The sequence below is a fragment of the Arachis hypogaea genome, chromosome 5 (genome assembly GCF_003086295.3).
Source record: "Arachis hypogaea cultivar Tifrunner chromosome 5, arahy.Tifrunner.gnm2.J5K5, whole genome shotgun sequence".
Lineage (NCBI taxonomy): Eukaryota > Viridiplantae > Streptophyta > Magnoliopsida > Fabales > Fabaceae > Arachis > Arachis hypogaea.
Genome location: NC_092040.1, coordinates 8,398,688 through 8,462,462, shown reverse-complemented (window position 1 = coordinate 8,462,462; position 63,775 = coordinate 8,398,688). Strand labels below are relative to the sequence as shown.

Genomic DNA, 63,775 nt, shown 5'->3' with positions numbered 1-63,775 from the left:
ATTTTTTAATTTTTGAAAGAGCCACTGGAAGTTGGAACATATATATCTTGGAATGTTACACTGAAAATGGTCTAGAGGATTTGTTTGTTGAAAAATCAGTGGTTAATTAACAATAAAATTTTCAATTTTCTTTTGTAACGAAATTATGTATAATTTGAGAAAGACAAGCTATCTAGCAATAATGTAGCCCACAACCTCCATTTTGTAAACATTATTAACATTTAGTTGATTGTGTTGTTCCACTTGGATCCCCACATTATATATATTGGCTACTAGTAAGTCCACACAAGAAGTTATGGGAGAATCCCCAAACGGTTTCTCATTTGTATACACATTAAATAACCGTAACATTATTGTTGACCTTTTATTCTATATATATATATATATATAACATTATTTCTTCTTTTGTAGCTTACGATAAGGTTATAGAATCATAATACTCCCATCTAATCCGAACCTTTGTAGCTACGATAAAGTACTATGTTTAAAATGAAAAAGCAGCGAACTTGTTGGTCAAGAACAACCACCCCACTTGTTAATTCAATATTTAGGTTACTACTTAATTCTTCTTCTTCTTCTTCTTCTTATTATTATTATTATTATTATTATATTATATGTCTTGAGTCTAGAAATTAAAGTCTTGGTATGAAGAAAAGCATAATGAGAAAACAAAACTTGTGAAAGGATGAGGGTTTTAATTTGTTGAGAAAGCAAGTGGGAGAAATGGGAAATGGGCCATGTTAAACACCCAAAAGTCCAGCAAAGTCAAGATTCTTCAAATTGGATGAGTGACATTTAAGTTACTTCTCAACGAACTATAACTTAAATGACATAATTTTTGAAATCTCCTGATTATTGCTGCAACTTAAAACTAATACCGTTTCAAGTGGTTTTGTTTACTTAATTAAGTCAAATTCATTTTCTACACTCTGCATGTGGAGATTATTTTGGGTTATTACACTAATTGCATTTGAAAAAAAAAGGATTTATGGGTGAGTGTGTAGTGTGGATGTGTTGTGATACTTAGAATTGAGGTTATTCAATCTATCTGACAAAAAAAAAAAAAAAAAACCATAAAATTCACTATTAATTTAATTAATTTGTTTCACGAAAAAAAGTCCAAGTTCTAATAGACCAATTTCATATGACAGCTGTTCTTTTTTAATCCTTGCCTAATTCTCGCACTTTGAGTCAATATTTTTTAAAGGCTCATTAGATGTAGTGTTAGTACGGTATGCAGATTATCAATAAGGTTAGTTGCAATTTAAGCTAGCTGCATCTTAAAAACAGCGAATCAGTACAATTCAAATGCTAAAAATAATTACTTTTTAAAACTTACAATGCCGAATATGAAATGAAATATAGCTGGAATCGAAAAGTAGAAAAATAATCGTCCTCTAAGTCTCTAACACTATGCGCACAGTTATCAAGAGAAAGTATTAATCAAAAATTTAAAATTATGTTCAAACACATAATGTCACAATAATACATATTGTGTATATGTAGGAACAAATTATACTGTTTGGTCACGTGGTTCTGGTCAGAAAGTGACCGTTAGTGTGCAATTTGACATGTTATTTTAGGCGAGTTTATGTTCACCCACAAATCTGTTTTATAATTATAAGGATCTATAGCAAAACATGAGGAAATTGAACATGATCATGCATGCAGCATGTGAATAGGGCTATGATATATTAACCTACCCTTCCTCTCATGTATCTATCTTTGTAGGTACAAATTAAAGAAAACAAAACGTTGAGTCATCCGAGTCTTAATATGTGAACACGTGTCCTAGTTTGACCAGTGAGTGCGAATGTCAAAATCAACGGTAGTAATGGGGGGCGGCAATGCAGTAATCATACTCATGTAGTGAATAATGTAGGATGCCACCATGTGCATGAATCCAATGTTAACAAAAATAAATATCAAGTGCCGGCTTATCTTGCTTTTCACATATACGCGGTGCAAAAATAATCCCTCTTTATATTTATATATTTTCAATTTTTCGCATGTTTGATAATGTATGTAGTCCACTGTGCATAACAAACTTTTCATAGTTTTTGTAATATCGTTTGCTTCCTGTTTTCTTTGTCATCTTATCTTACAGGTTTGTTCTGTATTAAAAATAATGTGGATCAAAATCCCCACAACAAAGATAAAATATCTCAAAGACTAATAACACATGATTCACACTTCACATATACATATAAATTTCAACTTTAAACTTAACAAGTATCAATAGCTAAATCTATCAATAATGTTGGTAAGACAGAGTATAGATTGGCAAAGTGTTGTTTTTTTATTACTAAATTGTGATCATTTATTAGTTTGGTGGAGACTTTGGAGATAAAAGTAGGACACGTGAGTGCAGCGGTGGTAGAGTGTGTGAGTTTGCTATAGTTATGATTGAGGTTGAGCCGTTGAGGTTACTGCTACTCCTAACCTCCAAGTGAAAACTCTTGTTACTTGTAGTAAGGGCGAACCATCATCACATTAATAAGGAGGGTGGCTGATGGTAACTTCTCACCCATGCTTTTTAAATTACTAGCTAGCTTCAGATCTTCGATATGTTATATTTGGACTAAATTAGTGGTAGCAGCATGGGAGTTACCAATGCCTAAATTCCATCATGTGTTAACATTGATATTGGTACTTGGGATGGGACGCCAATTAATTGCAAAATTAACCATGCCTTCTTGTTCAGAGACACCTTCTCGTTAATCACTAATGATTATTGCTCTTCTTGACACTATATGGCGGAAAGGTGGAAAAATGAAAAGAAAAAGGGGGTAGACTGGTAGATTAGATTAAGGTTGGAGTATAAGAAGAATGTGGTATTATGATTGTGTGCTTGGCTTTTCGATTCCCCGCCAAACAAAATCATTATTACCGGTGGGCCACTTGATTGGTCATGTATAGTGTATATACTAAGCTGCACAAATAAGCTAACAGTAAATATCTTAGGTTAATTAATACGTATCCAATAAAATATTATTAATAGCGTCAAAGAGATTATGATTTATGAGATTAAGCGGTCCGCATGGAAGCTTTTTTATGGCAAAATATGTCACTCCCGTTAATAAAGGGACAACCTCCCAACAAAAAGACACCCACAATAGCCGTTGGCCCGTTGCTCAACAGCTATCATGCCATAATATCATGCATTACAATTTACCCGCTATAGTGCAAACTGGGTTATAAGTTATTTTCACCATAAATGTTCAGCTCAAATAATTTAACTCCATAAGCTAAAAGAGAAAGAAAATTCAATCCATCGCTTTCAAGTCACATAAATAAAATAGAAAAAAAAATGAATCGGAAGTGGGGTCCAGTATTTTGGTGCTATAAATTAGGGAGCTTTCTCAAACATGCCAAAGTCCTCTGCTCTGGGCTTGAAAAAAGCATCCCACTGCCTTCTTCTCCAACTCCAACTGTAACGCTCTTTTCAATCACATTCACTTCACTTGTTTCTCTCTTCTCTTTTTCTCTCCATGAAATACCCAAAACAAACTACATAACGGAACCGCCACCCCAAAACCCACAAAAAACATACATACCCACTTCACCAAACACACCATCATGGTGGACGTGGACCGGAGGATGACCGGTCTAAACCCGGGCCACATAGCGGGCTTGCGTCGCCTATCGGCCCGGGCCGCATCCGTTCCAACCACTTCCGCACCGTCCTCGCTCCCTGTAAGAAACGGCCTCCTTTCATTTTCTTCACTCGTCGATAAAGTCATAAACCATCTCCGCAACTCGGGCATTCAGGTCCAATCGGGTCTCTCCGACGCTGAGTTCGCACGCGCCGAGGCCGAGTTCGGTTTCGCTTTCCCGCCGGACCTCCGTGCCGTACTCGCCGCCGGACTTCCCGTGGGCCCTGGCTTCCCCGATTGGCGCTCCGCTGGTGCTCGCCTCCACCTTCGTGCCTCTCTCGACCTCCCTATCGCGGCAATTTCGTTCCAGATCGCGAGGAACGCTCTCTGGTCCAAGTCTTGGGGCCCAAGGCCAACGGAACCGGAGAAGGCTCTCCGCGTGGCGAGGAACGCGCTGAAGAGAGCGCCGCTTCTGATTCCGATATTTAACCATTGCTACATTCCCTGCAACCCTTCCCTCGCGGGGAACCCTATCTTCTACGTGGACGAGAATCGGATCTTCTGCTGCGGCTTGGATCTCTCGGATTTTTTCGAGCGAGAGAGCTTGTTTCGGAGCTCCGAATCGGATCCTCAGGTGTTGAAGAAGCAGAGATCCGTCAGCGAGAAATCCGCAGGCTCTTCCACGGTTTTCTCGCGGCGGAGTCTGGACGCCGGCGGCAGGACGCCACGGTGGGTGGAGTTCTGGACGGAGGCTGCGACGGATCGCCGGAGGAGGAACTCATCGTCGTCAGCTTCGTCTTCGCCAGAGAGATTCTTCGAGATGCCTGGAAGGTCAAAAGTACCGGGTTGGGTGGAGGAGTACATAGGGCAAATCGGGTCGGTTTTGAAAGCGGGTGGGTGGAGCGAATCAGATGTATCAGAAATGGTGCAGGTTTCGGCGTCGGGTTTCTTCGAAGGGGAGATGGTGGTTTTGGATAACCAAGCGCTATTCGATGCTCTGCTCTTGAAAGCGGATCGGTTCTCGGACTCGCTCCGGAAAGCAGGATGGAGCTCCGAAGAGGTTTCCGAAGCGTTGGGATTTGATTTCCGACCGGAGAAGGAGCGGAAACTGCCTAAGAAGCTTTCCCCGCAGCTCGTCGAGAGAATCGGGAAACTTGCACAGTCAGTTTCCCACTCGTGATACTCCAAACTCTGATTAACATTTTCTTTTTTTTTTTCAAACAAATTTTACTCTTTTTTTTTACCTTTAAAAAAATGGGGGAAATTACTATTTTGACGATTGGGGAACCGCGTTGTAGTATGAAAGAATGTGCACAAAATAGATGTTCTAAACAGGGATCAAAATTACATGTTGATGACCAGCCTATGCTTTAGTATAAATAAATAATAAATAATTAAATATGATAATTTCATAATGAATAATCCGCGGTTAAAATATTGCTGTGTATAGTGAAGTGTCTCTCTTTCAAATTCGTATCTATTTTCCTGTTTAGTTTATTCTTTAATCCCTCTTTCAGATTTGTATTATTATCGTATGAAATTTGATTGAGGAGTGCACGTGTGTATGATGATATACAATTATACATAGTGCTGTATGTATTTGTAAAGTATTTGATAGAAAAGTGAGGCTCACTCCAATCAGACAGAACATGCGGGTGGTAAGTGGTGAGAGGTGGGAGACAGCAAAATCATGAAATCATAACCGTCCATATACATTACTAGCTGTGAGTGCGTATATGACAGCAAATGTAGCTCTCGTCGTTTGCTACCAAAATCGTTTGAAAATCGTGTCGTTTTGGCACGGGGTGTGTGGAAGGAGAGAAAATACACTGAAAAAGGGGGCTATGCCAATGCGAGGGAGTGAGCTCAAAGGTCTCTTCTTTTCAGTGTAATTTCAATCTCAAAACCTTTTGACAGAGATACCATACTCTGTTTTCTTTGTTCTTTTTATTTTTCCTTTTTTGAGCCTCGATTTTCTTGGAATTTGAAAAAGAATGTACATGCATGGATTCGCAAGCAGGTATAACTGACACAATCCCCCCTCTCAGCTTTTTCAATTTTCCTTTCCATATTTCGTTATCCACTCAATTTTTGTGAATAAACAATTATTTCTGATAAAAATATATTATAAAAAATTAAAACTAAATTTATATCCATATAAAAAAAATTGTTTAATGAAAAAAATTAATTGTTAGATTTTTTTGATAATTTCATAAATACTTTTTTATTTTTTTCCCTTTCTTCATTTTTCTTCTATAGCCACTATCAATTCTATTGTAAAAATCTATCATCCCAATAGATTTATTTTTTTTATTTTCACTTCTCCCATACAATTATATCTTGTCACTTAACTTTGTCTTCGTTATTTTTATTGCTGAAAATGATCGCTCTATAATAGCTGTAGAAATCGAAAGAGTTACTATCAGACAAATTAATCTATCAATCAATTAATACACTTTTGACTTTTTTTATTTTTGCTAAACATCTACACAGGTCATGAATGGTTGATAAATTCTTCATTTTTGAATGCTGACGAGCATTAAGAATAAAATGCTGAAGATGAAAAGGCAAATTAATCTTCTCTTGTTCAATAAAGTTTTCGGGATAGTAGCGGTCAAAAAGAATAAAAATCTTAGCAATGTCAAAATTTTTGTAAGCATCTTTAGGCATGAGAGTAGAGCTCAAACTTAGTAGATCCATTGCTTGATCATTAAATCTGCTATTTAACTCTTGTAATTATTTATCAATTGTGACTAAAAATATCTCTACTCTAAAATAATGTGCAGCTGTACTATGATCTTTTTGGTGACGCGAGCATCCTTGCCTTGCTACGTAAAAAGCAGTTAAATAAGGAATTAGAATATCATGTTACTCACAAAATGATTTCATATTTTTTAATAATTCCTCTTATTTGTCATCTCTCATCTTTTGGATAAGTATTTTTCTTGGGTAAAGTACTAAATTGGTCCGCTACGTTTGGGCATAATCATGTTCTAATCCTTAAGGTTTAACGTGTTCTATTTGAATTCAAAAAAGTTTCATTTAGCTTCAATTTAGTCCCACCATGAGCTCAAAATTAAATAAATAAGGAAATATCCTACAAAACAGCAGTACAAGAATAAGATCGATAACCTGGAGAATAAATACAAACTCTAAAGGCACAAAATCAACCGTAGATGCATCAATACATTTATTTATCATTTTTCTTATAATTTAAATAAAATATTTTCTATAAATGATAAATACATGTTTTGATGTATTCACGGTTGATTTTGTACCTCTAGAGCTTGAACATATTCTTCAAATTATCAACCTTGTCTTGTACTACTGTTATGTATGACATTTCATTAATTATTTAACTTTGACCTCACGGTGGGATTACATTGATGCTACATGAAACTTTTTTGGATTTAAATAGAATACTTTAAACCTTAAGGACCAAAACAGAATTACGCCCAAACGTAAGGGACTGATTTAGTACTTTACCCTTTGTAGAATGAGCTAGTTGGACAACATTAACTATGTCTTGAGATTACTTTTGTAAAGCTTGACAAAGAACATCAGTTATTCTTATAATATCTTTCATCAAATGCAAGATTAATACAAACTCAAATGAGGTAGGTATTGTAAGCACTATTTGCATCACCACGTTGAGAATAATTTTATTTATCAACAATTATCTTTTGTAAAACAGTCAACGGTGTACTATACATATTAATCAAATTGCAAAAAGAAGAAAAATGAGAATTCCATTGAGTATCATTTGCTCATTTCAAAGTACCAAATTGATTGGCCCCTTTACCAGTTTTAAGTTTAGCAATATCTAATAAATAGGCAATTTCATCTATTTTGACAGTATATAACTCATCATATTACTTACTAGAAGAATAAATGATGTTGACGATGAAAGTCAATTTAAAAAAAAAAACTGATGGACAAGAATAATTTATCTATATACAGCAACTAATGCAAGTTATAATTGATGAGCAAAGCAGTGAATATAGTAAGTATAAGGGCCATCTTTTAAGAATAATACTTATAACTCATTCCATTCCCTTCTCATGTTGCTAGCGCCATCATATCCTTGACCACGAATATTAGAGACATGAAGACCATGTCGAAAAAGAATGTCGCACAATTCTTGTTTTAGAGTTAATGATATAGTATGATACAAGATAAAAAAAAACTCTTAAATAAAATCATGTATATCACAAATCACAAAATAAGTGTCATTTATTCTTTTTTGGATTCATCACGAGTTTAATTTCCCATAATGTAAAATTTAAAATCTCTAATTTCTTCATAAATATGCTTTCTCCCCTTATTTGGAAGAATATGCAAGATTTCTTTTTGAATTTGATGTGAAGTATATTTAGTATTATATGAAGCATTTTTTAACACAATTTTTGCAACTTCATCATTGTAAGATGCTATGAGTTTTATCATTTCAAGAAAATTATCTCGATTTCTTTTTATCCTGGAGTCTCAACATGACCTCTGAAAGCACAAACTTAAAATGTAAGCCAATGAATTGCATCAATGGAGGATTTTAGACGCAATCGATTCTTTTAAATTTTTTTAGAAGTATGAACCTTAATTACATTTTGGATGTGATTTGCCTGATTTAGTAAGTCTAGACATGCTCTAACTGCATTATTGTGTGGTGAGCAAGGATCTCCAATATATTTAAGAAAAGCACAATTCTTTTCATCATTAACCTTTTTCCAACTTCTAAATCCTTTACTAATAAAAATATCTTATCCATTATGTTCACTGAGTTTTTTGCTAACCAAATAACAAAATAAACAATATGCAGCATCTTCAAAAGGTGAATACTCTAACCATGAAAGAAAAACACCAAACCAAGCATATTGAAATTGTCTTAGATGCTTCGTACCAGATAGAGAATAATTGTCAAGATGCTTTTGATATGGATCCTATTTAAAATAAACTTGTATAACCTCATCTCTTTAGTTTGGGTGATATTGCCAAATTTAAAGCCATTTTTCAGGGTCTCATTCCAAAGAATTAAGAATTTAAGATCAAACTCATTAGATGCAAGTTTTTGAACCTTTAAAGGTTGTATCTCACTTTCTTCGTAATTCATTGAAGTAGAATAACTATCTACAAGTGTTGATATTGTAGAAATTATATTTTCTCCTTCTTGAATGTTAGCTTTCCTTTTAAAAAAATGTACAATTCTTTAATTTTTCATCGTTATGTTTGTACAAAAATTTGAATATATATTTTTTAAATTATATAAAAAAATTAAATATTGAAATTTATAATACATATTGATATTTTTTATCAATTTATACAAATACAAAGATATCAATACTTATTGAATATTCTGATATTTTTTCATAATATAAAAATTTAAATTAAATAAATAATAAAATATAAAATAATATTAAATTAAATAAAGGACAATTTACTATTATAAATAAATTGACCATCAATATTACCAGAATACAAATTTTGCAAAATGAATATCGAAATGTATTTTTTTTCATAAACTATGTAAACCGCGACAGAGGTATGCGGTTTACAAAATGCACGTAATCCGCTACAAGGGTGTCGTAGATTACGTTCGAAGCCAAATTGCACATAATCCGCAGTAGGGTGTCGCGGTTTGTGTGTGAATTGCAAATGTACATAAACCACGATAGGGGTGTAGCGGTTTATATTAATATGCAAAATGACTAGAAACCGCGACAACGGTCTCGTAGTTTCTGTGTATATGTGTTTTTTTCTCCCAGTTGAACATTTTTTCAACCGAAACCTTTTAAATTTAGCATAATTTTCACAAGCTTCAGTGCATCACCCATGTCTGACATCTCATCAGTGAAAATAGAATTGCACATCATTCCAATCATGGTGCCTGCAAATTGGAGATTGAAATCATCTTTTTATATACCTGTGAAATGGGACGCCTAAAAAATAGAGCAGTGATCATTTTTCTACTGTTAGCAGGCGAAATGACTTCCATTAGAATATTAGGATGGATAAGAAATGATCATATTGAATTTTACTATTTAAACAATAATAAGTTTGGATGTTTCACAAAAAGAGAAGGAAATTGTTAAGAATAGGTTTAAATTTTATTTTTTATTTTTATTTTTTATAGATAATTTTTATTTTCAATTTTTTACATTTAAATTTTTTATACCTTATTTTTAAATGTTGAAAATAACAAAAATATGTTGAGCAGGTCTATTTTTAAAATGTATTTTTTAATATTTTAAAATATAAATTATATTTTTATTAAATATACATTTTTAGTTATTCAATTTTTTATTAAGTTAATAATTTATTTTTATATAATATTAAAGATGAAATATATTTGTTGAATTTATAGTCAATTTAGTTTTAAAATTTAGGATTGAACAAGTATATTTGTTAAACTTTTTTATTTAGTACTGAGTACGTACTACCTGAATTAACAAAGTTATGGTGAATAATAGATTAACTTACTAGTCTTATTTTTAATGGTTGATCTATATAAATACAATTAATTATTTTAATATTGTAATTTATTTCATATTTGATATTATATAAAAATAAATTGTTAGACAGAGAACTTAGTCAATGAAATGAGCCAATAGTTAAAGAAAGCATAGCCGGCAAAAAAAATTAAATAAATAAACACAACATCACCGCCAAAAAATTGATCTTTTGATAAAATTAAAACAAAATAATCAAAAAGGTAGCGGAATAACATGAGAATTGGGGAGCATGATAAAAGAATCAAGCAATGCAGTGGGACTAATGCCAGGGTATAGTGATGCATGGTGATGCAGAGCAAGAAAATGGATATACAAAAGCGAAAAGGGTTGCGGTTCATGCATGTTGGCAATTTACACATAAATCGTGACACCCCTAACGCGGTTTATGTGATGATTTTCCTCCAACGTAATCCGCGACACCCCTGTAGCAGATTACGGTCACTTGTAAACTGCGATACTTGATGAGTAGATTTTTGTCGGTAAAGAATTCACAAGTAAATTCTAAGTATAGTTTCTAAACCAAAAGAGATTCCTCTCATACAAAAACTTGGTTGTCACAAGTAACAAACTCCAACAAAAATAATAGCCGAAGTATTCAAATCTCGAGTCGTCTCTCAAACGAATTGCAGGGAAGTGTTTTTGTTATTGGTTATGGGACAAGTACTTTGGGGCTTTGTGATAAGAGACATGAAAGATAAATGACAAGAAAGTAAAATGAAACTCAAATGTAAAGAGCTCTTGGCAAGGGATGAGAACTAGAAGTTCTATCCTCATTATCATCCTCAATTGTGACAAGAATTGTGCATTGCTCCACTTAGTCAACCTCTAACTACGAAGGAAAGTCAAACGGAAATAATCAATTTGATTCCTCAAGTCCTAGTCAACTCCTTAAGAAAGACTAGCTTTATTGGAATTCAAATCAACTAGCAACTTTTAATTATTAATCGACAAAAGAGTTTGATAACTCAAGAGTCTCTAATTACTCAACCAAAGTCAAGAGGAGAAAAATTTACTCTAGTATCCTTCCAATTATTTTGTCAAACATTTGGAAGGCATAAAAGAAAAGTAAAATCAAATTGCAAGAAAAGTAGATCTACACTACCAATCGTAAGGAATTAACAACAATAAAGCAAATCAACAATAAAGGAACATCAAACATAAATTGCATTGAAAGAAAATAGAATGAACAAGAATGCATCAATAACAAAGTGAACAATTACAAGAATTAAATGGTAAACTAAAGAAAGCAACGGTAGAAGAACAAGGAGTTGAAGAGGAAAAGTAAATCAAAGCATGAATTAAACCTAAATCTAAGAAATTCTAATCTACATCTAACCTAATTCTAGAGAGAAGAGAGAGCTTCTCTCTCTAAAAACTTTCCTAAAGCATTCCCTCCAAAATTCAATTATGACTTCCCCTCCCCCCTTTGACTCCTCTTAATTTCTGCATGAAATAGGCTCAGAAGTGAGTTGGATTTGGGCCTGGGAAGCCCAAAATTTGCCCCCAGTGTTTTCACTTTAATGAAGTCACGTGCGAGCATCGACGCGTACGCGTGGGTCACGCGTATGCGTCGCTTGGCAATTTTCATCCACGCGTACGCGTCATGTATGCGTACACGTCGCCATGCAACTTCAAATTCACGTGTGCGCGTCGGTGAATGCATCCCAAATCCTTGGTTTTCCATGATTTCTCCACTTTGCATGCTTTTCTCTTCATTCCTTTGATCCATCCCTAGCCTTTTCAACCTAAATTCACTTAACAAACATATCAAGACATCTAGTGGGATTGAAGGTGAATCAAAATTAATCAATTAAATGCCTAAAAAAGCATGTTTTCACTCTTAAGCACAAATTAGGAGAAAATTATGAAACCATGCTATTTCATTGAATAAATGTGGGAAAAGTGGAAAAAATCCACCTAAATTAAGCACAAAATATACCACAAAATAATGGTGCATCAATACCCCTATCGCAGTTTACATAGTTTATGAAAAAAATGCATTTCGATATCCACTTTTCAAAATGTGTATTCTAGAAATTTTGTGGGCCAGTTTATTTAATTCAGTAAATTGTCCTTAAATAAATAAAAAATACTTAATTTTTTATAATTGAACTCGTTTTGAGTGTTGAACAAAGGCAGACAAAGTGAATGTTGTTGCATGATCTTTTTTTATTCTTGTTTTTTTTTTACTTTAAGTCAAAGTAAAGTATTTAAACCAATTGAACTATTTTTTTTAAAGAAGTACTACTAATTTTTTTATAAAAAATTTTGGAAGCCATGGCCCTCATTGCCTAACTTAAGCTCACTCTATCTATGGCGAAGAATCTCTCTCTCTCATCTCTCTCACTCTCTCTGTATCTGCGGCTAAGGAAGGTCACAGTGAAGGTGAATTATGATTTCTGGTAGGAGTAGATCTAGTGGAATTGTAGATTTTGCATCATAGGTAGTGATGGTTATAGAAGGAAGAGAAAAAAAGAGGAATATTTACAAAATTATCAATAAAAATTTAAAAATAGGTCGTTTTTGTCGAATGAAACTTATCTTGTATGAGTATAATTTTAGTTTCAGTTTTTTATTGTCAATTTTGTTAGCATTAGAATCTTTTATGTCTGAAATGGCTATTTACTATTTTTTCTTTTGAAAAGTATGATTTTTTATCCTTTAAACATTTTTTTTGGTATATTTTTTTGTTCTACTTAAAAAATATATAATAAAAAATCACACTTTACAAAAAAAATATTTTAGAAATAGAAGATCCATTCTCCGTACTATTATAAATTTCCTATATAAATTATGGTAATACTTTGAACAATTGGCCTTTATTTATTGTAATAGAATCATCACATATAATATTTAGTCAAACTACAAAAAATGCACCTAAATTATTTTAGCATTAGCAAAAATACTTTTAAATTTTATTATCAATAAAAATATTTTTAAATAATTTAAAAATATGCCAAAAATACATAGCTATAATCAAAGACCTACTTTATTAATAGAAAAATATAATATGACTCATTTGTTAATGTTAAAGTCTCAGTTGTTACATAAAAAACTCGTTTTTCACCACATTCTTTTTCGTTAATATATAAGGTATGAAATTTTTGTCATATTTTTAAATAATTTAAAGACATATTTTTTTTATAACAAAATTTAAAAGTATTTTGCCAACAATAAAATAATTTAGATGTATTTTTAGTGGTTTACTCTAATATTTAGTTAGAGAGACTAATCAATGACATATATACATCCCAAGTAATTCGAAAAATTTTACATACAAAATTAGAAAAATTTAATGTAGATAATTGTTCTTTTATATATATTATTTGTCAAAAATTTATTTGTAGACTAAAATTAGTTATTATATATTTTTGTATGAATACATGTGTTATTTAACTTATTTTTAATGTATATTTATTATTATAATATATATTTTATATTAATAATTAATTTTAATAGTTGATTTTAATGTACACTTGATATGACTGATTATTTTTATAAAAAAATTACTTTTTATACAGGTAATTAATTATGTATTATCATATAATAAAAATAATTAATTTTTAAAGTTATTATTTAAAAAATATTATAATTAAATAATATGTGAAAATTTCACCATGCATCAAAATACAATTCTTTTTATGGTAACTGATTATTTAGTGAGTATTATATTACAGTTTGGGTTAATTGTTAGATGACGTTAGGAATAACGGTGAGGATGAAGGAAGGAGGGGCCACATGATTGGGACGAAGCAGATGATTCCGTACGATCAGAGGAGTAGAGAGCGCACAAGGTGTGCATGAAATAAATGAGTGTGTTGTTGTTTTACTTGTTAGTTTCTTGGCATCTTCGTCCATTTAGCTTTCAATGTGTTAGGCTAATAATTTGTTGGCTGACGAGAAAATAATGAAGCTCATGTTTGTATAGTTTTGGTTAGGATTTTGTCTTTGCTTGTTTTGTAAACATTTCAGGGAGCATCTCATCTACATAACTGCTCCTCTCCATGTGATGCACCGTGGATGCCATTGGTACGGAACACCCATTCATTTTCAAATTCTCATTAATTAGCTCTCAATTATTGAAAAATTATTTATAATCTCATGAAGTAGCTAAATTTGGATTTACCATAGATTATACATGAGCAGAAATGTCATTTCTCGTTGAAATTGAAAACAGAATCATGCAAACCCCAAAATTTTAAAAATCCGATAAAATAAGGAGAAACGGTAGCATTTAGAATAGAGAATGGAATCAATGAATAAATGCAGTGATAATGTTATGCTCCAACGGTCAGTGGAAAGGCAGCTTCGTAGCACAGTGAGTCATGAAACCGACCGTTGATCTAAATACTATTGGCCTCTCTGTCAACTGTCATGTGCCTTCCACCGCCAACCCCTCATCTTCTTTCCATCCACGTGACTTCCTCGTGCCTATTGCCAAGTCTCCATTCCCCAATAACATACAAGCAACAAAATGCTTATAAAAATATTATAAATATATATATAAAATAATAACCAAATTAGTTACGAGTTAAATTAAAAAATGTCTCTAAAATTGACTGTTTGTACCCATTTAATTCCTGAGATCTCAATTGTTATCTTAGTCTCTTTACCGTGAAAGATTAAATAAATCTATTCTCGTATTTTGGGAGATTAACTTAAACATTTTATAAATTTGTCTAATTGAAAATTTGAAATAATGCAATTAAAATCTTAAAAATTAACTTGGTGCAAATGGTTAATTTCAAAAATTATTTTAAAACTTAATATATTTGTATGTAATATATTATATTTTATATATTTTAAATATATATTTTATATTTTTAAAATATTATTTACGCACTATTATAATCTATATATAAATATATGTATAATTTAATTTATTTTAATATATATATATTATATTATAATATATATTTTATTTAATAACTAATTTTATTGTACACCTAATATAATTATTATATTTTAATATATATTTTATATAAATAATTTAATAATTAATTTTTGTATATACTTAACCTATTTAAACTACTAATTTGAAAACTGACATAATAACTTCTAGTTTGGTTGTTTTTTTGGGAAAACAGAAAAAATATATCACTGAAGTCTCTAATTCTTAATTAATGGAGATAATTTGTCTGACCAAATTTTTTTGGGCGGAGAAATTTATTTATTTATTTATTTATTGCAATTTTAATTATTGTTTGAATGATGCCTTAAAAACTGTAATGTATAAATATAACGATACTGATGGATGGGAACGAAATATTCAGATGGGCCCATACCCCCTTTCCATTGTTGATGCACTGTCATTAATTGGCATGGGCTTTTAGCTATTGCATCCATTCTGTGTCTCATCCATTTCAGACACAACACCACCAGATCCAAACTCTCCCATTGTGCAACAAATTATTCGCATGTTACAAATATTATAAATTAAAATGAGTCGTTGCAAATTCTCATAGAACACTTAATCATTTGTCAATTGTAGGGTCCAGTTGCGGTCATTTACTGGTGGCCGTTGATTGAAAATGGGTTAAAATTTAAAAGATGATGACAAGGGTGATTGATGTGATGGGAGAGATGCATGGGATTGGAAATGGACGGTGGTGGCTGAAGCTCTGTTAATCAATGTTAGGTTGTCATATTTTAGAGAAGGGTGGCAAGTGGCCACTTCCTCCCTTATTGTGTTTGAGAAAGCTAAGGGAGGCAAACTCTTTATAAACGCCAAGAATGACAATTGTGTGTGCACATTGGATTGTTACTGTTAGAAAATAATTAGAATCCATTAGTATTATTTAGTATATTTAAATATTTATTATAGGAGATTACGTCTTTATTATTACGATTCTCTTAGTACATATAAATATACTTTTATATTATATTATTCCAGACAACTTAAATACAACTCAATAATATACAAATTCTTTCTTCAGTTTAGTCTCTTGTTTATAGTGACTATACATTTTCTTTACATTGACCATAAATTGTTTGTGGAATCTTCCACCATTCTTCTTTTCCTGCTGTTTTTTTTGTTTAATTCGTCACCTACTTAGACTATCTTAGTTAGTGTAATAATAGTATGTGATTGTAGTTACTACTCAGATTTTTCACATTATAGTTTTGTTTCTATGTTAATTTGAATTTGAAGGAGCAGCTTTGGGTATATGCTGGTCAATGTCAACGCATGGTAGATCAATTTAAGATCAACATTATTGAATTATAAGTACTTTTGATGTGTAACCATCGAGGGGCCTATTCCATTGCCATTGATTAATTAATCAACAGCGTCCTTAGACAGCTTTCCCAAAACATTCGGCTTCGCCCATTCCTATAGCAACACAAGGTATCACTTCATAGTCACATAGGCAGTTAGGCACCCCCAATAATTTGAGATTCCATTAAATAAGCACCAATACTACTATATGTTAAGATAACATTGTTCTTAATTTATTTTTTTTTTCTTTTTTGTTTACATTTACTTCATATGTTGGGCTTGGTCTAAGTAGAAATTATAAGTGGTATGGGCATGTCACAATTGGTTTGTAGATCTTCAAATTTACCGAAAAGAGTTGAGTTTGGGAGGCTCAACATTCACCTGAGACCTGACATACAACCCACTCTGTCACTGTGACCATCAGAGAATGATTGTTGTTAGAAAAATTAAAAAACCTTGTGATTCTGTATTTTCAAACATAAATTTAAGTAATAAGTATACAATAATGTTATATTTATTCTTTTATTAGTAATAAGTATATAATCATGATTCTGTATTTTCAAATATAAATTTAAGCATGGTAATATTAGTCTCTGTTTGCTGCCTAACTTAACCCAACCCGTTTAGTGAAATATAATCCTGCTTTAATTTTATACAATAAGTACGATCCAAAAAATAATAAACAATGAGATCTCATCTCATGCATGATACTACATGTGTCTCTATCCAATTATGGTTTGTGAAACTTGCAAGATTTGTTCATGATATAAGAAACAATTAAATGAAGTTGAGGAACCATGCATACTTGAAACACAAGAAGAAATCAATCCATCACAAGAGTAACAAGATATCTATCACAACTTAATTTTTCTTTCCTCGTATCAAGTAATTTTGTATAATTTATTTCTGTAATTGACAATGGAAAGAGTTGTTTGTAGCATTTTCATGTTCATATCCTAATTAATGAACATGAACATGTTATAATTTACTTCCAACTGTGTGCTCTACACAACTTCTGTAACTTGAGAAATATAAACATAGATGTGTATTTGTATATAAAAAGAATCATACTTGGTATATTGGCTCCCCTTCCCTCTGGGATGCTCTTGGAGCAGATCTTATCACCTTAACCCGAAATGAAGCCTGCAAAATTTGAAGCATGGACAATGTAACCAAAATCAAGTGTGTATGAGTATTATTAGCTCAATAGTTCAGTGTAAATAATGCAACTACTTCTTAAGGCATTTATTTATAGTGTGTACTATAGTATAGTCTACAACAGAACGTAGGTATCATTATTGATCACCTTTTGTGAACCAAAATCAATCACATCCGATGGGCGCACACGAGCTTGATCATTTGGAGGTATCCGGTATCGCCTTCCTTCATTGCTGAAATTATTATGGCAATTATACAAATTTAAAATATATTTAGATTTTCAAGAACTTCAAACTTAATAACCTCAAGTTTGTTTTACTTACTTAGTGATCCAGGTGCCATGAACACTAAGCAGATCGGTCAAGAAAAATGCACCGTCCTTATAGCGAATTTGAGCATGCGTCTCAGAAACCTTATAGACAGAAGCTTGGTTGGTCATTTTCAAGATCATTGTATTAATTCAGTTCATGAAAAATTCTGTTACCTCAGGTAAGGGTATTGTAATTGAAATGCCCGGGTAATCTTCTTTCTGTGTGTTCCTAAAATCATGATAACATATTATAGAGAATTAGTTGAATCTTTGAAACCACATGCTAAAATGTGTTAGGTACATACACAGTCACATCCTAATTAATTGTTTCCTCTTTTGTCCAGAATCCAATGCATAGTAAGTACAATTTCATAATTATTAGCCTCTAAATTATAAGAAGATGGAATTGAAGGCATACCCGATTATGCAGGGTTTCATCTCATCTTGAATTAAACTTATGGGATTCAAATGACCTCCTTCATCTCCGCATGGTAATAAAAACCACCTATAAATCAGTAACAGTTGTTAACTGCCTAAACGATGTAAAGGGAGCTAAGAAGGGAAAATCTATTAATGAGTTCCTCTGTTCCTATCCTCCATTCTTCACAGACTTCTACCTTATCTATTTACCATAACTGGAATCAGGTTCTTAGTTATGAGACCAATGTGCTAAGCATGATATTAGTTAATAAATTCATATGGGGTCATAGACTTACTCTCCATTAATAGTACGCTCAAGAGCATCATCGTCTACAAACCATGTGTGTAACTGGTCATTTGCCTTCATACATAACCAAATCAAATGCCTATTAGAATCCATATCACAATCTGATAGACATAATCAATAGAATAGTCCAGGTGTGTCATTAATTTCTTCTTGGTAACAAAGTATAAAGGAAACTGTATTTGAGTGGCATACTTTGTCTGAGAGCCTGCAACATACTGGTCTACCTTCAAGCTTGGAGCTGCAAAAGTAGCATCATCTTCATGTTGCAAATAAATGATAAAACAAAAATCGCAAGACATTTTTCAATTCTTATTGTCTCCAAACAAAACCTGAAAATTACTTTCCAGTATTATCAATTTCTTCAACCTCCACCCTTTTCAAAGTAATCATTTGTCTCATTTTATCTTGCATGAGTGGACTGGATTGGAGAAAGAACAACTCCAGGTAAAACGATGGAAAAGAAATTAATGAAAAATGATATATAGCAAAGAAATGTATGCTTTCATTATTACCTATTGCCACCTAAGACCCAACTCAACATCATAGGCATCATCTTCTGAATGAAAAACTTTCCTCCAACTCTTCCTGGGTGTGGTATCCGATATTTGGTCAAAAACTGCAGCATGAGGAAAGAAATCGTGCTATTTTTAGCAGCATTTAAATTTAAAGTGTCGCCTTCAGTTTCTTCTTCATGATGCCAATTATGAACAAGAATTTCCTACCTCTAAAGGGCCAAGACCAACTCCCAAGTATGCTCTGTAGGTGGAAGCCATCATAGCTGCCATTCTAGCCATTCCATGAATAATGGCAACTCGTAGCCTTCTTTCTCTCTCGTATCTGAAAGCAACAATGCCAAAACATATCTATTATCAAATCAACATTCAGAATTGATTCCTGTACAATTAACCATTATGTTCAAAAGCCTTATATTCAAATCAATAAAATGATGTGTTTCCAATACCTCCTCAAGGAGGAGTTAATGTCAATCTTAGATCCTGATTTTATACTTTGTTCCCAAGCATTGTCCAACTCCCAAGCAAGTTGATAACCATCCTGTAACAATAAGATAAGCCAGACAAAGAACTTTTTACCTTGCAGTTTGAAAAGTTCATTAACTACAAGATCTGCAAATGTGCAAAATTGCTCAAGTTAATTGAGAAATGAAAATAAATTCAGATTTCATTGAGAGAGATGGAAAAATAAACCTCAATAGCCATGCATCCTCCTTGGCCCATATTTGGTTGCATAGCATGGATAGAGTCACCAAGCAAAGTCACACATCCCTTTCCCCAGGTCATTGTTGGTGTCCTGTCGTAGATATCTCGCCGCAGAATAGCCTCTTCTTCTGTGGCAAGTAGCAAATCTGTTACATTATCACACCAGCCTTCGAAGATCTTAAGCAGCCTTTCCTTTTTTCCTGCCATGCAGAAGAATTAAGAAGTTAGGATCATATAATTTTTGCACAAAAGATTATTAAAAGAAGAAAGAAAATTCGATTATTAGAAAGAAAATTCGATTATTTTTCAAAGTCATTCAATCCAATATCTTCAGCGCTGCAATTACTGGAATGGAACTCAGTTAATCTGCATCTTATCTGATATCAAGGCCAACATTATTGACACAAGTCTATTGATGTCAACAAATTAGAGAGGATTAAAAGGTCAATAATCAAGGAAGAAATATAGTCTAATGAAGAATGGACTTGAATGGCATTCAGGTGCACATAATAGTCCAACAAAATACAAACATCATTTAATCTCAAACTAATTGTGTTACACAAGCTTTCTTAAATAATCAAGGGTATTGCAGCTTTTCTGCCTTGCTTTCCATTTTCCATAATATTACAGCTCAAACGTCTTGGTATCTATCTGTAAAACTACAGCATAAAGTTGTTAATATCATTGATGATATCCATACAACTATCCATCATGAGAAACCTAATAGTTGAAAATTTTCCTCTCCAGGTATACAACTTTTGAATCAGTTCCTTCATCTTCTATATACTCAAAGATAGCATTAGTTTTGCTTATGGAAGGACAGAATAGTTCAAGAATTATATCTATAAATTGAACATATAGAAACTTCCCGAACACATTAAGAGCACATACCATTAGGGGCATCAACACCACCAGCAGGCTCTTGATGAAATGCATACCATTGCATCTTTCCACCACCAACATCTGAAGATACAAAGTATTGCTTGTGTCCTAAAAATACCCGATACCTTTCCGGCAAGGGAGGCAGAAGTAAGCTTCTTAGAAGGCCAGGGAAAATGAACAAATTGTCATGTAAGGCAAGATTTCTTACCCAACAGATTCAATATCAGCAGGCACAAAATCTGCAATACCAGTATAACAAGTGTAGCCAGAGTAAGTAGCTTCTGTCACCCCAAATAGCTTCTTCCTCACCTATTCATTCGTAAACAACAAAATATAGAATTATGGGGAAAATAAGATATAGAATTATGGCCATAAATATGTAGAATTCCTCTGTAAACCTTGATTTCTATTGGGGCCTTTGTTTAGTGGGGGAGGGGGTGTTAAATTACTTACAAAAGAAAAAGCTTGGAATTAAAGAAATTCAATAAGACCTTGGACCATATACCATCTGCTCCAACCAATAGATCTCCCTCATATTTCTGACCGTTCTCCAGCTGAACTGTTACCTGTAATGGTGGATGCACAAGTTATAAACAAAAAATATTTAGTCACTGCCAATGTATTTACTTGAAGAAAGAAATAGAAGATTCAGAAGATCTTCCACAATAAAAGCCATTGTTATTGTTAGGAATGACCTTGTTTCCATGATCAATAAAGTCAACAACATGGCAGTCATTCATAATGGAATCTTCCCCAACTGCGCAAGCAAGGATTTCTTGCAAGGCCATTCGACTAATAACTCTAGTGACTGGAAGCCCTCGTTCCACTGCAGGAGTGAATGTGTCAAATTTGATGTACCTGATAACAAAATATCATTTCAATTTATGATACTACAAGCTGACATTTTATTTAAATGCAAGTAAAAATGACAGAAAGAAAAAACGTTTATTCTAGCTCAAATATTAAGGAAGTAAGATTGTCTATATGCTGGAAACTGAAATTGATATGTTTACTTTTATGCATGCAGTGAAGATTACAAATAAGGGATGTACTAATCCAGAGAGTTTCTGAATCATCTATAAGCAAATTTTCTATTACTTTCTATTTTCATTTTTTGACATGTAACTTGCCAAATACTCTAACAGTGCTGATAGTCATAAGTGCATAAGTTGTCACAGTTGTGCCATACCGAGAATTCTCTCAAATAGCTTTGATCACTTACTTATAAAGCTGAAAAAAAAAAGATTCATAATCACATAATATTTATATATGAAGAAAAGTTTGAGTTACCAAGAGCCAGAAACCCCATCAACAAGGCCATTGATCCTATCACCAGTGATGCAACCAACTCTCATAACTTGATCAGCAACATCCAAATCAATGGCTTCTAAAGCAGCAAGAGCATTGCTCTGTATCTGAATTGGACCCCTATACTGACCCTCCCCTCTTATAGCACTCATATCTTTCTCAAACACTATCACCTCAAACCCCTTTCTCTTTGCAGCCAAAGCAAGAACCAACCCCCCAATCCCACCACCCGCCACAAGTATCCGAAGCTGCTTCTTGCTCTGAGCCTTTCGATCCCCACCATTGTCAGCCACAGTTTGATGCTTTGGCTTCGGTGCTGCCTCGGCCACCGTGGCTTTGACAGGCCTCAATTTCTTGTTCCTCCTGGGCTGCTGATGCATGGTTGTAGTTCTTGTTCTGCATCCAAAGTGGTGATACCCATTGAAGGTGACAAAAATTGACACATCCTGCTTAGGGTGAATTGAGATAGCTGCCGTGGAAGGGTTGAGAGTGTTGTAATACAAAGTAGAAGCCATTGTTGACACAAGCCTGTTACTGTAAAAGACAAAAAAAAGAGAAAGTTTATATTATGATATATGCAACAGAAGGCACAGGCATATGCGTGTTTTTTTTTTTTTTTTTTGTTCATAGATACAGAATCTCGAATTCCCAACTTTTAGATAAGTATAAAAAAAATTATATCATTTAAATTATAATTTGTTGCTAAACTTATGCGTGTTGAGTCCACTGTACCAAACAAATTAATACTATAATATGGTTAAATTATACAAAGCTTGAGAGAGAGTAAGTGAAGCAAGCATTAACAAGAGTCAACAGGGAATAAACATTAAACAAAGAAAGCCAAAGGTGTTTTCTAAGGATAAAATATTTAAAAAATATTATTTGTATATTAAAATTAGTCACTAAAATTAATTATTAATATATTTATATATAAATATATATTTAATTTAATTTATTTTTAAAATATATTTATTTTTAAATATATTTTATACTAATAACTGATTTTAATAATTAATTTTAGTATATACATAATATATTTAAAATATTAATTGCATGGTGGTGTTTGAGTATATCATCTATACAAAATGACTAAATGAGCATGTTCTGAGTTTAACCGGTAAGACAAAAAGAGTGGGAGAGCAATCATGGAGAAGGCAAGGCATGTGTCAGTGACAAGTGAGTGGCACATTCATGTGTTTGAGAATTGAGAACCTTAAAGTACCATGTGTGCAGGGACGGGCCTAGGCGCATGAGACAGGGGCACTTGTCCCCACTAAATTTTAATTAAAAAAACTAGTTTAGTGCCCGCGCTATGCGCGATTTGTGTATTTAACTATTTATCGTATTATATAATTGAATTATTATATATATAAATATATAAATAAATTGTGAAATGGAATGATATGATTTAATAAGAATAAATTTTAAAAACAATGACTTCAAATTGACTCCAAATTAAATATTATTTCGTATAAGTTAATAATTGGTATAATGTATACATTAAAATATTCGTTAGATCGATGATTTCGATTCATAGAAAATTCATTCAAGTAAATGGTCTAATTTATATAAAGTATATTAATAAAATAATTAACAATTTGAAAATATTAGTTAACGTTATTGCACATGTATCATTTGAAAAAAAATTAAAGGACAGTAGATTTTTGTATTTGAAATCATTTTAATATTTAATAAAAATAATTATTCAAAAGAATTATAAGCTTTTTGTTACGTCAACTAAAAAAAATAATTTTTAAGTTGATATATTTTAATAAAAGTAAAATGTATTTTTTATTTTTAAAATTTTTTAAAAGTTAATCAAATATTTAAAATTTTAATTTATTTTAATTTTATCTTAAAAGTATAGACTTGACAATTAAAATTTTTAAAAAAATTATGATCTATCCAATAATAATATATGACTACCATATTTGATTAACTTGTGTTAAGAATTATTTTTGTTAACTTTTTGTTAAATTAGTTCAAAATTTAATAAAAAATAGTAGTTAAGAATATATTTAATGTAAATTAAAAATTGTTGAGATAAAAATAAATTAAAATAAAATAAAATCTTTTTAAAAAAATTTACATATTTTAAAAATAAAAAATATATTTTAATTTTTTTAATTTATTTTTTTGTTTGATAACTATATTATAACTTTCTAATAATTGGTGAACTAAATATTTAAATTTATTATAATACTATATATACTAATTGAATTAGAGAAGATCATACTCCCGCTTAAAAATCATTTTCAAACTTATTGTCATGAATAAAATATGTTAATAATAATAAAAAAACGTATCTTTCTCTCTTCCACTCCCACTTGTATATACAGATATACACACATTTACTATTACTACCATTCAAATTTAAATTTGCACCTAATTTTTCACCAATCAAGAAAAAGATGCAACTTTTAATAAGTTAGAATATTAAACAGTTAGGAGAGTTGGAAACTTGGGATGCTCAAGAGTTAGAAAGCTGGATCAGATCAGGAACTATAGTTCTTGAGTCTTAGTGGATTTAGATAAGAAGTTCTCCTCACTAATTACACGCATTAAGAAAAATCAAGAGAAATAGATCACTTTCTTGCCACCAGTGGTCTTATCCTTCTTGGAGTTGTTAACCTTGTCAAGGAAAGGATTACCGTTGATGGTGTTGACGGTGCTAATAACGGTGCAGCTGATGATGCAATTTCTGCAATTTTTTTACCATGCCATCCGCCATAATTCTACAGGAGATTTGTAGCTTACCCCATGAACAGTCATCTGAAATATAAAGGTACTTATGAGATCTGATTTGAGAGTCTCCGATTATAAGAGCGTTCTATTTCTAATAATAACAGGTGTATCTCTTTTTCGGAGATCATCAAATTATATTATTTTTGTTTTTGATTTTTCAAATTGGATTTCTGTTGAATAGATTTAGTTTTACACATGTTGGTTTTCACTAACATAGTTTATCTGATGCAGAGATATTGCAGATTTATAGATCATACTGATGAATTTGACGGGTTGGTTATGGGATTTGCGTCGATCTACTTCTTCACCAGATTATAAGTAAGTTAGTGAGATTCTCAAAATGTGCCTGCATAACTTGATCTGTTTAAATTAATAGATTATGCCTCCATCTTTAAATTTAACAAATTAAATTAAATCTATTGTTAATGTTTCTGTAAATTTTATATAATTTTTTTTTACTTTTATTACGTGTTTCCCTCTTAATTTGTGTGGAGAGTCCTGCTCCTGACAATGGTGGATAGGATGATATTTAGATGAAAATTGGCAAGATTGTAGATAAAGTTTTGTTAACAAAGTGGTGGCCACTCATGACAGAAACTTCATACTATGAGGTAATTAAAAAGTAAACAATATAAGAACATGATGTTTTTTTGTGAGTATAGTTGATAGTTTTTATTACAATTGTATGATTATATGTTTATTGATTTGCCTTTTTATCTGTTATACATGATAATGGCAGTTGGCTTAATTGTTTTGCATACTTTTATCTATTTGCCTTTTTATATGCTTCTATGTTTCTATTTAGCTTCATCCAATTTGTGAAATCTCATATGTTCAAACAACTGATAATATAAGAGATTTTTTAGGGATATTGCTTCCATGTAAAATAATACAATTTTACATAGAGATGGTTTTGTAATGATATTTTGCCAAAACTTATCATCTGGATAAATTTATTGTAACTTTGAAGTGTAAATAATCACTTTTAAATTTGAAATGTTTATTTATCATATTTATAAATGTTGATATTTAAATAGTCATTGCTTGTTTTAAGGTAGATGATTTTTAAATAAATTGATTTCAGCCAACTAATCAATGCAACTCGCTGGATAACGATTCTATTGCTAATTCTCTTTAAATGTTGTTACATCCATGTGTGAGTGTATTTTTTAGGCCTAATTGAAATTTTCTTTGCGTGTATAGTGTTGTTTTACAACATAATTAAAAGGAACAATGGGAATACATTGTTATTTTGATAGAAGGTGCTGTCATTAACTACATTTCTCTCATGGTGAGAACTATACTGGCACACCAGGTATGTTACTGATTCATAATATTCATCTTTTAACTTGTATTTTTCATGCCTTGATGTTTCATAATATTATTTGAGCATTGGATTGGGTTATCTTTGTTGTGTGTTGTGGACAATAATTATGTGTTTTATTAGTTATGTATATATTAGTTCAGATTTAGGTGATAATTTTGTTTTAGTCTGACTAATAATTGATTTCAGATTTAGGTGATAATTTTGTTTTAGTCTGACTAATAATTGATTTGTGAGTAGTGTTTTTCTTGTTATAGTTGATCACATTGTTACTGTTTTAGTATATATGTATATGCACTATTCAAATAAAAACTTGCTACAAATAACATGAAAATCATAATCATGATTAGAACAACAAAATATGTCGAATTCCAGAAATTTTTAAATAATGAAAAAATAATTGAGAATTATCCACTGCAATCTCTAGAAACTAATGGAGAATACCTCTCGTGACATAACATTCTCCGTCTCTCTTTTTTGAATTGTCTCCTGACACAATAGTAAGTGAACTCAATTAATTTGTCTACACCAGGCACCTAAAGATAAAAATGTTCATTAGTGCACATCAATAATTGAATATATAAAGATAGCGTGGTTCAATATGAAATTTGTGGTGATTTGGGCGAGTCTATCCAAAATAATATAGAATGCTTAAATAAAACTCTTCAAATATATAAATTACCTGAGATGAACTTTGATATAAAATGTGGCAGACATATAGCCTTTGTCAAACATTCCTAAACACTTCTTTGAAAACAACATTATCTGTCTCATTGCTCCTTTCTTCTTCATGACATAAGAGTATCTTAAGACCTTTTTTATTTGTAACTCTCGAAATAGCCACATACAATTGTCCGTGGGTAAAAACAGGCTTCTTTAAAATCAATCCAACTTTTGATAAGGATTGTCCTTGACTCTTATTAATTGTCATGGCATAGGATACCATTATAGGAAACTGTCTGCGTTGAAACTTGAATGTATTCTATGGTCAGATGGACTAAGGGTCATCCTTGGAATAAAAACTTTCTGACCAGCATTCTTTCCTGTCATGCTTTTAGCTTCAATAATGTGTTTTCCTAGCTTTGTTATCACCAATCGGGTTCCATTGCATAATCCAGCCGAGTGATCAATATTCCGTAGTAACATGATAGGTGTTCCTACCTTGACTGTCAACTCATGGTTTGGAATCCCCGAACACCTAATTGTGTTTAGAAATTCTGGAGTGTGTATTGATGCGATTAACTCATTAGATGGCTCTGTTGGACATGCTTTGTCAGAACTATAGTATGTTTGTGATTCACGTGGATTTAAACTCATCATGTATCGGTTAATCTCATCTACTATTTGCAATGTTGGGGCAAGGATAGCTCGATCTTCGACTTCATAGACAGAATTTGAAGGCCAAAACATCTCGGGATAAATTGCTCTACATATAGCAGCTATAGGATCCTCCCATTCTTTTATCAGAATGTCATTGGGAATTTGAATTGTATCAATTCCATCTTTAGACTCCTCGCATTTACCATTGCCAATGCTTAGTATCCATTCTGCAAAATCCTTTAACTCAGACGAATGTACATTAGCATCATCCGCTTGTAGCCGCATATTTCTTGTTAGTTTCAACATGTTGCAACTATTCCAAATGTAGGATGAATTGATAGTCGCATTCACAATATCCTGCCTGCTTCCTTTGGGTATAACAGGGAGTATTTGTCTAAAGTCACCACCAAACACAATTGTTTTCCCTCCAAAAGGTTGCTCTTCACTATGAACATTCTTGAATCTCAATAAATCTCGCATTGTCCTATCAAGTGCTTCTATACAATGCTTATTGACCATGGGAGCTTCATCCCAAATAATAAGTTTTGTTTTTATGATCAATTCTGCCAATGCACTGCCCTGTTTTATATTGCAAGTGGAAAACTCATCAACATTAAGTGATATTGCAAATCTTGAATGAGCTGTTCTACCACCCGGTAATAACAAAGCAGCTATGCCACTTGAAGCTACCGTCAAGACAATTTGACCTCTTGATCTTAACCCTGATGCCAATGTCTTCCAAACAAAAGTTTTTCCTGTTCCACCATATCCATATAAAAAGTAAACACCACCTACTCCATCATTGACAGATTGCATAATCCTATCATAAACATGATGTTGTTCATCTGTCAGCTGTTGTAAATAAAGGCTATGTTCATCAGCTAATCTGTGTCTATCATATTGTTGCTCATCAGAAATTAACCGATTGATGCCGCTTGAAACCAAATGAGAGGAACACATTTCCATATCTGGAAATGGCATGGAAGAGAACTCTTTTAGACTCTTGTTGTAAGTCTTCAATTTATTCTCAATATCTATAAGAGTTAGATCCTTCAATTCCTGCTCTGTTAAACTTAAATCTGTGAAAGACACCAACGTAATGGAGAGAGTTAAATGTGTAAAAACACATAGAAGAAACTACTATCAAGATCACTTTTCAAATTATTATCATTTTACAATATACATAATTTCATATTCATAAACACATTAAATGGTAATTTAACTTTTTGAGTAGTTATACAGAGTAAAATATCTTTTTCCTTCTATTTTTTTACATTAATATTGATTGTATACATTCTAAATATGAACAAACATTGTTGATAATAATTTCTTTTCGATCATAAAATCTTACAATCTCGTATGAAGTAGTCATTGTTAATGCCTAATTTACAAAAAAAATTAGACTTTGTTCAACTAAATTTTTATATCATGAGAACTTTTTATTCTCTATTACCACTCTTTTATTCTATAATACATTTTTTTAACCAAACACTAATGTAATAAACCAACCAAAACAACATTATAAACCTAATCCGACCTATTAATATGTATTGGCCAGTTGTATTATGTACAAATTAATAGTATGTCAGATAACTTAGGGGTAAATAAACTTTAGAATACCTGGATTGTCAAGAATTCTTTTTTGCCTATGTAGAATATCATCAGATAAAATATGCCACGTGTTGTCCCATACATATTCTGGCCTTGTCATAGAATTTGAAAACAAAAGTGTTGCAAACAATTTTCTCAAATATTCTCCGGAACCCCAATTATTTGCTTCTTGTATTGCATCAATATATTCTCTGTCATCATCTAAAAGGCCACGTGCATAACATGCATCTCTGAAAGTTGAGTACACAGTTCCGTCAACAGTTCTGATATCTTCATAGCAAGTAGGGCCTTTGACTAAATTCAACAGTAGTCTTAAATAGTAAATTTCACCAGATCCAGGAGGCACAAAAAAAATTCTTCCAATGACTGCATGCGATTTTCGTGGAACCCATATCCGTTCTTGGGCTTTCCATACAAACTTAGTAGGAAGCTCAGCAAATGTTAGGGACCTAGCCTCTCGATATTCTTTATTTGCTTCAAACCAACCAAGAAACATAGATTCCTTTACCGAAGCCTCTCTAGCTACCTCATCTAAGTTGTCATGGTCTTTGAATATCACATTTTGCTCATCCGGCAAATGAAACCCCAACCTAACGACTGAAGGATCTCTATAGTGAATGCTATAACCGAAAATCCTCCAAACTGCTTCACATGGAGATATGTATCTACAATCATAGTACATACTAATCTCATCGATTTCATCACTTTCTACGTCTTCACCAACACTTTTGTAAAATGCAGTAGTTACACGATCATTCCCTTTATTCACATACTTAAACAAATATTTAATTGATCTCGATTGATTACACCACTCAACATTAATGTGTGCACCATACCTCAGCAGCAAAAATCTATTATGTGGGACTACGTAACGGTTATCGAGATCAACACCACTTTTATTAATAATCCTCCCATCATCTCTGCGCCTGTATAATGGATAGCCATCTTCATCAACTGTTGTCTCATCAACAAATCTTTTTGGAAAGTGCCTTATGCATTTTCCATTTTCCATGCACGGTGATTGTTTTCTAAAATTGCCACATGGACCATGCATCATATGTTTTTCAACGGCATCAAAATAAACAGGATCTTTTTCTCTATCTGGAATCTCAGCTGAAATAATCTGGTCTATCTCTTCTCCAGTGGGATATTTATCATCTGGGTGTAGGAAAATTAGTATGTGGGCATGAGGCAATCCGCGTTTTTGGAATTCAATCGTGTACACCACTAAAAATATAAAAATTTATTATGTCAGCCTTTACTTGGTATAATGATTGTTTATCTAATAGCTAATGACTCATTATTATAAGCTATGAAATGGATAAAAATCATCACTCATTAATAAATTAACATGTGACTGCATCTAAACTGCTCTAAAGCACTCTATTCACTTTCAATATGATCACATTTTAATGCAAAAGACATATAACTTGCTCAAATAAAAGGTTTATATTCATAGAAAAATATCTCTATTTTTCAGGTTCTGCATATCAAAATTAACCCTATATTTATAAACAGGTGTAAAATAAAGTTGCTAAAAAAATATAATTTGGAGTATAGTCAGTGAGTCACCTGCACTAACCCTCCCAAAAATGCGATTTGCTTTGATGTCCTTGATAAGACAATCCAACTTCACCTTAAAAGCCCTGCAAACCATGTCTGGTCTATCTTCTGCACGTAGTTCTCTATTGTCAAAAAAATCTTCAAGCTCTGGCCATTTAGGATTACATGTAAATGTAATAAATAGGTCTGGATAACCCACAACTTTGCAAATTGCCATTGCATCTTGATAATTCTGTATCATATACCTAGGACCACCAGTAAATGAAGAAGGTAGTATAATTCGCTTCCCTTTACATGAGGGTGTAGTTTCACCATTCAAAACAGCATCTTTTATTCGTTTGTACATTTCACATCTAAATTTGTCTTGATTATGACGTATATAATTCAATCTAGATGATTCAATCATTGAATAAGCATCCACCAAGAACTGTTGGAAGAGCCTCCTTGAATACAACAATGGAGATCCATCTGCTAGTCTCTCTTGTATTCTAAAAGCAAAAAAATCTCTCATAGACATGTGTTGTCTCCCTTTTCCATCATTAGATGTAGGTTTGCTGAGAGAGATATCTTCCTTGAAACCATCCTCACCATAAGGAAATAAAAGAGGGTATTGTAATCCAAGATAAGCTGGATTAAGTTGATTAATCCGTTGTAATTTCCCAGTCTGTGTCTCTACGACAATGTCTCTGTCATTCTTATCAATATCAAAATCACCCACTATTAATGCAGCAATCTCATTTGTTGACGGAAGATTATAGCGTCTACCATCCTTACCCCTTTTACCCAAGAGCCTAAGCTTCACAGAATTACGTGAGTCAACTCTCATCGACTCCCTAACCATACGAAAGGCCTTTACCAGGACATTGTGCTCGTCTAGCATCTTCTTTAAATCCTTTACAATATCTTCATGAATTAACTGGTTTTCTGCTCTGCTGTACACCAACAATAATGTACATAAGATATTTAACATTTTCTAAATAAGAAGTCTCAATACTCTCCATTATAGAATCCTAACAGGAATTTGTCGTTAAATTTTAGTATTTTGTTACAAACCTGAAAATGTTCATACAATTCTGGATTTCATTCTGTGTATCATACACATATAGCTGAGCAAACTTGGCGACATTGCCTTCTGGTGGTATGAGGCTACCCATCAAGTGATAATTTTCTCCACAAAGAATGAAGGTAGCCGGTCCTTTGCTGCGATTGATGCTTCGGTCTATCTTTGCACCCATTGAAGTGAATTGGAACATGTTATTATAAGCTCTAATGTTGTCACGAAAGTGCTTGCTTTTAGGACTATCTTCATACAACAAATTGTATAGTTCCTTTGGAGCATCTTGTAAATGGGGTATTTGAACTTGGCCTCCTTTGCAACAATTTGTGTATTTAGGTTCAGTTGCTTTGTAGTGCTTGTTTGTGCGTTCATCATACCAAAAGAGTGCATTACAATACTCACATTGATGCATTGGATCTCCAATGCTCAAGTATTCAGGACCTATAAACAAATAATTAACATATTACATAGTATTCTAGACAAAATTCACTATCTTATACTAAAATAGCCAAAGTCACTGCACCTGAGCTTGCATTGTTATGTGTTGTTTTGGGCTTGTTTTTCAACAGTCTTATAATACTTGTATCTGTTTAGCAATGCTATATAAAGTGAGATATAAACATAACAAAACTTTTAATTTTACTCATGTTGAAAAACTTCTAATACCTTTTCCAGCTTGTAGTGTTCGTGTGTTGGATCCTACAGCTGGTGGCGATGTCGTTGGTCCCCTAATAAACTTCCTTTGCTCTACTGGGTCAATATAAATATAGTATATTATTCAAATTCTAGACTAAGTACAATTTAATCAAGGATCATATATATAATATAAAACCACTAAACATATATTAAAAAAATTGAATTGCCTGAAAACTCATTGCTGCACCGAAATGAATTAACCTCCATATTGTTCATTTTCCCTATGTCTGGATTTGTACTTTGATCGAGACTAACTTCTTGTGTACTTGTTATTGAGCTCAAGTCTAGTTCAATAATGCTAGAATCTCTCCTGCCTAAAAATACAGATATTTATTATCGCCCTCTTATTTGCAAATACACTTGTCTATTAAGCTTTGATAACAATAGTGGAATACCTCCCGCAGATTTTTTATGAATGGTATGCCTTTTTCCAGCTAGTTTCAAAGCTCTCTCTCGTCTGGCATTCTTGGCATCATCTGTGTAGATTTGAAGTATTAACTACTTTGCTTAATGATAATGTACAGTAATTGCATTTTCAGTTATAATGTATGAAAAATATTGTCAAGATATAAATGATTGTAACTACAACAACCACCATGAGTTAATGATGGTCTTTGTATCATAGAAGTAGATTTATCAAAACAACCTGAATATTATTTTTGCTAATATAAAATACCTCTCGAGTCAGGTGTCTTGCTTGCTAGATTTCTTTCTACAGGAAAACCCAAATTAGGTTCGTTGTTGACCGTGCCTTCTAACCTTATGGAAGTTTGTATGCTTGTGTCACCATTTTTCCAATAAATATTATTCTCTTTTCCTGCAAGGTAATTTTTATATAGTTGTATGGAACCTGATTGAATCGGACGCGTATGGCTTAAATGTATTAGCAATTTCCATGGTGTCAAAGTATAAAGTTATTATTTAGTAAGAGTATTAGTTATTACTTGACAAAGGAGTTCCCATCATATGATTTAGTTCACTATCTCGAGATATTGTCGGTCCCATTATCTTCTTTGTTGGTGTCCTAATATTATCATACAGATTTGACACATCAACTTTCCTCTTGTTCTTTAAATATGTATGTATTTCTCCTGAAACCAAATATACAAATTATATTATCCTCTTAGAAAGTTTGACATATCCGAACACAATATGTACTTTGTCAGCTGGCCATGTAATGAACCTAAAGATTTAACGATTTTTAAACCAATAAACATCATTTTGCATTCTGTATTCATTATTCTATAATCTGAGTTTTGTTCATAGTATATTTTAAAATAAATGACATTAATAACCCATATGCTTATGCACAAATATGATACCTGAAGAGGATGTGTCTGAGTTTAAGTTTATTGTTTGAAGAGGATTTCTGCACTCCTTTTGAGAACCAGTGTGAACTTCGTTTGATATCCTTGCCTTCTTCCTCTTCTCTTCAATAATAGCTCTCCTTTCTCTTCTTGCTATGGAAGCATTTGCTTTTTCCATCTTTTGTATATTCTCCATGTTAAGCCAGTGTTGATGATTGACTTAAACAACCAATGTTCACAAACTTTTTTTTGTTAGTATTACATGAGGGGTAATCGGACAGATAATATGATGGAACTTTCTTGGTATTTGTGGGATTTTTTGCTTCAAGTGACCAAGTTCTATCACCTGATGGCATAGGTGATTTTAATTGATACCACTAACTTATTATTGAGTATTGGTAATAGCTATTGGTAGGAATAAAAAACCGTTCGGTGACATAAAGTATGATACTCCTTAATAAGCTAATTTAGATAATCAAATGAAATTTTACTTTTTGCTCGAGTCAAATTATAATTGACATTACTAATTTGTTTATATATTTAAAAGATGTTTAAAGGTTTTATAAGTATTGCATAGAGTTTTAATGGCAAGATGTGAATCCATATTATGAAAAACCATATAGATGCCTGTTGAGAATGATTTATCCTCATAAATCCTATAGGTTATTAACCTCCTTTTTCTAAGTATATATATTGCACATCTGATGGCCTGAATTCCTTTAAATTAACAGAGGTTCATTCTATATTTTTTATAATCTATGTAATGGATTTGTTATATCAATTTTATGAAGTTTATTTTGCTATTTTAATTGGTTTTTATATATAAAGACATCGTCAACTGTTTGGGATGTGAGGCTGATTAAGAGATAGTTATCTCTTCATGATGTTAATTTAACTTTTGACAACATATTAAGGTCCAGAATACAGAAATACTTTTCTAAAGTCCCAATGAGAATGAAAACTTGTTTGCATAATTTTTTAGTTGTAGTATACACATGCATATATTCCATCAACACAGGCTGCACATTGTTTGGCAGACTCCATTAACCCTTTTATAAGGCTGGATTACTAACAAAAGGTAGCAGTTTACTTAATATTGGTGAAGCATTACTCTTACGTGAACAAACTGTAAAACAAAGCTGGCTCAAAACATGAAATTTACAACCATAATAAAAATTAAAAACATTGCTATAAAAATTTAACTCCAAATTACACACACATAGAATAGTAGAGTAGAACACACTAATATATGGAGGAGGTTTCTGGAAGTGATTCAAACTGGATAGAGTCCTTGCAAGTGCATAGAAATAGACTTAACATAAACATTCTCGTTCCAGTTCCTATGGAGAAGATGCTTCCTGCGGGCAGTCATGAACTTAAATCTTGATATAAGAAGATCTGTGCTCTCAGAGTCATTCGCACTCCCAAAGCTACCCCGAAACTCCATAACAGAAATAATGTCCTTTCCCACAAAGATAGTTGGGTTGTATGGGATACCAATTCCTGATACCTTGATCATTTTCTCCCACCCAAGTTTATCATTAGCTTTGGGAGTGATTTCCCAGACAACAACCTCCCTTGTGAATCCAATATTGTTATATGATATGAAACCAACGCCATTATTGAAGTTTGTGAGTGAATTATTTGATGATCTCACTTCATGTGGAACATTAACTTCAGAAAATAATCTGCTCTGCAGAGAGAAAGTGATTATAGAGGTTGGTTCTTCAAATCTAACCCCTTCCCAACCTATCCAATAAACAACACCTTTGTCTACAATATTCTTTGGGCCAAGTTTTTGAGTCTTGGTTTGGAAATTACCGGAGTAGGTCCACTCTGCTTCGTAAGAATTGTAGAGAGTCCATGAGAGTACTTTGTCTTTGTAGTGCTTCTTGTAAACATGCACTATGCGATACTCAATGGTATCAAGCACATAACCAAAAGCATATAGAGAGACCGCATGTGAGCAATGCTTCCTAGCCTTGTCAGTAACAAAAGCCATCCTCCTGGTGAGAGGATTCAATATCATAAGTGTAGAGTTGAAGCCACCTTGTGAAAACTTCAGACAAATGTTGCCCTGGTCAGAACCAATGAGAACATAATAGCCAAAGTTGTCTATGGGTATAGGAATGTTGAAATCGAACTGTTGTCCGCTTGCAACATCAACGCACAGAAACCACTTAGATTTTTCATCAAAAGGAAGATAACCAACCCCAATGATCATTCGCTTATCCCTGAGCTTGTTCTCCATGAAATGTTGTTTGACAAAGTATGGGCTCGATAGCTTGTGCCTCCATTTTTTGCTCAGCATTCTGCACTTCCCAACAGTTTTATGATGAGACTTGCTGAAAATCTTCCACAACAATTCATCGTTGATATGGGGAAGGGGGACTCTCTTGTGTGTAATGTCACTCATATTAGAAATGATTTTGAAAAGGCTTTTAGCTAGGTTAGACAAATGATTAGTAATAGATTTTTTGGTGGATTCGTCCATAAGGCCGTAAATGACATTTATAAATAAATATCCTAATTAAAAAGAAATTATGGCGTTGTGCTGTTCTCTTTTATAAGTTATATTTAAACCTCAATAAAAGGTGGCACATGCACCTATATACATAATAACTGATGATTCTTATAGAAGTGTTTCATTCATCTTTTAAAATATCTAAATTTTTGTACCTGAACTTATTTTTTACCAACATTACAAAGACAAATATAATACATAAAATCTAATATTTTATCCTTTGAAAATATGTGATTTTTATTATGGATATAAGCTTTATAGAAATTACCACATTCTATTCTTAGTTTAATCTCCTAACCATCATTTTTTATTAACGCTAAATATGGACATTTTTTTATTAACTGCCATGACTTATAGTATATGTCGAACAGTACCTTCTTAGTATGAACGAAGTAGTTAGAAGGCATATCTGAGTATATTACTTATAACTTTATATTATATTTTAATCATTTTTTTCAGTAATAATATATCGGTCTACTATAGATATCTATACAAATTTTGTGATTGATTGATGCACCTTGAATGTAGTGCCTATATCATCCTTATGGTTGATATTCCTTCCGAGTATAAGTATCACTTTTCAATATTATTCATAACTTTATGCAAACCATAAAAAGTAAGACATTATCAAATACATACTCTGCAACTATATTAGGAGATCAACTTTTAAAGTAATTTTTTTATAGGAAATAATATTTTTAAGCCATGTTCAACGGTCAAAAAGTATTCAGTAGAGCCATTTGGAATCACACATAATATTTTTATAAGTTTTGATTTTATAGTAGTTTAAATTTTTAAAAACAAAATATCTGACATTTTCCCATTTGTATAATAAAATAATTTATGAAATGGGCAAATACATGACTATATGCTCGTGTAGCTATATCATGAATTTTACCGGAACATTATACAATTGACAATTTATTTTAAATATATACAACTTCAAAAAATGATTTAGAATGCATTCATCCTATATTGACTGATGTGATGCTATATTAATATTCCATGGAGTTGCTTTAGTGGATATAAGACATAATGTGGCCCATTGCTAGATATCTTTGCTATTTATATATATATATATATATATATATATATATATATATATTCCCATTTTGTGAATAACTAATTCATCTTGGATGTAGTTCCTATGAGATACATTTGAAATATTCTACTCCTGAGAGACTTTTGTCTTATCAATCTTATTCACCTTTTTATGTAAAAATTATATCTGCTTTAACTGCAAGTATTTCACCTATTATAAATTATCAGTGAGAATGACTTACAATAAATTTTTACAATTCTTTCTTCCGTCAAATTACATTTAGATTTAATTTAAATTTCTATGTTAATAACTCTACTTAGTACGTGCTATGCTAATGCATTTAATGGTTGAATTATCAATATACATAATCCAATATTTCAATATTGAATTAGGATGATTAAAATTGTCATGTACTTATTAAATCTTTTTTTCAATTCTTCCTTATCACAATCATGATTGTAATTTCCTAATATATTTAATGTTTTTATTTGCAATGCAACGATTGAAAAAGCCAAATTTGAAAATACCCATTTTGCTGTGATTTTGAAGAGACTTGGGATTAAAAAGAGTATATAAATTCCTACGATTCTGATCATACCTATCTAAGCTAAGTCTTTATTTAGTTGGTCCTTGTAAGTTGTAATGGATGATAGATAAATGATAAACACAAAATTTGTAAACACAAAACATATTTAATGTGTAACATTTTATATTAGTCTAAGAAGGTTATTTTAACAAAAATAAATTAACTACTGGGTCATATAGCATCGCGTGATGTCCTCCTGAACCTAAGATATGCAGTTAATATGGGTTGGCTTTATTTAACTTTCATCCTTTTAGATAAACTCCAAGCTTTGAAAATTTCGAATAATATATATTACTATGTAAAATCAATAGCACTTTACACAACTATCATAGCTCATTAAAAGCTATCCGATTATTGACCATAGGTTCAGCGGTAGACTGTCTTAGTTGACATTTTATAAATGCCAAAAGTGGTATCAACAATATTACTTTAATCTGTGGTGTTATTTGTTAGCAATATATGGTAATGTATATTAAAAACATGTACATCGATAACCTCATTTAACACTGCTTTGTTAAGTTTTTTTACATATTGAAGACGCTTCTTCTTTACACAATGTACATAGGGAGGACTTTATTATAATAACAATTAATAAATTTATCTTTTACTATCTATACTGTGTCTATAGCCTAGAAAAATTATCAGAGTATCCATCATGCTTTTTTTTTATTGTATCTGGTTTAACATGTTTTTACATGTTTTGACCTTTCTTTTTCACGTAATGTACACAGGGATTACTTGAAATAAAGTTAGCTTTTTTTATTGTATACTGTGGCTATATTTCAGAAAAAGCTTTAAGGTCTATACTTTACGTAATATCTCTTATACTATAAATTAAAATTGATCATGTGACCAACGAATTTCTTCATTGATAATAAAACTCTGATAGTTACATTTTAAATATTTATATTCATTGTTTTGAAATTGGGTTAAATTTAACATATAGATAGTTCTCATTTCAAAAATTTTACCTCTATTGCCAAAGTTAGTATATTAAATAGCTTAAATCAGATTAATTATTTGTCAATATCCCTAACAAATAAGTTCATAAAGGTCACATTTCACTATGTTCCAATTTATGGCATATTTATTTCATTTAATTTATCTATTAAACAAAAAACATATTTAATCACTTGGGTACAACTCAAACCATATTTAGTGAACCCACTTTAGTAAAGATACATATAAGTTAGAAATTTAATATGAAACTGAATTATATGTATCCTTTCACCTATAAAAATTTGCGTAACATAGTCCATCATAAATAGATAGTTTATGTATTTCAGCTGGATATTGCTTTATATTCTACCTGACCATCTTTTCTATTAAATTAAATTCTATTAGTGTTATAAGATAAGAATGTAATTGTATTTAAATGATTTTTTTATCCTTATCTACTTTTTGTTCTAATATCACGTGTAAAATACATCTAGCATTTCATACATATTTCACACTATTATCTAAGTAGTTGTACGGGCCATATCAAAATTTCATAGTGAATGCATATTTCTTTTTACTCTGATGTGTACATAGTTTATTTCTAACCATGTGAAACAATTTTAGTTGGTGTACATACCGAAATTAGCCATAGTATACATTAGATGATTAAATTCATTCAGAAGAATTCTTACTAAAAACAATTCTTTTAAGGTGTATATACAGATACTTACTGACCATGTCAAAACAAAGCAAAGTATTTAGAAATAAAATTAGGAATCAATCAAGTTTCTAAGGTAAGTTCATCATAAATTGAATGCCACCTGACTAACCAAGTCTTACATGATAAAAAGATAATAAGAAAGTCATACAATTACAAAACACATAATTAGGTAAGTTCATCATAAATTGAATGCCACCTGACTAACCAAGTCTTACATGATAAAAAGATAATAAGAAAGTCATACAATTACAAACACATAATTAGGTGACTGCAATAGAGTTTCTTTTACTACTCAAAATATAAATCAAATTTTCAATTACTCATATATCTGCATCAAGGTTAACACATTTCTGTCTCTTTCCCATCTTCCTACTGAACCTGTTGGTTGATAGCTGGCCTTCTTCCTCATCTTCATTCAGACTTAGAGGAGAATTCTTCAATCCATTGGTAATATTTTTGGATGGTGTTTTGTACTTGAGGGATGAGATGCACTCCTCCACAACATCCTATAACACATAAATAACAGAAAACTATCAGGTTAAACAATTCATCTTAAAAGCTGTCAAGAAATCTGCACTTGTTTGTAACAATATAAAAGAAAATAGATATTTTGAACATACCATAGAAGACTCAGTATCACAATCAGTTTTAAGATTAGCCACATTTTCTGAAATTTCCAAATAGTTGTTGCAGCCATCTTCCTGTGTTTAGGGAATGAATTGGTCTGCTTAGATGTTACAGTGAATTGACCATGTATAAGAATATACGCTTATCGGTAGCACTAAATTGTTTAAAGAACTTACACTGACATTACTCGGAAGATTAGTAGACAACTCTTTGGGAAGATTTTTGTCAATGATATCCTCATCATCACAGATTTTCATAACCGTGTACACATGATCAAATTGATTAATGTTGGCTTCTTTGATATTTATCTTGAAAATGACTCTTTTTTCCATCATGTTATCAAGTGTTTTGGGATATTCATCTCCCACTATAACCTGTACACAAATAAAACACTTCACTCTTGCTATATAGCTTATAGATAGCAATTCTTAAGAATAACAATAGGTGCTTACATCGTCCTCCATAATCTGTTCAGCTCTCTTCCCACATAGCATACTTGTTTCCTTGTCCCATAGTAGCAATCGGATGCTACCGGTTCCATCAAAAACCATCACCTCGACTTTGAACCTATAATACAAACAAAATACAAATGAACATGTATTTATTTAAAAAGTTTCATACAAATATTATACAAAAGAACCTTAGGGCTGCAGATCCATGTGTATGGCCACACTTCCCACATTCATATCTGTTTTCAATAGGAGTTTCTACTTTCTTTGGACATTTTCTACATGATTTATAGAACCAATCATCCTTCGTAACATTAATCGCAACAATACTTGCAGCAATCCAAGTTGGACCTTCCTATTAAGCCATATTAAAATGTCAAGTATTTTTGCATCAACAACCAATCTAAATAGACATTGGGCAACAAAAATTTGAAAAAACATAGTTGTGATTACCTCATGTTGGATAAGGACTTCTTCAATTGTTTTCACTAACACAGCACCTTGTTTAAGCTCCTCAACCCCTGACCAAGCTGTTTTTGATGGAACTTGACTAATCCTCACAGAGGATGATGGTTCACCGCCAAGCAGCCTACACATTGGTTCAAAAGGATCATCAACTTCATCAACAAATATACATATAGACCACAGTATTTTTCATACAAAGTATAAAAGCAAGCCACTTTAGTGATTATATAAGATAGACTCAACTAACCTGCTCCTAAATTCAGCAACATCTTTAAGGTTGGAGTCTATGTGCAGCTGTGAAATGTCAAAATGGCTTTGGACAGATGTCTTGCCATTCCATCTGGTTGCCTTAAAATACTGGACCACAACTATTAGTGGCTCAACCCTTCCATCTTGCATGTGACGAAGTAGCTGGTCAACCATTTCACCAAATATAGTGCACCCAATCCTATTGTTTCTGAAACATTATAAATATAAAAGACATCACATTAACTCTTTGAAAATAGAAATTTCTACATACGCACAGAAATATAGTTGTTATAGTGTTGAATGTACATACTCTAGGTCCTCCAAGATAACAGTCAGTCGTTTAGTCTCCTTTCTTTTGCTGGTGATCAACTCTTTTGGATCTTCTTTACCAACTACTTCACCAATCATGTCTAAAAAAAAAAAAATAAACAGTACACACATTTGAGAGAACCATAGCTAGGCATTGCATTTGAATATGAAAGAAGTTGAACAACTATTTAATAAAACCAACTTACCAAACAATGCAGAGTCATCGATCTTCTCAGCATTTAGTAACTCACGGATGGTTCTAAATCGAAAAGCATTTAGCGGAAAATTGGGATTCTCAACATGACTGACGATTGTCCTATGACTGAAGAATAATAAATACTTTCCCCTTGATATGTTACCCTTTTGGTTGTCAACAACAATGAAGTTGGTCATAATGTACATTTGAAACTGAACCAAGACACCCCGCCACTTGCTCACTAGGGATTTAGGGATCGAGACTTGCAACCTTGTGCCCTGCAGTTATTTGAATATATTTAGAACTTGCTTATATCACGCAAAATTTTGAAACTTTTGAATAGAGTAAATATATTTACCTGACTATCTTCAATAATCACTTCAATGGTGCCAACTTCTCCTTCATTATATCTGTTAGGGAGTTCCCACACACGTATTACATATACTTTGAAATTCCATTGCAGTTTTCTTGCATTTAAATCAGCCAGGTAATCAAAGGTTTGAGACATTTTCCCTTCTTTTTTTTGTTTACTTGTGAGAATGATTTGTGCATGTAATTCTTCTTTCAGATGGGATTTTATATGATACAGATGGAAAGAGAGTACAAAAAGAGAAAAATGAAGACCTTTACTGAATCCTTGTCTTTTATTTTTTGTTGAAATTTGTTAGTAAATATTATTTTTTTCTTTATCATATGACTCAACACGTGTCGGGTGAATAGATCCACCACTTGTCGAGCACCAAATCAACCACTAGTCTCCTATTTATAGGAAGATAATTCTATACAAATACAAATATATATATATATATTTGTTTTTAATATAATTATATTTTTTGCAAACAAAAATTTATAAAATTTTGTTTTAAAATTTATGTTAAAAATATTTTTTATTAAATTTAATATATAAATAATATTTATTTTATTTAATTTGATTTAATATAAAAATTAAAAATAATTAATAAATTAACTCAATAAAAAATTAATAAACAGTGTTAATATGATTTTTAAAATTAATTAATTAATTAATTATCAAACTAAATCTCAATTTTTTAAATATAAGTAAAATTATTAATATTTTTTTTCAAAAATTAGCTGAAATAAAAAATAATATCTACTTATTAATTAATATTTTTAATTTTATCTCTTAAATAATTTTATTTGTAATAACTATTTTGGATTAAAAAATATTTTGTCATAAATATTATAACAAATAAACTTTTGAATTTAATAAAAGATAATTAATATTTGAAAATTATAATAAGTAATAGAATAATTGTTTAAAAGTATAAAAGTTAATTTTGATATATTAAAATATATTTTTTTATATAATCATTTAATTATATTTGTTCTTGTAAATAATTATTTACGTGATGAATGTAAAAAGTTATTTTTTTAATTACAATATAAAATTAAATAAATACATAAAATATTTAATCTGACGGTTTATTAAAATTAAATTAAAAAATATATAAAAATTTAATTATTAAAAAAAAGATAAAAATTATTATAAATTAAGTTTCTATTATTTTATATAAACGTACTTTTTATATACAGGTTTAAATTTTTTTGGTTGGTATTTATATATAATTCTAATTTCAAATTATAAATATTAGTATATCAATAAGCACTAATACCAACTAATTTACTCTTTTTATTATTAAATATGTATAAAAATAAATAAAAATAAAAATAGTTAGAATGATAAATTATTTATAATTTAATTAAGATATTTTAAATTTAAATTTTAAAAATAAAAGATATTTTTTTATAAATTATATATAATAAACAATATTTTAAAAATAAAAATATTTATTAATTTTTTTTAATTTTTATATCGCTATCATATTCTTAGTATAATTAACAATACTCAATAATATTTATTTTGGTATAGATATTTTTACTCCTACTCCAGTGCGAGGCCCTCTCGTGTTATAAGATTCATCCATATGGATTTCAATATCTCCTACCCGATTTGAAGATGCACCCCAGCCGCACACACACACCGCTTCCTTGAATTACTACTTTCGTATGTAATCTCTTGTTTGTCACCATTCTTATCTTCCTTATATTTTTATATTTAATAGTGACTAACACTTGTCTTTTTGTTTGTATTCGAATTGATACCAACTACTTCTCTATTTCTTTATACTAAAAGCATTGAAATTTACAGGAAAACTTTCATTGGTTGTGCAACTAATTCGTCGTGTACAAATTGTCAATAAATTGCTTTCGGTTTGTAAGAGTCATAAACAATAATTTGAAATGTAATTAATCAGTAATAATCGTAATTTTTATACAAATATAAAAATATTTGATACATAAATAGTTTTTTTTCCTTCTTTATCAAATCAAATTTTGATAGCATGCATTCATTGTTTGGTTTGAAACAATGTGGGTCCTCTCAGCTCTCACTTGTGGATTGTGGTGGCTGATTGAACCTAACTAACTTGGCCAAGGCGGAGGCAGAGCTGCAATAGAGAAGACTGTGGTTGAAGTTAGCTGCGGAGGACGGTCGGCGATGACGAACCAACACTATTTGCAAAGGCCGGTCGAACTCTCGTGCCACAGCATTGTCAGTAGCGGCAAGGAGGAGTGATAGTATGATAGTATAGGATATCATATGTTTATTATTTTTAGTACTGGATGATTATTCTGATAGTATAAATGTATTGTGTTTGAGAAATTAATAGTATTTTATCTGGATGTTCATTTTTTAACTCATATTAAACCAAATAAATAGCATATTATACACATTATATAAATATTAAATACTCCATTAATTCTCTAACAAATATAACTTTTATGTTGTTTAGTAATTTAGGCTTAACTCCTAATTTCATCCTAAAGTTTTTATATTTTTATTAAAAAAAATTATTTTGTTTTATTTTTAATTTTTAAATTATTTTTTTAATAAAATATTTCAAACATTAAAATATTTTAATAAAAATATTATATATACATTAAATTAGATATTATATATTTATAATAAATATATGTATTATTTATTTATTATATAGACTTAACATAATTAATAGATAGTAAAAAACACCATAGTAAAAAGCACCATAATATTGTGATAAAGATCATATGTGGATGCTCATTTCTAAAGTAACTTAGTTTATCAAGGATGACTCTATTTATTATAGTTTGAAAAATGTCATCTTGTACACCTATAAATAGAGGCTCAAGCCTCTGAATAAAAACACACACAGCAATAATATAACTAATATATTCCCTCTCTCTCTTTCTTACTATAAAGCACTTATTTTCTTTTCTCTTACTACACACAACCAAATAATAAGAAATCGATTCTCTTTTATGTTGCAATCAAATACCCTTCTCCTTATATTACTATTACAATTCTTTCTCTTCTTTTATTTTATAAGTATTTTAAATTTTATTTTCTATTACTCTTTACATATAATATTAATAGCAATATTAACCATCTTTATTATATTGAGATAGTAACAATAAACAAATGCAATTCTCTCTCTCTTTATTTTTAATTCTTTTTCTTATCTTTGTATATATATACACAATACAACATATAATATTATTATATATATATAAATATTATTGAGCAAATTATATTAATAATAGAGTCTTCTATTTATACATCTTTATATATCTTTTATTTATTTTACAACACATAAAACTCAACTTTTTTTTTTATTATGATCACTCATTTGTCATTTCATTTCATATTGACCAAAAGCTTTTGGGCTATTAAGACTTTTAGGTTTTGGTCTGAAATGATTGATTCAATGAAAAGTGAAGTGAAGCCTAACCACAGTTTTATAAATTTTGTGGGCTCTCTCAATTTGGGCCTTACTTCATTTGTCATCCAGAACTTGAATTGATTGACAGGCCTATTTGGAGTTTGGGTGGGCCCGAAAATCTTTGCACGTTGACCACGTGTCACAAAGTCAACTCTCCTTCATTGATTCGATTCAGGTTAAAATTTAAAAAACACTGAAAGAGCAGTGATTAAGATTATTTAACCGCTTTGTGAGTGAAAGCTGTGAAATTCTTGAATTCCCGAGAACTTTCTCTCTAACCTTTGCAAATGAATGAAATTACTTATAGCTAATGTAATAATACTATTTTAATTTGCAAAGAAATCAACCAGAAAGAAGCTAATGAAATTTGAAATTTGGTTCAGTGGCTGTGAAGATGAAAGGACAGATGATATTTTTGTCCATAGTAATATAGTACCCCCCCCCCCCCCCAAAAAAAATGGGGCCATAGAAAGAGAGGTGAAAATGTGAAACGTACAGTGGATTTATGGCCCCATCACTCCAAACTTTGTTCTTTCAATTAAACTAAGCCTCCCATGTGAATTGTTGGCCTTATCACAGATCTTATTACGCTTTTGCAATGATCATGTCTTAAAAGCTTATTATATATACATGAATATATGTTAAGTCAGAACAGAAGACGTTTGTGAATTGAGATAACATATAATTTATAGATTGGAAAAGGTCATCTAGTTTCTAATCTTTACCATTTAAAATAATAATAATAATAATTACCACCTTCAGATGCAAAAGTTTACCACATTTTAGAGTACGGCCCACTGCATGTTACTAGCTTGGGGAGTTAAATCAGTTGGGGAATAGGAAGAGGACATGATGAAGCATGCCTGAGAGGTGACAGCTAATGTTTCTTGTCTTGTTCTGCTTCTTGTTCCACACCCAATGTTCCAACGCAATGTTATCTTAACAAAGTGGCTTCATTCATTGGTATTATTGGACTTATGTGTTATGTGCATCCAATCCTCTCAACTCTCAACTTATCCTAATACTTCTTCTACCCATCATTATCAAGCATTTTACATAATCTTGCAATATGGATACTCTAATTATTTTAAAATTTTATTATTTGATTATTATTAGTTGAATCTCATATCAGATTATTATCATGGTTAGTCCTGTTCAGTGTTCACATACACCGCTCTACAATCACAATAATATTGGCCTGTCACATTAACTAACATTAAGCAACAAAATCAGCAGTAGCATCTCTCTCTATCAAACTTTCTTGGCTTCTTCCCATTCAGTTCAATTCAGGTCCCCTGTTGCTTTGTTTTGTTGTGAAATGGACTAACCTTACCGAGTGATGGAGTCATGAGTGGTCAAAATCCATTAGACTCTCTTTTTGGCCTAGATATAAGCAAACATTGTTTTCAACACCCCCCCAAGTAAAAATAGTTGTACATGAAGTAGTAGTTGATGAGCCAAAAAGGCAAAAACATGTTCACTCAATCCCTATTCCAAATTTGTACTACCTCGGTTCTTCTTTAAGAGCTTGGCAACAACAAAAACATGAAGCTTCAGGGAAAGTGAAGAACTGACCCTAGTTTTTCTCATGAAGAGTAGTAATAATAGCTCTAGTTCCTCCATGAAACTGGGCTCATTTCTAAGCCCAGATATGCAAAATCATAGTGAAAGAAGCATTGGGAGCCAAAAGGGATGGAATTCAGAGAGAGTAGTGTTGAATCAAACAAGCAGAATCAGAAGGCATTCTGGTTTGACATCATTCAACAGTGGAAGAAGAACAATGCCTTCTAAATGGGATGATGCTGAGAGATGGATTTGTAGCCCAGTTTCAGGATATGGCAGCAGCAGCAACAACAACAACAACAACAACAACAACAGAAATTCATATTCACAATCACAACTTCAAAGGCGTCCAAAATCAAAGAGTGGTCCAATTATGCCTCCAGGAACATCATCATCATCCTACTACTCGAACTATTCACCTACAATTCCACTGCGCCAAGGCTTGCTTGTAAGGAACTTGATGGTTGGTTCACCTTTCACAACAGGAGTCTTGGCACCAGATGCTCTCTCTCTTCATCATTTTGATGCACATGACAATGATTTTGGTCCCCGTTTCGACATCGGCAATGTTATGCAACAATATTCTTCTGGTTCTGTGCTCAATGACAATAATGGTGTTCTGGCTCCGATGTGGAATCAATTGTTATGTGACCCATCTTCGCCTAATTCTCAAGGTATGTGCTTCTTGTTTTTGGGCAGCCTAGTTACCAATCAAAATTGCTTATTTCATATTGTTGGATCCAGCTCTTAGCTATAATTGCAAAAAGCTCTTCTGTTTGCCAAGTTTTATTCACTTGTTTATATTGATGTCTGAGAATCTGCATATACTTAAAAATGTTTTCAGTTACTTTCATTTACAGATGAGAACCCTAAGAATGAGGAGACCCCCACAATGTCACCTTTCTCAAGACGTGATCAGGGTACCCAGATGAGCCCTCCGGAGAGCGAGGACGATGCGAATTCATCGCCGATATCAGCCATGGATCAGACACATGGAAATTCTGGTAAGTTAGAGGTTAGAGATGTTGAGGTTGATAGTGAGGCCACTGTTATTAGGTGGCCTAAAGGTCATGCAACAAAGCTCAACTCCTTTCAAGAAAGTAATACTGAAATCCAAACTTCATGTTTGGATATTCCAGAGTCCACCATGGACATAACCAAGTATGTCATCATTGTTATGTTCATTTCATTCAATGAACTAGAGACATATAATTTAGTTGTTCTGTCTATGAACTTCTATTTCATTGCAGGATTCAGAAAGAGGAAGCCAAAATCGTTGCATGGGAAAGCCAGCAGAAGGCAAAGGCTGAAGCAGCAATACGCAAACTCGAGGTTTTGTTTTTCAGTTCATCAAAATCTGTTGCTTTGAAGTTGAACTTTCTCATAGTGTGTCCTTAGTTCAACACAATATAAAATTTGTGTAGAGAAGGCTCACAAAATGTATGCAGATAGGTCTTTTCTCTCCCTAATGATAAAGAGGTTTGATACAGATGAAACTGGAAAAGAAGAGATCATCATCAATGGATAAGATTCTAAACAAGCTGAGAAGGGCGCAGATGAAAGCTGAAAAGATGAGAAGCTCAAAGGCAATGCCTCAAAAACAAGAACAAGGACAACAGGGGAAGCAGAATTCCAAGCCTCTCAAGGTTTTTTCATTACCAAAATATGTTCAGTTATGGTCTCCAAGCAGATGCTTTAGCACTTATGATGACTGATTCACCCCATATATGCATATCAAAAATATTAGGGACACCAAAAATCAATCACCAAATCAGTGATTATGTATAGATGCATTATTTAACTTATTTTCAAAGTTTATTTTATATTGCAATCAGCGGCGAAACCAGAATTTTAATATTAGAGGGGGAAATTTTTATAACTATTCTCAATTTTCTAAAAAAAAATTATAATATTTTTAACTTTAGATTTTTTTTGTGATTTAATTATTCTATTAGTTCTTATAGTTTTATTAAATTTTTATTTAGGTCCTTATAATATAAAAGTTTATAATTAAGTTTTTATATTAGTTAAAATTTATAAATTAAGTCTCCTCAAACTATTTTTGTTAAAAAATATAATAATTTTAAAAATTTTATTTTTGCGTTGGATATATGAAATATTCTAAAAGTAAATATTCTAATATTTTATATTTTATGCTAAAAGATGACAACTAGTAAAGATTTAATTATAAATTTTTATTTAATATAAAATCTAATTATAAATTTTTAAATTATAAAATTTAATAAATTTATAAGAACTAATAAAATCATTAAATCTTATTGTAATTAACTTGTTAGTATCTATAAAATTATTATTTGAAAAAATAAAAATAGATAAATGTATGTTAAAATTATGTTTTATAAATATAAAAAAAACAAAAATAAATGGTAATTTAATATATGTATAGATGTTGAGATTTTGGTGGGGAGCATGGTCTACGCTGCCCCCCTAGCTCCGCCACTTATTGCAACACGTATTTTTTATGGGTGATTAATTTTTTGTACACAGATACCATAATTATATTCATTCACACTCTTTCTTGTCATTAAGATTGTCTCGTAATATACACAATAGAGAACACAAAATTACGTCTTATATATGAAATGTTAATACTGCATTTTGTTGCTGCTATTTGATTTGATATATTTGGCACTGGTTCAAGCCTAAGCATAAATCCTTACATCTGTGTTCTTTTTTACCAAGAATATCCATCACTTAAAAATCCTTCATCCATTTTCCTTATATCATTGTCAGGCTAAGAGCACTGATGTAGACGCACATAAACATAGTTATTGACTATACTAAGCCATTCGGCCTGCACGTGGTTAAGAGACTGTGTATCATGTAACCATCAGTTAGTTTGCTTGTTCTTAAAAATAATAAACAAATTCAATAAAATCAGTTAGCTTGCTTTGAAAATAACGTTACAAGTTTCTAAGATAAAATAACACTATAGTGATAGTCTGACAACTTTTATAACGATAATGCTTTTCCATAATTTCTGGCGTTACAAGTGCTTTTATCTCAAACTTTAGTTACAATTAAATGAACTACATCCATGCGGTTCAAAATATTTTGCGAACGTAACCAAAAAGCTATTCCACTGCATAAAGAGGACTGATATCAAAGCTAGGTTTTCTTGACAGGTAGGTTAGGCATAAGACTACATTTATTTATGGTGAATCAGAAATCAGCATCAACACTGCAAACTACACGGAACACATTTTTTCATCATCTGTTACATAGCTGGTTGCAAACTCAGATAAAAGAGGAAAGATCGTGTTGGACCTTTGAGCAATAAACTACGTCAAATCTTTATGACATGAATCAAATACAATACAACTAAGATACATGATAATAAAAACATATGGGGGGAAATAGTATTATCTGGTTTACAGATCCAATCCATTTTAGCATTTCGTACCACGATGATACCAATGAAACTGTGCTCTCTCCTAGTATGGTCTATACCTCCAATCTGCTCTTGACGGCCTCCCACTGGGAATTCCATAACCCCACTGCAAAAGAAAATTTATTATAAGCAAAAGCCAAATACGTACAACTATATGGTACTTTAATATATACTTAAATAGTGCCCATGTTTATTTAGCATGCAAGGTGCACTTGCAAAATCACATTAATCCAATTTCCAATTTCCATTTTCTTCACTTGGTCAATCAAATCATTACTGTGTATATACTCACATCGTCGAAGTCCAGGCTACCATACATCCTCCCATAAGTTCGCATAGGACCTCCATAACCCCCAAAAGAACCCACGCCATTCATCATAAAATTCTCACTCGGACTTGCATCATCAACAGGTGTGGCTGAATCTAATGCTACCTGCAGGAGCAAGATGCTAGCACAATCATATTTAAAACCAAGAAATTATACTCACAATTTTACCATCACAAGGAAGACAAACAACACTAGAAGAACAAATTTGTGCACCATTATGTACAAATCTGCCACTGTGTATATAATCACACAATTACCATCGAGTTCAGCTTGACATTCACAGCAAGATCCAAGATGTAATGTCATAAAAAGTATCATAAAGGTCTGTGGTACAGATTTGTTGTCATGTGATATAATTAACGTATATTGCGATGCACTATGATAGCTTTCCATAAATAGGAACAAAACCACAAATGCATAATTATGACTTATTCTCTTCTTCATAAAGTACCAACTTTAGATACTAAAGTGTTCCAATGTTATTTCAACAACAGCATGCTTCAAACATCAAATAACAAATGGGAATTCAAAAGACAGGCAGTTAACCTCAATCAACATATATTCCCTCCTATCACCACATATACATATTTCAATTTCAATTGCAAAGAAAGGCAACAGCTACTTATGAAAATACGGAGCAATCCAAGATACAAACAAATACTAAATAATGTACCTGTTGTCCACAAATTTCATGAGGCCTTCGTGAGACACGATCTGCTACACCATCTTCAGCAAAAGTAACAAATCCAAAACCTCTATGACCTGATCTCTTAGGATCCTACATCAAAGAAGACTGTTGATTTAAGCAGTTTAGAAAACTCATGTGTGTTCTTAAATATCTTACCCTGGGAACGTAAACATCTAATATACGGCCAAATCTTCCAAAATATTGATGAAGATCTTCAGAAGTTGCCTCTGGGGGAAGTCGGCCAACAAAAATCTTTTTACCGATTCCACGAGATGGTTCGCCCCCTGATTTAGAGAATAAGCTAATCAGTACGAAGCAACAATAGTCATCTTTATTCAACACCAGAGCTTTTATTCCCCGCTTACTTCCGTAGACTGGGCCTGGATGATCATACAAAGTAGGAGCACCAAGTGCTGCATATCTAGTTGCTGCAGAAATATAAGCATTATATGCACCATACCCTCCCTGTGGCATTCTGCCTACTGGCTTGAAGTCATCATCCTGTAAATGGCATATACAATATTATTTGACTAAAATTATAACGAAAACCAAAACACAAATAAAATACCTTTCGGTAGAAAAACAAAAGACTCGTGTATGCAACTAAATCCAAAAGTATTATTGCACTGAATATATACAAACAGACACATTTTTAGGTTAGACATTTTAATGAAAATTCTTGCCTTGGGTGTAGCTCGATCAACCACCACGGTAGAACCTCCCAGTTCATGGGTTTCTGCCATCAAACTCTCGACAGAATCTGCAAGACAGAACATCTCCCTTATAGTGGCTGATACATCATTTGCACTAAACTCAAAAAGTCTACAAACCAAAATAGAGCAACAACTGTAGGCACATATAGTACGCATTGAGAAGGTGTGTACAACAGGTGTCAATCAAGCTCTTAAATAACAATCAAGTTACATTAAAAGGAAACTAGCATACTATAAAACCCATTCACTTAAAATATGCACATAGTGAGGAGTAGAGCACACAACCCAACCTGCACTTGCAAAGGTGATAAAACCAATTCCACGATGCATTTTTGATCCTTGATCCTGTTGAAAAATGGAAATAAATCGTAAATCATTCATACAACTACAATAATATCATATCATCCATAAATCTGTTGGGCATCAACAACGTACATGCATACAATTTATACATATTAACTACAATTACATCTATGCGTATGACAATGCCAGGGAGTGGAGTACCTTTGGCATGTACAGATCTGTTATATCACCATATTTCTCAAAATGACTGCAAAACCACCAAAAGAGAAAATAACATAAAACTATAAGACTATGCTAGCATTGAAAACAACACTCTTAATTCTTCACATCTTTAATGAAGATGCAACATGCTCATGTACCTTCTAAAAGATGCTTCTGTTACTGATTGTGGAATCCTGGCTACGAATATTCTGGTTACTTTTTTGGGTGGAGCTCTCATCTCCTCCTTTAGAATGAAAGATTACAAAATCAGCAGGATAGTATAACTCAGCAATGATCAGAACACTTAATGTCCTAACAACAATTTGATTACTACCTTTGGTGTGGCCACTTTGACTTCCAGCATCCTGTTGCCAAGAACATGTTCACCTGATAGAACATCCTGCCACCAGAAAGTCAGTCAGTTCATGATAGTGTGTGCACAAGACCATCTACATAAAGATAGCAGTTACCTTAGCATCATCCACTGAAGCAAATGTAACATATCCAAATCCACGAGATCGTCCAGTTGATCGCTCCTAAAATAAAGAAAGTAGCTAAGGGTGCAGTGCAACAATTTTGTAATTTTGGGGGCAGAGTGCAATATTTGCACGAGTTTGGGGTTAAGAGATATATCTTGAAACCTCAAGGGATGTGATCGCTAATAATTCAGGGAGAACCAGTAGTAGTAAAGCTAAGTGGTACAATGCATTTATTAAGAAACCATGTACAACTGACGTGGTAAATAATTAGACATTCATATGCATTAATTCTGGCAGTTGTTTCACAGTATACTTCACGTAAATTGTATAGGATAAATGATTAAAGTAACTCCATGTCATGTGCAATGTTTTCATTTCATAATAAACAAGCTTTTTTTTACCAAAAAACAAGAGCTAATGGATAAACTACCTTGTCAATCAATGGTGAAAATTGTTAAATTTCTAAGAGAAGAGCAGAATAAGATAATGTATTGAAGTTGTTGTGTTGAAGTTGTTTTATATGATACCAGAGTCATGCTATTTATTTCAACTAACTTCATAAATATCCATCTACTAACTACTAGCTATTACTGACTTAACTCCCATCTACTAACTCCTCTAATAATATTTTAATATGTCCTCGCAAGTTGGTGGATGGAAGATGTCAATAATCCCCAACTTGGATAAGTTTCGATGAGATGGTTGAGGAAGAGGCGTGCGGCGCGGTAACGCAAAGGAAGAGGTGTGTGGCGCTAGACGCAGAGTAAACAAAGAAAAAAGAGAGGTGCAGCGTGGGCCGCAATTCTAGTCATGACAGAAAGGAGGAACAGGGCTTCTACTCTAGTTAGGGGAAGACGTGAGCGGCGTGCAGTGATGCAGCAGAGAAAGAAGAAAGAGAAGGAGACGCTGCGCGCAATATTCAGAGAGCGCGTGGAGGCACGTTTGGTGGCGGATGCCAGTGATTTTGACCCGTTGAACTCATGAAAATGAAATGGAAAGGAGTAGGAAGAAAAAGAAGAGAAAAAGAAAGGGGACGTAGGGACGCCGCGACAGCACACTGGCTGGCAGCGGGCTGAACAGATGGATAAAGAGAGGGGAAAGAGGTACAGGAGGTAGTTCTTGATAGAGGAAGAAGGAGAAAAGGGACGAAGAAGAGAAAAAGAAGAAGTGACAGTGACAACAACAAACTTTGAGAGGCAGCGTGAAGGCGCAGCTCTCGATAGAGAGGTAATGAAATAACCAAGACAACACCAGGTTATTGCAATGCTCCCATATTAAAAATAGAGGATTATCGATTTAGAGGAGAAGGAATAGAGCCAGTGAGAAAGCCATATTTGTTTTTGGAGATAATGGCCATAGTAAAAGATCGACACCAAGAGTGATAGTTACTGCCAGTAAGGGCAGGAGTGACAAGGACAGAAGTTGGATTTTCACTGGGATGAATATAGAAAGGACTAGTGGGATTGTGTGCTACTTTAGAAGATAATTCTGCTATTAGAGAGGAAGAATACAATGGGGACTAATTATTTGGGTTTGAAGAAGAAACGTGGTGATTTTTTCACCGATGGCTTATCCTCTTCAAAGAGGATACCATTGCTCTGATACCATGTTAAATTTCTAGGAAATGAGCAGAATAAGAAGATAATGTATTGAAGTTATTTATAAAGATATTTTCAACTAACCTCGTAAATATCCATCTCCTAACTACTAGCTATTCCTGACTTAACTCCCAACTAGTAACAACTCTAATAATATTTTAATAAAAATCTACAATTGACATGGTATGTCAAGTGGATTCTCCAATGGTGAATTAAACATGAAATAGCAACACTCAACAAAAAATGTAAAGATAGACTAACCTTCATAACAATACAATCTTCCAATTCACCGTACTTGCTCATGTATTCCCTCAAGCCCTCAGTGTCCACGTCCCATGGAATACCCAAAACCTAGCAAACAATTACGAAGACAGAATTTGGGAAAATAACTACACATGCGAACAACTGACCGAGTATAATGTTCATCAACAAAAAACATGCCAGAACCTTAATTATTGTCAATCACTTGTAAATACATATGATTAGAGAATTGAACAGAAACAAATTGAATTTACGTGACTCACCACAAGCTTTCGCTGCTCCATCAGAGACTTGAAGGTAGGGCAGTGAAAGAGGGAAAGTGCCTAACAAAATGTGGGGAAAGCAAAAAAAGGGAGGGGGAACAAGAAAAGAAAATAAAAAAGAAATTCCAGGCACTCCTTCTCCTGTTGGGGGTGAAATGGAATCTCTCAGCTGAGCACTCAGCGTTCTCACCTCTCTTCTCTCTCTAAATCCCTCACACTCGCCTCCTCCTGCATACAACAGCCACACTTCTTTCTCACACACAGTTTCCTTCATCATCATCATCAGCATATTTACCAAATCAAATTTCAGTTTTCGAGATGCTTCGCTGTTTTTTTTTTCCTAGGAACAGAAACAATTGATAACAAAGAAATTGAAAGAAATTGGGTGAATTAGGCGCTCACTGACCTTGCACACGGGGGAATTTGGGAACCCTAATTCAGAGACCTCGCTCGCTCGGTTTCTCTCTCCCTCCTCTCTCTCTCTCTCTGTTTCTCTTTCTTTTTTTTTGGTCAAGATTCTTTCTTCTCTTTCTCTTCTCTCCCTCCGCACCCTTCTGACACCCAATGCCACCACCCACCATCATTATTTCTCGCCCACTATTCTCTTTTCGGATCTGCGGACCGGTCCAAATCGGGTCCGCTCCCACATTGGGCCGGGCCCTCGTCTACTTCTACAAAACCCGATAATTGAATTAAACTAACCCAAATTAAGTCCAAAGAGAAAATGACCATATCCAGTCCATTACCAAAAAATTAAAAAAACTGACCATATTAGTTTATGATTTCTAGTTTAATCATCGCCATTAAATGAGTTTAATTTTGAGGTATTTATAATGGTAAATAACTCGTCTACTTCTATGACATATTTAATAATTATTGGATAAAATGAATTATGTTATTGTTATTTACACTAACTCTTAATTTAACATACGTTTGATAACTTAATCAATTAATTATGATAAAACTTTCTTTTTACAAATTACAAGAATTACTAAAAAGGTTCCATTCTATAAGATTTATTTTCTTCAAATTATCTATTTATTAACAGAAAATATAGGTAGACAATGACATTTATAAACAATTTAAATAATAAGGTAAAAATACACTCCAGCCTCTAATTTACACACGAATCGTCTAATAGTATTGGGCCAATTTTAAAGTTTATTGTTTACATTGTTTACTTAACAAAATTGATTAAATGGAGCTCAGATCTGCGACAGATTAGTCCTTAATCTGTCGGGTTGGGGGATACCGTTTGGATAAACAAAAAAAATCGATTTATTAATTAGCGCCAAAAAAGAAAAAAAACTAAATGAACAAATTAAAAAAAAATAACAATTATCTATAGCCATTGATAATTAGCCACGGCTGAATACGTGATCTTTTATAAATCGTGGCAATAGGTTAAAAACGTGGTCAATTTCTATGGCCACATTTTTTTCAGTTGTTTGGCACGTGACAAAAGTCAAGTTTTCTTTTAGTGTAATGGAAAATTAATTTTTTTTTTTTTGTTGACTAATGGAAATTTAATTTATGGAGAGATATATAGATAAACTGACATACAAGAAATTTATGAAAACAGAGAAAAGCCCTTCAAAGTTCAAAGTTACAAATAAATTAAATGTTTTTATGTACCACTTTAGTGTGGCTTATTGTGAAATCATTATATTAATTCGATACACTAAACGTACATGTATGCTTTAATTTAAAGTTTAAACTACAGAATAGAGAATAACACACGGATCAATCTGCTTTGAAGTGTTTTTCAATTGATCCAAGAAGAGTGGAATTAATATAATCCTGAGGACAGTGAGCAGGTACTCCAGGAATCAAGATGCCAATCAACCTGAAGAAGAAGCACAACCATCCTTCTCTATAGCGAGGCCCATGTTTGTATGCAATTGTAAAGCTCCTTATTATTTCCAAAATGGCATTAAATATCATGGGTATTATGTACCATGGCGAGAAGTAGTTTTTATTTGGTTCTTCTTCAACAATCTGCATCCATTAATTAATAATAAGGAGATACTTTAACACTTTTGATCACTTCATAGCTAGCTAGCTAAACTTTGTCGATTTGTAGTTGGCAAAAATTACATACACATACACTAGATAACAAAACCATTTTGTTTCTCTGAAAATATGGCCATTACTTTATGACCTAGGACCACTGGACCACATTCAAAAAATAATATAGAAAAACAACTTTTAAAATTTAAAATTTAAAAAACTCTAACAGATATAAACAAATTAAAATAATAAATTTAGATATTCATTAATATTTTAAATTATATTAAAATTTTTAGTTTTAATAAAAACAAACTAATTTAAAAAACAAAAATGCTATGTACATATAAAATATCAGTTATCATGTATTTATATATCAATACATATGCTATTTAGTTTATTATTTCAATGTATATTTTATATTTTAATATATATTTTATATCAATGACTGAATTAGTAGTTGATTTTTAGTATATATATAGTATAATTGTTTCGAAAAATATCACTTTAGGTACATTCAGAATCATCATGACTTTTAAAAGTTACAAATATAAACATATGGTCTTTTTTTTATAAAAAATATTAGAGACTAACACTGTTTATCAATATTAGCCCATTTTTAGCCAATAATACTTATTTAGTTATTTTTATACTATTAAACTTTAGTGTTTAGAGTTTAGAATTTAAATTTAGTACTTAGTGTTTTTAAGATTGGCCAAAAATAATAATTTTTACTAGTAATATAATATTATTTTTTTATTTATTAAATCCAACATAAAATATTTATATTTAAAAAAAATACAAATACTATTTTCAAAAAATTTCATCGAACCAAAATTGTAAACTCGTTGTATATTGATACGTACCTGAAGTTCATAAGCTCTATTGAAGTAAAGGCATACCCCAAAGTGCTTGAAGAACATGAGATTGTTATCATCCCAGGGCAACCTTGGAACTATGTCATTGCAATACACAAACCTGCAATACCTAATTGAATTCTCTTTGAATTTTGCTTTCATGTAATTTGCATAAGCTTCATCTCCAACTCTCGGTTGCCCAAAAGTGTAGATCCCTTCCAACCTCTCTATTAACAATTTCTCATCATGCATAAACAATATGGTAGGAAAAAGTATTGCAAGTGCTCCACCCAAACTATGTCCCGTCACAATATACTTGGTTTTCTCATTTTCACTCAAAACTTTTCTTAATATGTCCCTAATAAGGTAATATGCAAAGGGGGGATGATCATCAACACTTTCTTCTTCGTCTCCAATCTCCTTTGGCCATCCAACATTCTTTTGCAACCCTAAGGCTTTCATAAAGCCAGCATGCATTTTTCCAACACCAGGTATCCCATACCATGATAGGTCCACGTCTGTGCTCCATGCGTCTGCATCAAATGGTTCTGTTCCTCTAAATGACACCACATACGTGTCACCATCTTCGTGTTTCTCCAAAAATATCAACACTTGGGTTGTACTCTTTCCTTGATAATCTACCAATAATTCAATACATATGCAAATATATATTAATTAACATAACACATGATAATAAGCTTCAATTTTTAGTAATTCATCCACACGTATATATTTAGATGAAAACTTATGTATAATTAACTTTATGTGAAGTTGATAGTTGAGAAACATAAAATAATAATTTAGTCAAACTTATTAAATTATTTAACGACTCTCAACTATTAACTTTACATAAAGTTAACAGAGTTTCCACCCTATATTTATCTTTCTGGTTCTTACCATTCCAGCAGTTATAAAATCCCACATATTCCATCTAAAAAGTGAAAAGAGAGAAGATATATCAAAATATATTCAATTACAACAAAATGAATTGATTGAAGTATATATATTCAATGATTAAATAAATTAAAGCTTTAATTTATATATATATACCTCCCATTTATTTGTGACAATATCTTCAAGGAAAGCTTCATTCTCGTAAGATGCTTTTGAAGCCATCATGGCTAAGTAAACATAATACCTGCAATCTTCACGCTTCATAGTACCCAGTCTCATGCGATAATCCAAATTTCCAATAAAAGACAAAAACTTGGATGATTTCCGATCCGGGACGACCAACTTACCTATTTATGTTAAAGAGATCAGAACCATTATATCTTAATATGTCCAAATGAATATTATTTTTAGATAAAAAAAAATTAGATGATCAATATTTTTCTTTTATTTGTGTTGAGTATTTTAATCTGAATTTTTTTTAGTTTGTAATAAGCTTCAATTTTTTGTGTTAGTTGAGTTCTTTCTTTCAAAAAACAGTATCTTTTTTGTCTTACATTTGAACTAATAATAGCTAACTCTTACACTACAAATATCAATTTTCTAACCTTTTTTTACAATATTAGAAAAATAATAATTTAAAATTATTTTATTTAATTTAATATATGTGATTCTATATATATATATATATATCACACATTTATTATATCTAAAATTATTTAATTATTTCAGGAATAATTAAAAAATACAAATAAACAAAAATTAGATTGCTTTGAACTAATTTTTTATTATTTTTTAGAGAAAGTATAAGGAGCAAATAGAATATTTGTACAATGTGTAAAATAGAGGTTTATGGTGTATTAAAAATATAATCATTAATGTTATCTTTTTTCATCAGCTGTTGGGATGAGTAGTATCATGACATGGTATTAGAGCGCTTCATCCGAATATATAAGTTGTAAAATTATTAAATAAATTATAAATTGGCTAATGCTCAAGGTTAAATATTATTACGTGAAAATTTGAAAAACAATAATATTATACGAAAGTTTTAAACCTTAAACTAAGTGAATTAATAATCGCATTAACTAATATTGTTAGTTAGATGCGAAGCCTAGCTAAATTGTGCTATTAGGAACAGTGTTCTCATAAATGCTCACTATGCATGACTAGGTACAACAATTATTGGTGTCGGTGGAGGGGAAAAACAGAGTCTCAAAAAAGCATTCAGCAAAATGATATGTTGTACCTAAGCAAAATAATCATTATTGTACCTACTACATAAACGACGACCTTCAGCAAACTGTAATACTAATTCATAAAAAAAACAGTTAAAATATATTTTATTTAATATTAATAATTAATTAAAATTAAATAAAATAAATTCTGATTGATTTTGACTAAATTTTTTTAATTATCAAATATTTTTATTAAACAAAATAAGTCAACTACAAATATTGCGGCATTAGCCTCTGTAGTCTTTTATGCTGTCTAGTTTCTCCTCCAAGAAAATATGAATATAAGGTGGTGTTTGTACCAAATAATTTTAATTTATTTTTAAAATTTATTTATAGAAATGTATTATTTATATGTTTGTGTAAAATTTTAAAATTTAACTTTTATTATTAATTTATTTTTAAAAATAGTTTATTATCTAAAACATAAATTTTTTATCCAAAAAAATTGGATATTTAATATATTCTCATATCAAAGAAATAAAAAATAAAAAAAATAAAATTATTAGATTTATTGTCAAATAATTTTTTTTTCTTTTATTAGCATTGTTGTTATTTTGAAAATTAAAAAATTTATTCTTGAAAATATTAAAATAAAATAATTCTCAACCACTTGTAGTAATAAATCAACAAGTTTTTTTATATAATACTCGAGTATGACATTCCAAACATAATATTTTTTAAAATATAATTTTCTAGAATATATTTTTCACCTTTAAACAAACATCCAACAAATATTTGAATCCAATTGAATCACTATAAGAAAAATGAAAATATTATGTGCATATAAAAAAATATTTATGTATAAATATGTATTTTATTAATGACCAATATATATATATATATATATATATATATATATTTTATTTAACTCACTTTTAAAATATATTTTATATTTTAATATATATTCTATACTGATAATTAATTTTATAGTAAGTTTTAGTGTATATATAATATGATTATAAGAAAAAATAAATCTTTTAAGCGTGTTAAAAATAGCTATTTTATTAATAAACAAAAATCTATATGTAATTTAACTCATTTTAATATATATTTTACATAAATGACTAATTTTTTTATGTATATATACATATTATAGTTGTTTAGTAAATTAAATTTATAGTTATTAATCATCAACAATTATATCATGGATAGATTATCATAAATATGTTCATAAATATTATTGACAACAATGAATATTTTAAAATAAGTCTGTTTTATGCTAATTTTATGGACATGTATTATTTTCTCTTTGTCAATAATTGTCATCAATAGTAAAAAAATATTAGATTTTTTTCACAACTATAGATTGATACTGTCAATAGACATTTGAGCATTTCTTTAAACAATTAACAACTGTAAAAAAATGAACATTTTTTTGTCTACTAGCCAATAATTAAGTAAAAAAATTTACTTTGATAAAATAATTGTTTTAGAGGCTATTCATGTGTAGTTAACTTCATGTGAAGTTGATAACCGAGGACCGTTAGATAATTTGACTAATTTGACTATATTTTTATTTAATTGCTCTCATCTATCAACTTCACGTGAAGTCGACTGTATCTAAATTTTCAGCTACGAAAATATATATCTTTTTTTTTATAATGGATATTGGACATTTAAAAAATAGTAGGTTTTTTTTCTTATTTAGGACCAACATAGAGTAAGTAAATAAAATTTCACAATTTTGAGAATTATCTAATAACTTCAATAAAAAAGGAAGTAACAAAATTAAACTGCGAGATCTAACTTTTTTTTTTTACCTCTTCTTTGTGCTTTTGATGATCTTATATATTTTTCACGTCACACTAAACCTTTATAATTCAATTATAAGTTTTCGTGTACGAATGGCGATCAAGTGAAATTAAATTGTTTGAAGTGATAATTCAAAGATGAGAAAGAGTATATGCATAAAAAGTTGTTGGAAGTAGTAAATATATAATTAACGAACCAGTAAGAAGGTTAAGTAGAGTGGAGAAGAGGCCACCGTTGAGGTTAAGGGTGTTGATGAACATCTCAATAAAAGAGCCTAAGAATGCAAGTGGCTTGGATACCGCCATCAACAACTTCTGAAGCAGGATGGACGCAACTATCAGAAATCGACGCTTGAAGCTTCTTTCCACTGTCTTCTCCCCCGAGTGGCTCTCCAAACACTTCCGGTGACCTATGTTCTGGGAAAACAGGATCCGAACCAAGTCCAACAAACTCGCCTCTTCTGGCATCAGCAGCAAGTAACTATTCGCGAAGCTCTTGTTGCAATTCGACGCCATCCCTACCCTAATACTACAAAGAGAAGCAAATTACAGCAGTTTTGCGCTTCTATCTTCACAAATTCTCTTTTTATAATGACTATTTTTCGTTAAAAAGGCTTATTAGAGAGAAAGATATCATCCCGTGAATACAGTAATTTAGACGTTAAACGTGTCTATTTTAAAAGGAAAATGCTAAAAGGACAATAATTTTATTGAACAATATAAATAACTATCAATCAAATAAAAATATACTATACCTCCAAATTAATCTTCTAAATTTTAATATTAAAATAAATATTCGTACACTAATAAAATAAACATCCAATATATCTATTGTTTATATTGTTTAATATTTTCATTGTTCACCTATATTTTTTCATATTAAAATTGGAGGAGTGATAGAACCCACAAATTTTGTAATTTATAATTATTAATTAGTTATTAATAATGTTTTTAATAGTATGAAATTGTTTACTTCTTTTTTTTTTCTTAGTTAAGTGTTTGACAGAATTTTAATAAAAATGTTGGCTCCCTTTTTTAAACAAAGTTAACTATTATAAAGATATAAAATTATTATATATTATATAATTTTATTTGAAAATAAATAATTAAATTAGTAAACTCAAAAATAAGTAACAATTCTTAAATTGAGAAAAATATTATTACTAATCACTTTTCAATTAAATAAATAAATTTTCAAAACTTTAAACATTTAAACCTTTTTTCTCTTTTAAAATATTTTTTCTCTTAATTTTTCACATATTATCATATAAAAATATTCTAATATTTATAATAACTAAAAAATCTTTATATATTATAATACATAATAAAAATAGAATATTTTAAAATTTATTTATTTTTCTCATGATATTATATAAATAACATACATATTAAATAAATTCATTAAAACAATTATATTTTATATATTTTAATTATATTTTGTATATTTTATTCATGAATATATTTTAAATACATATAACAAAGTTATTAAAATAATTTATTTATATTATTTTATAGTATATTTTTTTATAATATAAAACATAAAAATATAATTTACTGTCACAATAATATTTAACAATACATGCTAATAAAAAATAAATAATTTTTATATTTTATCGAATCCAAAATAAAAATATATATAAGAACTAAGATAAAAAATTTTATAAAAGATACTTATTAGTATTTTTTAATTAAAAAAAATATTAATTATGATTATAAATATTAATAAATATATAATATTATATTTGACTGTATAATATTTTAATTTTCGGCCACTCCTCTACCAAATTTTTGG

At 31.3% G+C, this 63,775-nt stretch overlaps 7 protein-coding genes across 10 annotated transcripts; 2 read left to right on the top strand and 5 right to left on the bottom strand.

The window, feature by feature from the left end:
* The first annotated feature begins 3,054 nt into the window (after positions 1–3,054).
* LOC112800584 (uncharacterized) lies at positions 3,055–5,043 on the top strand. Its single transcript, XM_025842918.3, has one exon. The coding sequence runs from the start codon at positions 3,580–3,582 to the stop codon at positions 4,774–4,776; it is 1,197 nt and encodes a 398-aa protein (XP_025698703.1). The 5' UTR covers positions 3,055–3,579; the 3' UTR covers positions 4,777–5,043.
* An 11,254-nt stretch (positions 5,044–16,297) lies between these two features.
* Positions 16,298–22,775, bottom strand: LOC112800583 (zeaxanthin epoxidase, chloroplastic). 2 transcript variants are annotated; one of them, XM_025842917.3, is made up of 17 exons: positions 21,904–22,775; positions 21,309–21,471; positions 21,105–21,179; positions 20,822–20,922; positions 20,623–20,738; positions 19,720–19,931; positions 19,476–19,567; positions 19,237–19,351; positions 19,027–19,130; positions 18,707–18,752; positions 18,504–18,568; positions 18,206–18,292; positions 17,962–18,016; positions 17,801–17,889; positions 17,626–17,710; positions 17,391–17,462; positions 16,298–16,730 (listed from the first exon to the last, which is right to left on the bottom strand). In XM_025842917.3, exons 1-17 carry the CDS (start codon positions 22,434–22,436, stop codon positions 16,728–16,730), a joined length of 2,013 nt encoding a protein of 670 aa, XP_025698702.1. In that variant the 5' UTR covers positions 22,437–22,775; the 3' UTR covers positions 16,298–16,727. The 2 variants fall into 2 exon arrangements, with proteins under 2 accessions (XP_025698702.1, XP_025698701.1); XM_025842916.3 differs by lacking the exon at positions 16,298–16,730 and having other exon boundaries at positions 17,172–17,462; positions 21,904–22,688.
* A 4,160-nt stretch (positions 22,776–26,935) lies between these two features.
* Positions 26,936–33,740, bottom strand: LOC112803218 (uncharacterized). The gene is made up of 10 exons (XM_025846729.1): positions 33,560–33,740; positions 33,182–33,328; positions 32,914–33,054; positions 32,633–32,713; positions 32,405–32,551; positions 32,208–32,291; positions 31,538–31,982; positions 30,494–31,416; positions 28,931–30,079; positions 26,936–28,389 (listed from the first exon to the last, which is right to left on the bottom strand). The coding sequence occupies exons 1-10, from the start codon at positions 33,738–33,740 to the stop codon at positions 26,936–26,938; spliced, it is 4,752 nt and encodes a 1,583-aa protein (XP_025702514.1).
* Positions 33,741–39,625: 5,885 nt separating this feature from the next.
* Positions 39,626–40,292, bottom strand: LOC140184551 (uncharacterized). The gene is made up of 3 exons (XM_072236512.1): positions 40,160–40,292; positions 39,977–40,057; positions 39,626–39,862 (listed from the first exon to the last, which is right to left on the bottom strand). The coding sequence occupies exons 1-3, from the start codon at positions 40,238–40,240 to the stop codon at positions 39,677–39,679; spliced, it is 348 nt and encodes a 115-aa protein (XP_072092613.1). The 5' UTR covers positions 40,241–40,292; the 3' UTR covers positions 39,626–39,676.
* Positions 40,293–46,484: 6,192 nt separating this feature from the next.
* LOC112800582 (uncharacterized) lies at positions 46,485–48,827 on the top strand. The gene is made up of 4 exons (XM_025842914.3): positions 46,485–47,667; positions 47,854–48,154; positions 48,244–48,325; positions 48,484–48,827. Exons 1-4 carry the CDS (start codon positions 47,019–47,021, stop codon positions 48,706–48,708), a joined length of 1,257 nt encoding a protein of 418 aa, XP_025698699.1. The 5' UTR covers positions 46,485–47,018; the 3' UTR covers positions 48,709–48,827.
* A 1,317-nt stretch (positions 48,828–50,144) lies between these two features.
* Positions 50,145–55,826, bottom strand: LOC112800581 (heterogeneous nuclear ribonucleoprotein 1). 3 transcript variants are annotated; one of them, XM_025842913.3, is made up of 14 exons: positions 55,646–55,819; positions 55,240–55,467; positions 54,977–55,066; positions 53,109–53,174; positions 52,973–53,038; positions 52,797–52,882; positions 52,639–52,684; positions 52,425–52,479; positions 52,105–52,181; positions 51,787–51,922; positions 51,578–51,705; positions 51,407–51,511; positions 50,698–50,838; positions 50,145–50,511 (listed from the first exon to the last, which is right to left on the bottom strand). In XM_025842913.3, the coding sequence occupies exons 2-14, from the start codon at positions 55,258–55,260 to the stop codon at positions 50,449–50,451; spliced, it is 1,080 nt and encodes a 359-aa protein (XP_025698698.1). In that variant the 5' UTR covers positions 55,261–55,467; positions 55,646–55,819; the 3' UTR covers positions 50,145–50,448. The 3 variants fall into 3 exon arrangements, with proteins under 3 accessions (XP_025698698.1, XP_025698697.1, XP_025698694.1); XM_025842912.3 differs by having other exon boundaries at positions 55,240–55,507; positions 55,646–55,815; XM_025842909.3 differs by having other exon boundaries at positions 55,240–55,826.
* Positions 55,827–56,808: 982 nt separating this feature from the next.
* LOC112800580 (triacylglycerol lipase OBL1) lies at positions 56,809–62,710 on the bottom strand. The gene is made up of 5 exons (XM_025842908.3): positions 62,181–62,710; positions 59,154–59,344; positions 59,001–59,034; positions 58,113–58,741; positions 56,809–57,237 (listed from the first exon to the last, which is right to left on the bottom strand). The coding sequence occupies exons 1-5, from the start codon at positions 62,497–62,499 to the stop codon at positions 56,983–56,985; spliced, it is 1,428 nt and encodes a 475-aa protein (XP_025698693.1). The 5' UTR covers positions 62,500–62,710; the 3' UTR covers positions 56,809–56,982.
* Positions 62,711–63,775: the final 1,065 nt, after the last annotated feature.

Bases quoted from the DNA above. Each gene is read 5' to 3' on its own strand.
- LOC112800583 (XM_025842916.3), bottom strand. From the start codon at position 22,436: ATGGCTTCTACTTTGTATTACAACACTCTCAACCCTTCCACGGCAGCT. The intron at 18,017-18,205 runs GTATGCCTTCAA...TCATGATTTTAG, and splicing joins ATGAAACCCTGCATAATCGG to GAACACACAGAAAGAAGATT. The intron at 17,711-17,800 runs GTAAGTAAAACA...TAATAATTTCAG, and splicing joins CATGGCACCTGGATCACTAA to CAATGAAGGAAGGCGATACC.
- LOC112803218 (XM_025846729.1), bottom strand. From the start codon at position 33,740: ATGGAGAATATACAAAAGATGGAAAAAGCAAATGCTTCCATAGCAAGA. The intron at 33,329-33,559 runs GTATCATATTTG...ATTTGGTTTCAG, and splicing joins CTCAGACACATCCTCTTCAG to GAGAAATACATACATATTTA. The intron at 30,080-30,493 runs GTGACTCACTGA...TCCTACACCCAG, and splicing joins TTTTGGGAGGGTTAGTGCAG to ATGATAAATATCCCACTGGA.
- LOC112800582 (XM_025842914.3), top strand. From the start codon at position 47,019: ATGAAGAGTAGTAATAATAGCTCTAGTTCCTCCATGAAACTGGGCTCA. The intron at 48,155-48,243 runs GTATGTCATCAT...ATTTCATTGCAG, and splicing joins TCCACCATGGACATAACCAA to GATTCAGAAAGAGGAAGCCA. The intron at 48,326-48,483 runs GTTTTGTTTTTC...GGTTTGATACAG, and splicing joins CAGCAATACGCAAACTCGAG to ATGAAACTGGAAAAGAAGAG.
- LOC112800584 (XM_025842918.3), top strand. From the start codon at position 3,580: ATGGTGGACGTGGACCGGAGGATGACCGGTCTAAACCCGGGCCACATA.
- LOC112800581 (XM_025842909.3), bottom strand. From the start codon at position 55,260: ATGGAGCAGCGAAAGCTTGTG. The intron at 53,175-54,976 runs GTTAGTCTATCT...TCTTTATTTTAG, and splicing joins AAGATTGTATTGTTATGAAG to GAGCGATCAACTGGACGATC. The intron at 51,923-52,104 runs GCAAGAATTTTC...TGCCATTTACAG, and splicing joins TTGATCGAGCTACACCCAAG to GATGATGACTTCAAGCCAGT.
- LOC112800580 (XM_025842908.3), bottom strand. From the start codon at position 62,499: ATGGCGTCGAATTGCAACAAGAGCTTCGCGAATAGTTACTTGCTGCTG. The intron at 59,345-62,180 runs GTTCGTTAATTA...TAACATAAATAG, and splicing joins TCTACTTAACCTTCTTACTG to GTAAGTTGGTCGTCCCGGAT. The intron at 59,035-59,153 runs GTATATATATAT...TTCACTTTTTAG, and splicing joins TTGTCACAAATAAATGGGAG to ATGGAATATGTGGGATTTTA.
- LOC140184551 (XM_072236512.1), bottom strand. From the start codon at position 40,240: ATGAAAATCTGTGATGATGAGGATATCATTGACAAAAATCTTCCCAAA. The intron at 40,058-40,159 runs GTAAGTTCTTTA...CCCTAAACACAG, and splicing joins ATCTTCCGAGTAATGTCAGT to GAAGATGGCTGCAACAACTA. The intron at 39,863-39,976 runs GTATGTTCAAAA...TATGTGTTATAG, and splicing joins GTGATACTGAGTCTTCTATG to GATGTTGTGGAGGAGTGCAT.